The 72,089-nt window shown below is 45.6% G+C and overlaps 2 long non-coding RNA genes across 2 annotated transcripts; both read left to right on the top strand.

Annotated features, from left to right (window-relative positions):
• Positions 1-25,464: 25,464 nt before the first annotated feature.
• On the top strand, positions 25,465-52,826 carry LOC140694464 (uncharacterized). The gene is made up of 5 exons (XR_012070103.1): positions 25,465-26,007; positions 27,545-27,695; positions 47,198-47,283; positions 48,804-48,846; positions 52,493-52,826. It is a non-coding gene; the product is annotated as an uncharacterized lncRNA (long non-coding RNA).
• Positions 52,827-53,026: 200 nt separating this feature from the next.
• On the top strand, positions 53,027-57,483 carry LOC140694476 (uncharacterized). The gene is made up of 2 exons (XR_012070116.1): positions 53,027-54,531; positions 55,575-57,483. It is a non-coding gene; the product is annotated as an uncharacterized lncRNA (long non-coding RNA).
• The last annotated feature ends 14,606 nt before the right edge of the window (positions 57,484-72,089 follow it).

Here is a 72,089-nt window from a genome sequence, read left to right as displayed (position 1 = left end):
TCACGCTAGCTTCCTCCACCTCCTCCTCCATTAGATAGACAAATACAGAAATGGACAGACCCACACACACACTTACACACACACACACACACACACACACACACACACACCACTCCTTCTCCTCCTCAATTAGGTAGATAGACAAACACACACGCCTCCTCTGCCTCCTCCATTGCTTAGATAGATTGTCAGAGAGATAGATAGGCCGAGAGATAGACATACTAGCCTCCTCTTCCTCCATTCCATAGACACACAGAGACACACAGACATAGACTAGCCTCTCCCCTCCTCCAACAGATAGATAGACAGCCAGGCAGGCAGGCAGGCAGGCAGGCAGGCAGGCAGGCAGACGGACAGACACACTCACTACAGGCGGAGTGCAGTCAGGGGACAGTGATGGGGACAGGGTCCGGGGACTGGGGTGCCCCTGGTGAGCCAGAGGATTTTCTCCCATGTCCCCAACGGCCTAGCCTGGGGGCGACCGCCGCTCTCCCACGTTCCTCAGACTGAAGCCATTTAATCAGCCTGCTCTTGGGAGCGGGCGTGGTGCGGTCAGTGAAAGAGGTCAGTGGTGGAGGGGCCGGAGGCACTGCGGCTAAGGGGGCTGCCCTGGCGAGTTGGCAAGTTTCCTCCCATCTCCCCCTCTCCTTGGCCTGGGGACAGCCTCTGCCACCCCAGGTTTGCGGGATTGAAGTCTCCTTGTCAGCCAGGTCATGGGAGGCTGGGGAGGTTCGGTCAGGGGCTGCAGAGAGGAGGCGGGGCTGCCCTAGAAGCCCGAGGATTTGCTCCCATGATCCCTTGGCCTGGCCTGGGGTCGGACTCTGATACCCCAGGTTCCCTGGCTGCACGCCTAGGTGTTGGATGCCTCCCAGGAGGCAGGCGCGGTGCGCTGAGGGGATGGTGGCCCGGGGCGGGGAAGGGGAGGCTGCAGAGAGGTCAGCAGCGGTGGCGAGGGCTGCCCAGGTAAGCCTGTGGATTTCCTCTGGTGAGCCCTCAGCTTGCTCAGGGGGCGCCCTGTGCTACGCCAGGTTCACTGGGTGCACATGTCCGTGTTGTCCGGCTCCCGGGATGCTGGCGCGGTGTGCTCAGGGGGCAGTGGTGGTGGCGGGGTCTGGGGTGGCTGCAGAGAGGGCGGGCGGCAGCGTGGGGCGGGGGCTGCCAAGGCAATCCTGTGCATTTCCTCGCGTGTCCCCCTCAGCCTGCTCTGGGGGCGGTCTCTGCTGCCCCAGGGTCCCTGGAGGCTTGTCCTCAGGTGATCCTGCTCCTGAGAGGTGGGCGTGGTGCAGTCAATGTGCAGGGGCGGGGGGCAGCGACAGAGACAGCGGGCAATGGGAGCAAGTACCTGGCTAGTAGTATGGGTCAGCCCCAATCCTGCCATCTCCAGCTCTGCTGCTGCCACTGCCGCCGCCCCGCCCCCCTGGCCATAGCCGGCCTGCCTCCCAGGGGCAGGCTGACAGGGGGAAACTCCTTCCAGGAAGCTCTGGCAGCAGAGGCCAGGCGGCGGGGGAAGTGGGAGCAAGTGGACTTGCTCTCCCAGGACAGCCGCCCTGTCCCGCCTCCGCCGCCTCCGCCGCCGCCCCCACTACCACTACCACTGCCACTGCCACTGCTGCCCGCTGTCCATCCCGGGGGCCGAGGGCCGGGCTAAGGCTGCACCCTCCCTCCCCGCACCAGCATCAAGCAGCCAAGGCCCACTGGCAAGCGGTGTGCAGCTCGGGACCACCTATCCCATGGGCTCTGAGGAGGCATTGGGCTTCGGGGTGGGATGGGGGCGTGGGGGTGGGGCTGGGAATTGGAATGGCCTCAAGCCCCGCCCACCCGGCCGCCGGGGCCGCGCCCCTGGGAGCCAGGACTGCGTGCCTGCCGTGGGCCCGGGGCATCCCTGTCTAGCGGCTGTCGCCGTGGTGATCGGAGCCCGGAGCGCCCGGCCCTCGCGAGGAGAGGGCTGAGGGGGTCATCTGGGGTAGGGGTGCACTCCGGGTGTGCGGCGATCTGGCGATGAGGGCGGACAGGGTGAGGGGGAGGGGTTGCTGGGAGCGGAAGTGACCCGGCTGAAGGGTGGGGGCTCATTCCTAGGTGAAGGGTTAGGGGAGTATCTCCGGACGGTGGGGGGACCTGGGGTGAGGCCCTTGGGGTGAGCGCGGTTTACAGGGGCTGTAGCTTAGGACCGAGTGGGGCGCAGACCTGGGGCGGGATTTGGGTGTGAGGAGAAGCAGCTTTGTCTCGGGGGTGCAGTGGATCGGGGACCGGGCGTGGCAGGGGGTGGGGAGGCATTGACTGGGTGGGGGGTCGGCGAGCAGTGGTAGTGGGGCTGGTGGGGTGAGGCCTGGCCCTGGGCCCGTGGTGGTCCTACTTGGGGGCCGGGACCCTGGAGGAGGGCGTGGGGGGCCGCGTTGGTGTTGGGGACCCGGCCAGCCCTGGCCGCGGGCTGGGCTCGCCCCACCGCCCCACCGCCCCACCGCCCCGCCGCCCGAAGCTCCACCGGCCCACCGCCCGGCCCCACTCGCAGCATCCCTACTGCTGGAGTCGCAGCCAAGCCTCCATGCTGCTGTCAGGCGGGCGGGAGGGGGAGGGGCGCTGAAAGCTGCTCGTGCGCGCGCGCGCAGGGGCGCCAGGACGCCAGGGCCCTGGGGCGCGCCCAGAACGTGAGGAAGCTGGGCGGGAGCTGGGTGCTCCTGGACCAGCTCCCGGAGGAGGAAGGCTGCCTGGGGTCTCGGCCTCCCGCCGCTTGCTGTCGCCTCTGCTGCCGTCGCGAGCCAGGTAAGGGGGCGCTGGTGGGGGCGCGCAGGTCGGGGAGTCGGCGGGTGAGGCCTGGGCTGTGCAGTTGGGGAGGCGCCCGGGGGTGGGGGGAGGGGTGCGTCGGTGGGGTCCAGGCCGCGCGTCCAGGTTGGGACCGTGAGGCGGGTCCCGGGCCCCCCCCCCGGCCTGGTTGGGGTGCCTTCCTCCCCCTCCTTAGTACTGGCTGAACCGCGCGGCTTTCTTGGCCGCCGCTCACAGGCGGCTTTGGCAAAGTGGGAGCAGCCCCGGGAGATGGGAGGGCGCTGGACGGCCCCGGGCCAGCCGAGACTGGCCCTCAGGCCTTGCGAGGCCTTCCCGCGCGGGTGGCCCTGCCCTGGGAGTGGAGGCCGCCCCGGACCCTGTGGGGCACAGGCGAGCTGGGGCAGAAGCAGGGGCGAGGCCGGGCCTTTGGGAGCTTGTTGGCCTCCCCCCGAGATCCAAAGCTTCTGACCAGTGTATTTTCCGTCTTTTGAGGACTCTCCCTCCTGTTTTGCACAGTGGCTGCAGCAAACGACATTCCCACCGACAGTGTAGGAGGGATCCCTTTTCTCCACAGCCTCTGTAGCCTTGATCCTGTGTGGGCTTTGGAATGGTGGCCACTCTAACTGGGGCGAGATGCCACCTCATTGTAGTTTTGCCTTGTATTCCTCGGATAATTAGCAACCTTGAGCCTGTTTTGTCATGTGCCTCTCATTGGTCGCTGGTGGGTCTTCGCTGGAGAATTGCTTCCTGAGGTCGTCTTCTGCCCATTTTTGGATTGGGTCGTCTTCTGTCCGTTGAGTCGGATGAGCTGTTTGGATATGGTGGAAATGAACCCCTAGTCAGTCTCATGTTTGGCAAAGATTGTCTCCTATTTCGTAGGCCGTGGTTTAGTTCTGCTTCTGGTTTCCTTTGGTGTGCCAAAGCTGATGAATTCAGTTTGCTCCCGTTTGTGTTTGTATTTTTGCTGAGTTTTCTGTTGCTTGGGGAGACTACCCTAGGAGAAAATGGGTGAGGTGTACGTGGGATACTGTTTGGCCTACGTTTCCTACCGAGAGGTGTGTGGTGTCTTGTCTTGCGTTTAAGTGTCTAAGCCATTTTGAATGTATTTCTGCGTATGCTGGGGCTGTACGCCCAGGGGCCGGGATTGGGGTAGGGGGCGGGGCGGCTGCAGAGAGGGCAGCAGCGAAGGACGCGAGCTGCCCAGGCAAGCCTGTGGATTTCCTCCCGAGTCCCCCTCAGCCAGCTCTCTGGGCGCCTTCTTCTGCCTCAGGGTGGCATTTGACATCTCTCCAGGTCAATGGAGTCCCGGGAGGCTTCCTCCAATACACAGAGAGACAGACATATAAATAGGCAGACACGCTAGTCTCTTTCTTTGTTATTAACAGATAGATACACTAACCTCGTCCTCCTCCTCCATTACATAGGTACACAGATACATACATACAAAGACAGACAGGCACACACCAACACACACACACACACAAACAGAAGCCCCCTCCTACTCCTCAGTTAGGTAGGTAGATGGACACACCAATCTCCTCCTCCATGAAATAGATGGTCAGAGAGATACACACACACAGCAGCCTCCTCTTCCTCCTCAATCAGGTAGGTAAGTAGATAGACACACTAGCCTCCTCCTCTAGTAGATAAAGAAACACCCAGACAGACTGAGAGACAGACACACTCACCTCCTCCAATAGAAAGACACTTAGACGAACACAGTAGCCTCCTCCTACTTCATTAGGTGCGTATGCAGACAGACAGACGGAAAGTCACGCTAGCTTCCTCCACCTCCTCCTCCATTAGATAGACAAATACAGAAATGGACAGACCCACACACACACTTACACACACACACACACACACACACACACACACACACCACTCCTTCTCCTCCTCAATTAGGTAGATAGACAAACACACACGCCTCCTCTGCCTCCTCCATTGCTTAGATAGATTGTCAGAGAGATAGATAGGCCGAGAGATAGACATACTAGCCTCCTCTTCCTCCATTCCATAGACACACAGAGACACACAGACATAGACTAGCCTCTCCCCTCCTCCAACAGATAGATAGACAGCCAGGCAGGCAGGCAGGCAGGCAGGCAGGCAGGCAGGCAGGCAGACGGACAGACACACTCACTACAGGCGGAGTGCAGTCAGGGGACAGTGATGGGGACAGGGTCCGGGGACTGGGGTGCCCCTGGTGAGCCAGAGGATTTTCTCCCATGTCCCCAACGGCCTAGCCTGGGGGCGACCGCCGCTCTCCCACGTTCCTCAGACTGAAGCCATTTAATCAGCCTGCTCTTGGGAGCGGGCGTGGTGCGGTCAGTGAAAGAGGTCAGTGGTGGAGGGGCCGGAGGCACTGCGGCTAAGGGGGCTGCCCTGGCGAGTTGGCAAGTTTCCTCCCATCTCCCCCTCTCCTTGGCCTGGGGACAGCCTCTGCCACCCCAGGTTTGCGGGATTGAAGTCTCCTTGTCAGCCAGGTCATGGGAGGCTGGGGAGGTTCGGTCAGGGGCTGCAGAGAGGAGGCGGGGCTGCCCTAGAAGCCCGAGGATTTGCTCCCATGATCCCTTGGCCTGGCCTGGGGTCGGACTCTGATACCCCAGGTTCCCTGGCTGCACGCCTAGGTGTTGGATGCCTCCCAGGAGGCAGGCGCGGTGCGCTGAGGGGATGGTGGCCCGGGGCGGGGAAGGGGAGGCTGCAGAGAGGTCAGCAGCGGTGGCGAGGGCTGCCCAGGTAAGCCTGTGGATTTCCTCTGGTGAGCCCTCAGCTTGCTCAGGGGGCGCCCTGTGCTACGCCAGGTTCACTGGGTGCACATGTCCGTGTTGTCCGGCTCCCGGGATGCTGGCGCGGTGTGCTCAGGGGGCAGTGGTGGTGGCGGGGTCTGGGGCGGCTGCAGAGAGGGCGGGCGGCAGCGTGGGGCGGGGGCTGCCAAGGCAATCCTGTGCATTTCCTCGCGTGTCCCCCTCAGCCTGCTCTGGGGGCGGTCTCTGCTGCCCCAGGGTCCCTGGAGGCTTGTCCTCAGGTGATCCTGCTCCTGAGAGGTGGGCGTGGTGCAGTCAATGTGCAGGGGCGGGGGGCAGCGACAGAGACAGCGGGCAATGGGAGCAAGTACCTGGCTAGTAGTATGGGTCAGCCCCAATCCTGCCATCTCCAGCTCTGCTGCTGCCACTGCCGCCGCCCCGCCCCCCTGGCCATAGCCGGCCTGCCTCCCAGGGGCAGGCTGACAGGGGGAAACTCCTTCCAGGAAGCTCTGGCAGCAGAGGCCAGGCGGCGGGGGAAGTGGGAGCAAGTGGACTTGCTCTCCCAGGACAGCCGCCCTGTCCCGCCTCCGCCGCCTCCGCCGCCGCCCCCACTACCACTACCACTGCCACTGCCACTGCTGCCCGCTGTCCATCCCGGGGGCCGAGGGCCGGGCTAAGGCTGCACCCTCCCTCCCCGCACCAGCATCAAGCAGCCAAGGCCCACTGGCAAGCGGTGTGCAGCTCGGGACCACCTATCCCATGGGCTCTGAGGAGGCATTGGGCTTCGGGGTGGGATGGGGGCGTGGGGGTGGGGCTGGGAATTGGAATGGCCTCAAGCCCCGCCCACCCGGCCGCCGGGGCCGCGCCCCTGGGAGCCAGGACTGCGTGCCTGCCGTGGGCCCGGGGCATCCCTGTCTAGCGGCTGTCGCCGTGGTGATCGGAGCCCGGAGCGCCCGGCCCTCGCGAGGAGAGGGCTGAGGGGGTCATCTGGGGTAGGGGTGCACTCCGGGTGTGCGGCGATCTGGCGATGAGGGCGGACAGGGTGAGGGGGAGGGGTTGCTGGGAGCGGAAGTGACCCGGCTGAAGGGTGGGGGCTCATTCCTAGGTGAAGGGTTAGGGGAGTATCTCCGGACGGTGGGGGGACCTGGGGTGAGGCCCTTGGGGTGAGCGCGGTTTACAGGGGCTGTAGCTTAGGACCGAGTGGGGCGCAGACCTGGGGCGGGATTTGGGTGTGAGGAGAAGCAGCTTTGTCTCGGGGGTGCAGTGGATCGGGGACCGGGCGTGGCAGGGGGTGGGGAGGCATTGACTGGGTGGGGGGTCGGCGAGCAGTGGTAGTGGGGCTGGTGGGGTGAGGCCTGGCCCTGGGCCCGTGGTGGTCCTACTTGGGGGCCGGGACCCTGGAGGAGGGCGTGGGGGGCCGCGTTGGTGTTGGGGACCCGGCCAGCCCTGGCCGCGGGCTGGGCTCGCCCCACCGCCCCACCGCCCCACCGCCCCGCCGCCCGAAGCTCCACCGGCCCACCGCCCGGCCCCACTCGCAGCATCCCTACTGCTGGAGTCGCAGCCAAGCCTCCATGCTGCTGTCAGGCGGGCGGGAGGGGGAGGGGCGCTGAAAGCTGCTCGTGCGCGCGCGCGCAGGGGCGCCAGGACGCCAGGGCCCTGGGGCGCGCCCAGAACGTGAGGAAGCTGGGCGGGAGCTGGGTGCTCCTGGACCAGCTCCCGGAGGAGGAAGGCTGCCTGGGGTCTCGGCCTCCCGCCGCTTGCTGTCGCCTCTGCTGCCGTCGCGAGCCAGGTAAGGGGGCGCTGGTGGGGGCGCGCAGGTCGGGGAGTCGGCGGGTGAGGCCTGGGCTGTGCAGTTGGGGAGGCGCCCGGGGGTGGGGGGAGGGGTGCGTCGGTGGGGTCCAGGCCGCGCGTCCAGGTTGGGACCGTGAGGCGGGTCCCGGGCCCCCCCCCCGGCCTGGTTGGGGTGCCTTCCTCCCCCTCCTTAGTACTGGCTGAACCGCGCGGCTTTCTTGGCCGCCGCTCACAGGCGGCTTTGGCAAAGTGGGAGCAGCCCCGGGAGATGGGAGGGCGCTGGACGGCCCCGGGCCAGCCGAGACTGGCCCTCAGGCCTTGCGAGGCCTTCCCGCGCGGGTGGCCCTGCCCTGGGAGTGGAGGCCGCCCCGGACCCTGTGGGGCACAGGCGAGCTGGGGCAGAAGCAGGGGCGAGGCCGGGCCTTTGGGAGCTTGTTGGCCTCCCCCCGAGATCCAAAGCTTCTGACCAGTGTATTTTCCGTCTTTTGAGGACTCTCCCTCCTGTTTTGCACAGTGGCTGCAGCAAACGACATTCCCACCGACAGTGTAGGAGGGATCCCTTTTCTCCACAGCCTCTGTAGCCTTGATCCTGTGTGGGCTTTGGAATGGTGGCCACTCTAACTGGGGCGAGATGCCACCTCATTGTAGTTTTGCCTTGTATTCCTCGGATAATTAGCAACCTTGAGCCTGTTTTGTCATGTGCCTCTCATTGGTCGCTGGTGGGTCTTCGCTGGAGAATTGCTTCCTGAGGTCGTCTTCTGCCCATTTTTGGATTGGGTCGTCTTCTGTCCGTTGAGTCGGATGAGCTGTTTGGATATGGTGGAAATGAACCCCTAGTCAGTCTCATGTTTGGCAAAGATTGTCTCCTATTTCGTAGGCCGTGGTTTAGTTCTGCTTCTGGTTTCCTTTGGTGTGCCAAAGCTGATGAATTCAGTTTGCTCCCGTTTGTGTTTGTATTTTTGCTGAGTTTTCTGTTGCTTGGGGAGACTACCCTAGGAGAAAATGGGTGAGGTGTACGTGGGATACTGTTTGGCCTACGTTTCCTACCGAGAGGTGTGTGGTGTCTTGTCTTGCGTTTAAGTGTCTAAGCCATTTTGAATGTATTTCTGCGTATGCTGGGGCTGTACGCCCAGGGGCCGGGATTGGGGTAGGGGGCGGGGCGGCTGCAGAGAGGGCAGCAGCGAAGGACGCGAGCTGCCCAGGCAAGCCTGTGGATTTCCTCCCGAGTCCCCCTCAGCCAGCTCTCTGGGCGCCTTCTTCTGCCTCAGGGTGGCATTTGACATCTCTCCAGGTCAATGGAGTCCCGGGAGGCTTCCTCCAATACACAGAGAGACAGACATATAAATAGGCAGACACGCTAGTCTCTTTCTTTGTTATTAACAGATAGATACACTAACCTCGTCCTCCTCCTCCATTACATAGGTACACAGATACATACATACAAAGACAGACAGGCACACACCAACACACACACACACACAAACAGAAGCCCCCTCCTACTCCTCAGTTAGGTAGGTAGATGGACACACCAATCTCCTCCTCCATGAAATAGATGGTCAGAGAGATACACACACACAGCAGCCTCCTCTTCCTCCTCAATCAGGTAGGTAAGTAGATAGACACACTAGCCTCCTCCTCTAGTAGATAAAGAAACACCCAGACAGACTGAGAGACAGACACACTCACCTCCTCCAATAGAAAGACACTTAGACGAACACAGTAGCCTCCTCCTACTTCATTAGGTGCGTATGCAGACAGACAGACGGAAAGTCACGCTAGCTTCCTCCACCTCCTCCTCCATTAGATAGACAAATACAGAAATGGACAGACCCACACACACACTTACACACACACACACACACACACACACACACACACACCACTCCTTCTCCTCCTCAATTAGGTAGATAGACAAACACACACGCCTCCTCTGCCTCCTCCATTGCTTAGATAGATTGTCAGAGAGATAGATAGGCCGAGAGATAGACATACTAGCCTCCTCTTCCTCCATTCCATAGACACACAGAGACACACAGACATAGACTAGCCTCTCCCCTCCTCCAACAGATAGATAGACAGCCAGGCAGGCAGGCAGGCAGGCAGGCAGGCAGGCAGGCAGGCAGACGGACAGACACACTCACTACAGGCGGAGTGCAGTCAGGGGACAGTGATGGGGACAGGGTCCGGGGACTGGGGTGCCCCTGGTGAGCCAGAGGATTTTCTCCCATGTCCCCAACGGCCTAGCCTGGGGGCGACCGCCGCTCTCCCACGTTCCTCAGACTGAAGCCATTTAATCAGCCTGCTCTTGGGAGCGGGCGTGGTGCGGTCAGTGAAAGAGGTCAGTGGTGGAGGGGCCGGAGGCACTGCGGCTAAGGGGGCTGCCCTGGCGAGTTGGCAAGTTTCCTCCCATCTCCCCCTCTCCTTGGCCTGGGGACAGCCTCTGCCACCCCAGGTTTGCGGGATTGAAGTCTCCTTGTCAGCCAGGTCATGGGAGGCTGGGGAGGTTCGGTCAGGGGCTGCAGAGAGGAGGCGGGGCTGCCCTAGAAGCCCGAGGATTTGCTCCCATGATCCCTTGGCCTGGCCTGGGGTCGGACTCTGATACCCCAGGTTCCCTGGCTGCACGCCTAGGTGTTGGATGCCTCCCAGGAGGCAGGCGCGGTGCGCTGAGGGGATGGTGGCCCGGGGCGGGGAAGGGGAGGCTGCAGAGAGGTCAGCAGCGGTGGCGAGGGCTGCCCAGGTAAGCCTGTGGATTTCCTCTGGTGAGCCCTCAGCTTGCTCAGGGGGCGCCCTGTGCTACGCCAGGTTCACTGGGTGCACATGTCCGTGTTGTCCGGCTCCCGGGATGCTGGCGCGGTGTGCTCAGGGGGCAGTGGTGGTGGCGGGGTCTGGGGCGGCTGCAGAGAGGGCGGGCGGCAGCGTGGGGCGGGGGCTGCCAAGGCAATCCTGTGCATTTCCTCGCGTGTCCCCCTCAGCCTGCTCTGGGGGCGGTCTCTGCTGCCCCAGGGTCCCTGGAGGCTTGTCCTCAGGTGATCCTGCTCCTGAGAGGTGGGCGTGGTGCAGTCAATGTGCAGGGGCGGGGGGGCAGCGACAGAGACAGCGGGCAATGGGAGCAAGTACCTGGCTAGTAGTATGGGTCAGCCCCAATCCTGCCATCTCCAGCTCTGCTGCTGCCACTGCCGCCGCCCCGCCCCCCTGGCCATAGCCGGCCTGCCTCCCAGGGGCAGGCTGACAGGGGGAAACTCCTTCCAGGAAGCTCTGGCAGCAGAGGCCAGGCGGCGGGGGAAGTGGGAGCAAGTGGACTTGCTCTCCCAGGACAGCCGCCCTGTCCCGCCTCCGCCGCCTCCGCCGCCGCCCCCACTACCACTACCACTGCCACTGCCACTGCTGCCCGCTGTCCATCCCGGGGGCCGAGGGCCGGGCTAAGGCTGCACCCTCCCTCCCCGCACCAGCATCAAGCAGCCAAGGCCCACTGGCAAGCGGTGTGCAGCTCGGGACCACCTATCCCATGGGCTCTGAGGAGGCATTGGGCTTCGGGGTGGGATGGGGGCGTGGGGGTGGGGCTGGGAATTGGAATGGCCTCAAGCCCCGCCCACCCGGCCGCCGGGGCCGCGCCCCTGGGAGCCAGGACTGCGTGCCTGCCGTGGGCCCGGGGCATCCCTGTCTAGCGGCTGTCGCCGTGGTGATCGGAGCCCGGAGCGCCCGGCCCTCGCGAGGAGAGGGCTGAGGGGGTCATCTGGGGTAGGGGTGCACTCCGGGTGTGCGGCGATCTGGCGATGAGGGCGGACAGGGTGAGGGGGAGGGGTTGCTGGGAGCGGAAGTGACCCGGCTGAAGGGTGGGGGCTCATTCCTAGGTGAAGGGTTAGGGGAGTATCTCCGGACGGTGGGGGGACCTGGGGTGAGGCCCTTGGGGTGAGCGCGGTTTACAGGGGCTGTAGCTTAGGACCGAGTGGGGCGCAGACCTGGGGCGGGATTTGGGTGTGAGGAGAAGCAGCTTTGTCTCGGGGGTGCAGTGGATCGGGGACCGGGCGTGGCAGGGGGTGGGGAGGCATTGACTGGGTGGGGGGTCGGCGAGCAGTGGTAGTGGGGCTGGTGGGGTGAGGCCTGGCCCTGGGCCCGTGGTGGTCCTACTTGGGGGCCGGGACCCTGGAGGAGGGCGTGGGGGGCCGCGTTGGTGTTGGGGACCCGGCCAGCCCTGGCCGCGGGCTGGGCTCGCCCCACCGCCCCACCGCCCCACCGCCCCGCCGCCCGAAGCTCCACCGGCCCACCGCCCGGCCCCACTCGCAGCATCCCTACTGCTGGAGTCGCAGCCAAGCCTCCATGCTGCTGTCAGGCGGGCGGGAGGGGGAGGGGCGCTGAAAGCTGCTCGTGCGCGCGCGCGCAGGGGCGCCAGGACGCCAGGGCCCTGGGGCGCGCCCAGAACGTGAGGAAGCTGGGCGGGAGCTGGGTGCTCCTGGACCAGCTCCCGGAGGAGGAAGGCTGCCTGGGGTCTCGGCCTCCCGCCGCTTGCTGTCGCCTCTGCTGCCGTCGCGAGCCAGGTAAGGGGGCGCTGGTGGGGGCGCGCAGGTCGGGGAGTCGGCGGGTGAGGCCTGGGCTGTGCAGTTGGGGAGGCGCCCGGGGGGTGGGGGGAGGGGTGCGTCGGTGGGGTCCAGGCCGCGCGTCCAGGTTGGGACCGTGAGGCGGGTCCCGGGCCCCCCCCCGGCCTGGTTGGGGTGCCTTCCTCCCCCTCCTTAGTACTGGCTGAACCGCGCGGCTTTCTTGGCCGCCGCTCACAGGCGGCTTTGGCAAAGTGGGAGCAGCCCCGGGAGATGGGAGGGCGCTGGACGGCCCCGGGCCAGCCGAGACTGGCCCTCAGGCCTTGCGAGGCCTTCCCGCGCGGGTGGCCCTGCCCTGGGAGTGGAGGCCGCCCCGGACCCTGTGGGGCACAGGCGAGCTGGGGCAGAAGCAGGGGCGAGGCCGGGCCTTTGGGAGCTTGTTGGCCTCCCCCCGAGATCCAAAGCTTCTGACCAGTGTATTTTCCGTCTTTTGAGGACTCTCCCTCCTGTTTTGCACAGTGGCTGCAGCAAACGACATTCCCACCGACAGTGTAGGAGGGATCCCTTTTCTCCACAGCCTCTGTAGCCTTGATCCTGTGTGGGCTTTGGAATGGTGGCCACTCTAACTGGGGCGAGATGCCACCTCATTGTAGTTTTGCCTTGTATTCCTCGGATAATTAGCAACCTTGAGCCTGTTTTGTCATGTGCCTCTCATTGGTCGCTGGTGGGTCTTCGCTGGAGAATTGCTTCCTGAGGTCGTCTTCTGCCCATTTTTGGATTGGGTCGTCTTCTGTCCGTTGAGTCGGATGAGCTGTTTGGATATGGTGGAAATGAACCCCTAGTCAGTCTCATGTTTGGCAAAGATTGTCTCCTATTTCGTAGGCCGTGGTTTAGTTCTGCTTCTGGTTTCCTTTGGTGTGCCAAAGCTGATGAATTCAGTTTGCTCCCGTTTGTGTTTGTATTTTTGCTGAGTTTTCTGTTGCTTGGGGAGACTACCCTAGGAGAAAATGGGTGAGGTGTACGTGGGATACTGTTTGGCCTACGTTTCCTACCGAGAGGTGTGTGGTGTCTTGTCTTGCGTTTAAGTGTCTAAGCCATTTTGAATGTATTTCTGCGTATGCTGGGGCTGTACGCCCAGGGGCCGGGATTGGGGTAGGGGGCGGGGCGGCTGCAGAGAGGGCAGCAGCGAAGGACGCGAGCTGCCCAGGCAAGCCTGTGGATTTCCTCCCGAGTCCCCCTCAGCCAGCTCTCTGGGCGCCTTCTTCTGCCTCAGGGTGGCATTTGACATCTCTCCAGGTCAATGGAGTCCCGGGAGGCTTCCTCCAATACACAGAGAGACAGACATATAAATAGGCAGACACGCTAGTCTCTTTCTTTGTTATTAACAGATAGATACACTAACCTCGTCCTCCTCCTCCATTACATAGGTACACAGATACATACATACAAAGACAGACAGGCACACACCAACACACACACACACACAAACAGAAGCCCCCTCCTACTCCTCAGTTAGGTAGGTAGATGGACACACCAATCTCCTCCTCCATGAAATAGATGGTCAGAGAGATACACACACACAGCAGCCTCCTCTTCCTCCTCAATCAGGTAGGTAAGTAGATAGACACACTAGCCTCCTCCTCTAGTAGATAAAGAAACACCCAGACAGACTGAGAGACAGACACACTCACCTCCTCCAATAGAAAGACACTTAGACGAACACAGTAGCCTCCTCCTACTTCATTAGGTGCGTATGCAGACAGACAGACGGAAAGTCACGCTAGCTTCCTCCACCTCCTCCTCCATTAGATAGACAAATACAGAAATGGACAGACCCACACACACACTTACACACACACACACACACACACACACACACACACACACCACTCCTTCTCCTCCTCAATTAGGTAGATAGACAAACACACACGCCTCCTCTGCCTCCTCCATTGCTTAGATAGATTGTCAGAGAGATAGATAGGCCGAGAGATAGACATACTAGCCTCCTCTTCCTCCATTCCATAGACACACAGAGACACACAGACATAGACTAGCCTCTCCCCTCCTCCAACAGATAGATAGACAGCCAGGCAGGCAGGCAGGCAGGCAGGCAGGCAGGCAGGCAGGCAGACGGACAGACACACTCACTACAGGCGGAGTGCAGTCAGGGGACAGTGATGGGGACAGGGTCCGGGGACTGGGGTGCCCCTGGTGAGCCAGAGGATTTTCTCCCATGTCCCCAACGGCCTAGCCTGGGGGCGACCGCCGCTCTCCCACGTTCCTCAGACTGAAGCCATTTAATCAGCCTGCTCTTGGGAGCGGGCGTGGTGCGGTCAGTGAAAGAGGTCAGTGGTGGAGGGGCCGGAGGCACTGCGGCTAAGGGGGCTGCCCTGGCGAGTTGGCAAGTTTCCTCCCATCTCCCCCTCTCCTTGGCCTGGGGACAGCCTCTGCCACCCCAGGTTTGCGGGATTGAAGTCTCCTTGTCAGCCAGGTCATGGGAGGCTGGGGAGGTTCGGTCAGGGGCTGCAGAGAGGAGGCGGGGCTGCCCTAGAAGCCCGAGGATTTGCTCCCATGATCCCTTGGCCTGGCCTGGGGTCGGACTCTGATACCCCAGGTTCCCTGGCTGCACGCCTAGGTGTTGGATGCCTCCCAGGAGGCAGGCGCGGTGCGCTGAGGGGATGGTGGCCCGGGGCGGGGAAGGGGAGGCTGCAGAGAGGTCAGCAGCGGTGGCGAGGGCTGCCCAGGTAAGCCTGTGGATTTCCTCTGGTGAGCCCTCAGCTTGCTCAGGGGGCGCCCTGTGCTACGCCAGGTTCACTGGGTGCACATGTCCGTGTTGTCCGGCTCCCGGGATGCTGGCGCGGTGTGCTCAGGGGGCAGTGGTGGTGGCGGGGTCTGGGGCGGCTGCAGAGAGGGCGGGCGGCAGCGTGGGGCGGGGGCTGCCAAGGCAATCCTGTGCATTTCCTCGCGTGTCCCCCTCAGCCTGCTCTGGGGGCGGTCTCTGCTGCCCCAGGGTCCCTGGAGGCTTGTCTCAGGTGATCCTGCTCCTGAGAGGTGGGCGTGGTGCAGTCAATGTGCAGGGGCGGGGGGGCAGCGACAGAGACAGCGGGCAATGGGAGCAAGTACCTGGCTAGTAGTATGGGTCAGCCCCAATCCTGCCATCTCCAGCTCTGCTGCTGCCACTGCCGCCGCCCCGCCCCCCTGGCCATAGCCGGCCTGCCTCCCAGGGGCAGGCTGACAGGGGGAAACTCCTTCCAGGAAGCTCTGGCAGCAGAGGCCAGGCGGCGGGGGAAGTGGGAGCAAGTGGACTTGCTCTCCCAGGACAGCCGCCCTGTCCCGCCTCCGCCGCCTCCGCCGCCGCCCCCACTACCACTACCACTGCCACTGCCACTGCTGCCCGCTGTCCATCCCGGGGGCCGAGGGCCGGGCTAAGGCTGCACCCTCCCTCCCCGCACCAGCATCAAGCAGCCAAGGCCCACTGGCAAGCGGTGTGCAGCTCGGGACCACCTATCCCATGGGCTCTGAGGAGGCATTGGGCTTCGGGGTGGGATGGGGGCGTGGGGGTGGGGCTGGGAATTGGAATGGCCTCAAGCCCCGCCCACCCGGCCGCCGGGGCCGCGCCCCTGGGAGCCAGGACTGCGTGCCTGCCGTGGGCCCGGGGCATCCCTGTCTAGCGGCTGTCGCCGTGGTGATCGGAGCCCGGAGCGCCCGGCCCTCGCGAGGAGAGGGCTGAGGGGGTCATCTGGGGTAGGGGTGCACTCCGGGTGTGCGGCGATCTGGCGATGAGGGCGGACAGGGTGAGGGGGAGGGGTTGCTGGGAGCGGAAGTGACCCGGCTGAAGGGTGGGGGCTCATTCCTAGGTGAAGGGTTAGGGGAGTATCTCCGGACGGTGGGGGGACCTGGGGTGAGGCCCTTGGGGTGAGCGCGGTTTACAGGGGCTGTAGCTTAGGACCGAGTGGGGCGCAGACCTGGGGCGGGATTTGGGTGTGAGGAGAAGCAGCTTTGTCTCGGGGGTGCAGTGGATCGGGGACCGGGCGTGGCAGGGGGTGGGGAGGCATTGACTGGGTGGGGGGTCGGCGAGCAGTGGTAGTGGGGCTGGTGGGGTGAGGCCTGGCCCTGGGCCCGTGGTGGTCCTACTTGGGGGCCGGGACCCTGGAGGAGGGCGTGGGGGGCCGCGTTGGTGTTGGGGACCCGGCCAGCCCTGGCCGCGGGCTGGGCTCGCCCCACCGCCCCACCGCCCCACCGCCCCGCCGCCCGAAGCTCCACCGGCCCACCGCCCGGCCCCACTCGCAGCATCCCTACTGCTGGAGTCGCAGCCAAGCCTCCATGCTGCTGTCAGGCGGGCGGGAGGGGGAGGGGCGCTGAAAGCTGCTCGTGCGCGCGCGCGCAGGGGCGCCAGGACGCCAGGGCCCTGGGGCGCGCCCAGAACGTGAGGAAGCTGGGCGGGAGCTGGGTGCTCCTGGACCAGCTCCCGGAGGAGGAAGGCTGCCTGGGGTCTCGGCCTCCCGCCGCTTGCTGTCGCCTCTGCTGCCGTCGCGAGCCAGGTAAGGGGGCGCTGGTGGGGGCGCGCAGGTCGGGGAGTCGGCGGGTGAGGCCTGGGCTGTGCAGTTGGGGAGGCGCCCGGGGGTGGGGGGAGGGGTGCGTCGGTGGGGTCCAGGCCGCGCGTCCAGGTTGGGACCGTGAGGCGGGTCCCGGGCCCCCCCCCGGCCTGGTTGGGGTGCCTTCCTCCCCCTCCTTAGTACTGGCTGAACCGCGCGGCTTTCTTGGCCGCCGCTCACAGGCGGCTTTGGCAAAGTGGGAGCAGCCCCGGGAGATGGGAGGGCGCTGGACGGCCCCGGGCCAGCCGAGACTGGCCCTCAGGCCTTGCGAGGCCTTCCCGCGCGGGTGGCCCTGCCCTGGGAGTGGAGGCCGCCCCGGACCCTGTGGGGCACAGGCGAGCTGGGGCAGAAGCAGGGGCGAGGCCGGGCCTTTGGGAGCTTGTTGGCCTCCCCCCGAGATCCAAAGCTTCTGACCAGTGTATTTTCCGTCTTTTGAGGACTCTCCCTCCTGTTTTGCACAGTGGCTGCAGCAAACGACATTCCCACCGACAGTGTAGGAGGGATCCCTTTTCTCCACAGCCTCTGTAGCCTTGATCCTGTGTGGGCTTTGGAATGGTGGCCACTCTAACTGGGGCGAGATGCCACCTCATTGTAGTTTTGCCTTGTATTCCTCGGATAATTAGCAACCTTGAGCCTGTTTTGTCATGTGCCTCTCATTGGTCGCTGGTGGGTCTTCGCTGGAGAATTGCTTCCTGAGGTCGTCTTCTGCCCATTTTTGGATTGGGTCGTCTTCTGTCCGTTGAGTCGGATGAGCTGTTTGGATATGGTGGAAATGAACCCCTAGTCAGTCTCATGTTTGGCAAAGATTGTCTCCTATTTCGTAGGCCGTGGTTTAGTTCTGCTTCTGGTTTCCTTTGGTGTGCCAAAGCTGATGAATTCAGTTTGCTCCCGTTTGTGTTTGTATTTTTGCTGAGTTTTCTGTTGCTTGGGGAGACTACCCTAGGAGAAAATGGGTGAGGTGTACGTGGGATACTGTTTGGCCTACGTTTCCTACCGAGAGGTGTGTGGTGTCTTGTCTTGCGTTTAAGTGTCTAAGCCATTTTGAATGTATTTCTGCGTATGCTGGGGCTGTACGCCCAGGGGCCGGGATTGGGGTAGGGGGCGGGGCGGCTGCAGAGAGGGCAGCAGCGAAGGACGCGAGCTGCCCAGGCAAGCCTGTGGATTTCCTCCCGAGTCCCCCTCAGCCAGCTCTCTGGGCGCCTTCTTCTGCCTCAGGGTGGCATTTGACATCTCTCCAGGTCAATGGAGTCCCGGGAGGCTTCCTCCAATACACAGAGAGACAGACATATAAATAGGCAGACACGCTAGTCTCTTTCTTTGTTATTAACAGATAGATACACTAACCTCGTCCTCCTCCTCCATTACATAGGTACACAGATACATACATACAAAGACAGACAGGCACACACCAACACACACACACACACAAACAGAAGCCCCCTCCTACTCCTCAGTTAGGTAGGTAGATGGACACACCAATCTCCTCCTCCATGAAATAGATGGTCAGAGAGATACACACACACAGCAGCCTCCTCTTCCTCCTCAATCAGGTAGGTAAGTAGATAGACACACTAGCCTCCTCCTCTAGTAGATAAAGAAACACCCAGACAGACTGAGAGACAGACACACTCACCTCCTCCAATAGAAAGACACTTAGACGAACACAGTAGCCTCCTCCTACTTCATTAGGTGCGTATGCAGACAGACAGACGGAAAGTCACGCTAGCTTCCTCCACCTCCTCCTCCATTAGATAGACAAATACAGAAATGGACAGACCCACACACACACTTACACACACACACACACACACACACACACACACACACACACACACTCCTTCTCCTCCTCAATTAGGTAGATAGACAAACACACACGCCTCCTCTGCCTCCTCCATTGCTTAGATAGATTGTCAGAGAGATAGATAGGCCGAGAGATAGACATACTAGCCTCCTCTTCCTCCATTCCATAGACACACAGAGACACACAGACATAGACTAGCCTCTCCCCTCCTCCAACAGATAGATAGACAGCCAGGCAGGCAGGCAGGCAGGCAGGCAGGCAGGCAGGCAGGCAGACGGACAGACACACTCACTACAGGCGGAGTGCAGTCAGGGGACAGTGATGGGGACAGGGTCCGGGGACTGGGGTGCCCCTGGTGAGCCAGAGGATTTTCTCCCATGTCCCCAACGGCCTAGCCTGGGGGCGACCGCCGCTCTCCCACGTTCCTCAGACTGAAGCCATTTAATCAGCCTGCTCTTGGGAGCGGGCGTGGTGCGGTCAGTGAAAGAGGTCAGTGGTGGAGGGGCCGGAGGCACTGCGGCTAAGGGGGCTGCCCTGGCGAGTTGGCAAGTTTCCTCCCATCTCCCCCTCTCCTTGGCCTGGGGACAGCCTCTGCCACCCCAGGTTTGCGGGATTGAAGTCTCCTTGTCAGCCAGGTCATGGGAGGCTGGGGAGGTTCGGTCAGGGGCTGCAGAGAGGAGGCGGGGCTGCCCTAGAAGCCCGAGGATTTGCTCCCATGATCCCTTGGCCTGGCCTGGGGTCGGACTCTGATACCCCAGGTTCCCTGGCTGCACGCCTAGGTGTTGGATGCCTCCCAGGAGGCAGGCGCGGTGCGCTGAGGGGATGGTGGCCCGGGGCGGGGAAGGGGAGGCTGCAGAGAGGTCAGCAGCGGTGGCGAGGGCTGCCCAGGTAAGCCTGTGGATTTCCTCTGGTGAGCCCTCAGCTTGCTCAGGGGGCGCCCTGTGCTACGCCAGGTTCACTGGGTGCACATGTCCGTGTTGTCCGGCTCCCGGGATGCTGGCGCGGTGTGCTCAGGGGGCAGTGGTGGTGGCGGGGTCTGGGGCGGCTGCAGAGAGGGCGGGCGGCAGCGTGGGGCGGGGGCTGCCAAGGCAATCCTGTGCATTTCCTCGCGTGTCCCCCTCAGCCTGCTCTGGGGGCGGTCTCTGCTGCCCCAGGGTCCCTGGAGGCTTGTCCTCAGGTGATCCTGCTCCTGAGAGGTGGGCGTGGTGCAGTCAATGTGCAGGGGCGGGGGGGCAGCGACAGAGACAGCGGGCAATGGGAGCAAGTACCTGGCTAGTAGTATGGGTCAGCCCCAATCCTGCCATCTCCAGCTCTGCTGCTGCCACTGCCGCCGCCCCGCCCCCCTGGCCATAGCCGGCCTGCCTCCCAGGGGCAGGCTGACAGGGGGAAACTCCTTCCAGGAAGCTCTGGCAGCAGAGGCCAGGCGGCGGGGGAAGTGGGAGCAAGTGGACTTGCTCTCCCAGGACAGCCGCCCTGTCCCGCCTCCGCCGCCTCCGCCGCCGCCCCCACTACCACTACCACTGCCACTGCCACTGCTGCCCGCTGTCCATCCCGGGGGCCGAGGGCCGGGCTAAGGCTGCACCCTCCCTCCCCGCACCAGCATCAAGCAGCCAAGGCCCACTGGCAAGCGGTGTGCAGCTCGGGACCACCTATCCCATGGGCTCTGAGGAGGCATTGGGCTTCGGGGTGGGATGGGGGCGTGGGGGTGGGGCTGGGAATTGGAATGGCCTCAAGCCCCGCCCACCCGGCCGCCGGGGCCGCGCCCCTGGGAGCCAGGACTGCGTGCCTGCCGTGGGCCCGGGGCATCCCTGTCTAGCGGCTGTCGCCGTGGTGATCGGAGCCCGGAGCGCCCGGCCCTCGCGAGGAGAGGGCTGAGGGGGTCATCTGGGGTAGGGGTGCACTCCGGGTGTGCGGCGATCTGGCGATGAGGGCGGACAGGGTGAGGGGGAGGGGTTGCTGGGAGCGGAAGTGACCCGGCTGAAGGGTGGGGGCTCATTCCTAGGTGAAGGGTTAGGGGAGTATCTCCGGACGGTGGGGGGACCTGGGGTGAGGCCCTTGGGGTGAGCGCGGTTTACAGGGGCTGTAGCTTAGGACCGAGTGGGGCGCAGACCTGGGGCGGGATTTGGGTGTGAGGAGAAGCAGCTTTGTCTCGGGGGTGCAGTGGATCGGGGACCGGGCGTGGCAGGGGGTGGGGAGGCATTGACTGGGTGGGGGGTCGGCGAGCAGTGGTAGTGGGGCTGGTGGGGTGAGGCCTGGCCCTGGGCCCGTGGTGGTCCTACTTGGGGGCCGGGACCCTGGAGGAGGGCGTGGGGGGCCGCGTTGGTGTTGGGGACCCGGCCAGCCCTGGCCGCGGGCTGGGCTCGCCCCACCGCCCCACCGCCCCACCGCCCCGCCGCCCGAAGCTCCACCGGCCCACCGCCCGGCCCCACTCGCAGCATCCCTACTGCTGGAGTCGCAGCCAAGCCTCCATGCTGCTGTCAGGCGGGCGGGAGGGGGAGGGGCGCTGAAAGCTGCTCGTGCGCGCGCGCGCAGGGGCGCCAGGACGCCAGGGCCCTGGGGCGCGCCCAGAACGTGAGGAAGCTGGGCGGGAGCTGGGTGCTCCTGGACCAGCTCCCGGAGGAGGAAGGCTGCCTGGGGTCTCGGCCTCCCGCCGCTTGCTGTCGCCTCTGCTGCCGTCGCGAGCCAGGTAAGGGGGCGCTGGTGGGGGCGCGCAGGTCGGGGAGTCGGCGGGTGAGGCCTGGGCTGTGCAGTTGGGGAGGCGCCCGGGGGTGGGGGGAGGGGTGCGTCGGTGGGGTCCAGGCCGCGCGTCCAGGTTGGGACCGTGAGGCGGGTCCCGGGCCCCCCCCCGGCCTGGTTGGGGTGCCTTCCTCCCCCTCCTTAGTACTGGCTGAACCGCGCGGCTTTCTTGGCCGCCGCTCACAGGCGGCTTTGGCAAAGTGGGAGCAGCCCCGGGAGATGGGAGGGCGCTGGACGGCCCCGGGCCAGCCGAGACTGGCCCTCAGGCCTTGCGAGGCCTTCCCGCGCGGGTGGCCCTGCCCTGGGAGTGGAGGCCGCCCCGGACCCTGTGGGGCACAGGCGAGCTGGGGCAGAAGCAGGGGCGAGGCCGGGCCTTTGGGAGCTTGTTGGCCTCCCCCCGAGATCCAAAGCTTCTGACCAGTGTATTTTCCGTCTTTTGAGGACTCTCCCTCCTGTTTTGCACAGTGGCTGCAGCAAACGACATTCCCACCGACAGTGTAGGAGGGATCCCTTTTCTCCACAGCCTCTGTAGCCTTGATCCTGTGTGGGCTTTGGAATGGTGGCCACTCTAACTGGGGCGAGATGCCACCTCATTGTAGTTTTGCCTTGTATTCCTCGGATAATTAGCAACCTTGAGCCTGTTTTGTCATGTGCCTCTCATTGGTCGCTGGTGGGTCTTCGCTGGAGAATTGCTTCCTGAGGTCGTCTTCTGCCCATTTTTGGATTGGGTCGTCTTCTGTCCGTTGAGTCGGATGAGCTGTTTGGATATGGTGGAAATGAACCCCTAGTCAGTCTCATGTTTGGCAAAGATTGTCTCCTATTTCGTAGGCCGTGGTTTAGTTCTGCTTCTGGTTTCCTTTGGTGTGCCAAAGCTGATGAATTCAGTTTGCTCCCGTTTGTGTTTGTATTTTTGCTGAGTTTTCTGTTGCTTGGGGAGACTACCCTAGGAGAAAATGGGTGAGGTGTACGTGGGATACTGTTTGGCCTACGTTTCCTACCGAGAGGTGTGTGGTGTCTTGTCTTGCGTTTAAGTGTCTAAGCCATTTTGAATGTATTTCTGCGTATGCTGGGGCTGTACGCCCAGGGGCCGGGATTGGGGTAGGGGGCGGGGCGGCTGCAGAGAGGGCAGCAGCGAAGGACGCGAGCTGCCCAGGCAAGCCTGTGGATTTCCTCCCGAGTCCCCCTCAGCCAGCTCTCTGGGCGCCTTCTTCTGCCTCAGGGTGGCATTTGACATCTCTCCAGGTCAATGGAGTCCCGGGAGGCTTCCTCCAATACACAGAGAGACAGACATATAAATAGGCAGACACGCTAGTCTCTTTCTTTGTTATTAACAGATAGATACACTAACCTCGTCCTCCTCCTCCATTACATAGGTACACAGATACATACATACAAAGACAGACAGGCACACACCAACACACACACACACACAAACAGAAGCCCCCTCCTACTCCTCAGTTAGGTAGGTAGATGGACACACCAATCTCCTCCTCCATGAAATAGATGGTCAGAGAGATACACACACACAGCAGCCTCCTCTTCCTCCTCAATCAGGTAGGTAAGTAGATAGACACACTAGCCTCCTCCTCTAGTAGATAAAGAAACACCCAGACAGACTGAGAGACAGACACACTCACCTCCTCCAATAGAAAGACACTTAGACGAACACAGTAGCCTCCTCCTACTTCATTAGGTGCGTATGCAGACAGACAGACGGAAAGTCACGCTAGCTTCCTCCACCTCCTCCTCCATTAGATAGACAAATACAGAAATGGACAGACCCACACACACACTTACACACACACACACACACACACACACACACACACCACTCCTTCTCCTCCTCAATTAGGTAGATAGACAAACACACACGCCTCCTCTGCCTCCTCCATTGCTTAGATAGATTGTCAGAGAGATAGATAGGCCGAGAGATAGACATACTAGCCTCCTCTTCCTCCATTCCATAGACACACAGAGACACACAGACATAGACTAGCCTCTCCCCTCCTCCAACAGATAGATAGACAGCCAGGCAGGCAGGCAGGCAGGCAGGCAGGCAGACGGACAGACACACTCACTACAGGCGGAGTGCAGTCAGGGGACAGTGATGGGGACAGGGTCCGGGGACTGGGGTGCCCCTGGTGAGCCAGAGGATTTTCTCCCATGTCCCCAACGGCCTAGCCTGGGGGCGACCGCCGCTCTCCCACGTTCCTCAGACTGAAGCCATTTAATCAGCCTGCTCTTGGGAGCGGGCGTGGTGCGGTCAGTGAAAGAGGTCAGTGGTGGAGGGGCCGGAGGCACTGCGGCTAAGGGGGCTGCCCTGGCGAGTTGGCAAGTTTCCTCCCATCTCCCCCTCTCCTTGGCCTGGGGACAGCCTCTGCCACCCCAGGTTTGCGGGATTGAAGTCTCCTTGTCAGCCAGGTCATGGGAGGCTGGGGAGGTTCGGTCAGGGGCTGCAGAGAGGAGGCGGGGCTGCCCTAGAAGCCCGAGGATTTGCTCCCATGATCCCTTGGCCTGGCCTGGGGTCGGACTCTGATACCCCAGGTTCCCTGGCTGCACGCCTAGGTGTTGGATGCCTCCCAGGAGGCAGGCGCGGTGCGCTGAGGGGATGGTGGCCCGGGGCGGGGAAGGGGAGGCTGCAGAGAGGTCAGCAGCGGTGGCGAGGGCTGCCCAGGTAAGCCTGTGGATTTCCTCTGGTGAGCCCTCAGCTTGCTCAGGGGGCGCCCTGTGCTACGCCAGGTTCACTGGGTGCACATGTCCGTGTTGTCCGGCTCCCGGGATGCTGGCGCGGTGTGCTCAGGGGGCAGTGGTGGTGGCGGGGTCTGGGGCGGCTGCAGAGAGGGCGGGCGGCAGCGTGGGGCGGGGGCTGCCAAGGCAATCCTGTGCATTTCCTCGCGTGTCCCCCTCAGCCTGCTCTGGGGGCGGTCTCTGCTGCCCCAGGGTCCCTGGAGGCTTGTCCTCAGGTGATCCTGCTCCTGAGAGGTGGGCGTGGTGCAGTCAATGTGCAGGGGCGGGGGGCAGCGACAGAGACAGCGGGCAATGGGAGCAAGTACCTGGCTAGTAGTATGGGTCAGCCCCAATCCTGCCATCTCCAGCTCTGCTGCTGCCACTGCCGCCGCCCCGCCCCCCTGGCCATAGCCGGCCTGCCTCCCAGGGGCAGGCTGACAGGGGGAAACTCCTTCCAGGAAGCTCTGGCAGCAGAGGCCAGGCGGCGGGGGAAGTGGGAGCAAGTGGACTTGCTCTCCCAGGACAGCCGCCCTGTCCCGCCTCCGCCGCCTCCGCCGCCGCCCCCACTACCACTACCACTGCCACTGCCACTGCTGCCCGCTGTCCATCCCGGGGGCCGAGGGCCGGGCTAAGGCTGCACCCTCCCTCCCCGCACCAGCATCAAGCAGCCAAGGCCCACTGGCAAGCGGTGTGCAGCTCGGGACCACCTATCCCATGGGCTCTGAGGAGGCATTGGGCTTCGGGGTGGGATGGGGGCGTGGGGGTGGGGCTGGGAATTGGAATGGCCTCAAGCCCCGCCCACCCGGCCGCCGGGGCCGCGCCCCTGGGAGCCAGGACTGCGTGCCTGCCGTGGGCCCGGGGCATCCCTGTCTAGCGGCTGTCGCCGTGGTGATCGGAGCCCGGAGCGCCCGGCCCTCGCGAGGAGAGGGCTGAGGGGGTCATCTGGGGTAGGGGTGCACTCCGGGTGTGCGGCGATCTGGCGATGAGGGCGGACAGGGTGAGGGGGAGGGGTTGCTGGGAGCGGAAGTGACCCGGCTGAAGGGTGGGGGCTCATTCCTAGGTGAAGGGTTAGGGGAGTATCTCCGGACGGTGGGGGGACCTGGGGTGAGGCCCTTGGGGTGAGCGCGGTTTACAGGGGCTGTAGCTTAGGACCGAGTGGGGCGCAGACCTGGGGCGGGATTTGGGTGTGAGGAGAAGCAGCTTTGTCTCGGGGGTGCAGTGGATCGGGGACCGGGCGTGGCAGGGGGTGGGGAGGCATTGACTGGGTGGGGGGTCGGCGAGCAGTGGTAGTGGGGCTGATGGGGTGAGGCCTGGCCCTGGGCCCGTGGTGGTCCTACTTGGGGGCCGGGACCCTGGAGGAGGGCGTGGGGGGCCGCGTTGGTGTTGGGGACCCGGCCAGCCCTGGCCGCGGGCTGGGCTCGCCCCACCGCCCCACCGCCCCACCGCCCGAAGCTCCACCGGCCCACCGCCCGGCCCCACTCGCAGCATCCCTACTGCTGGAGTCGCAGCCAAGCCTCCATGCTGCTGTCAGGCGGGCGGGAGGGGGAGGGGCGCTGAAAGCTGCTCGTGCGCGCGCGCGCACGGGCGCCGGGACGCCGGGGCGCTGGGGCGCGCCCAGAACGTGAGGAAGCTGGGCGGGAGCTGGGTGCTCCTGGACCAGCTCCCGGAGGAGGAAGGCTGCCTGGGGTCTCGGCCTCCCGCCGCTTGCTGTCGCCTCTGCTGCCGTCGCGAGCCAGGTAAGGGGGCGCTGGTGAGGGCGCGCAGGTCGGGGAGTTAACAAAGCTGTACTGCTGGTAATGAGGATGGGCCCAAATGACCAGAGGTACGGGGTGCAGTTGTCACCGGTGTTAACGGTAGCAGTATGGACTGTCTGCCTGAGATATGGGTCTTTCCTGGGCATAGAGGAACAAGCAGTACGTGGCAAGTTGGTGGTTGGTGAGCAGGTCAGAGTTCTAGCTATTACATTGTTGAAGAGTTAGCCAGAGAGTTTTGGTCGTTGCCATGTGTTGCGAACAAGCCCTCCACTGTACTTTCTCAGGCATTCCCTGTGATACGTATGATCATCCATACTGGCATCCTTCTGCTGGCCTTATGTCTCTGTCTGTTTTGATTGTCCACTTTCTACAAAACGTTCTCTATGGGTGATATCTCCACTACTTTGGTTCCTCTCTTTCCCTCACCACCTATAGCCTAAGCCGCCAGCCAGTGCTGGTGATTTTGTCATTGGACTACATGAGAAATATGCGCCACTGCTGCCCCCACAGTTCCCTCTGACATGGACGATTGCAGAGCCTGAGGCTGCTCTTCATGTGAACCATGTGAGTCCTCTCCTAGTGTGATTACAAGGAGCAAAACAGCAGCAGCTGCAGGATGTGAATACCTGGTCCTTCCAGAGTTGTGTTTGTCATTGTAAAAGCATGAAAATGTAATTCTCATTTAATAAATCTGTCCTTCAGATTTCTGTCCCTTCCTAGTGTATAGAAGAAAAAAAAAAGATTACTCAGCCTGAAAGACTGAGGGTGAGGCCTGGAACTAGGTGATCTCACTAAGGCATTATCTGCAAGACACAGCTAGTCTGTCCACCCCCGGGCAATGCTGTCTCTTGGCTCCCTCTTGTAAATTCTATGGTTACAGCTGTGACTTGGTCCTCTTACTTACTTATTTGCCCAGGTAACTCTGTATGATAGGTGTTCAAATAATTTGATTGCTTCTCTGTGTTTACTTCAGAGAGCTCCCGCAAGTCACTTCTTTCTTTTCAAAGATAACTAATTGAATTTCAATAATAGTATGATGTTATTGGAGTGGATATTTGGTTTGAAGGTTTGAAGAATGCCCATTTCTGACTTAGAGATGCTGGTAATTGACTCAGTTTCAGTGAAAACTACATCTTTATCTAAACTTAATATGCCTTAATATCGTAAAGGAACCAATCATTTCTAATGGCTATTATTTTCATCAAGTCTGAAAACATTCAAATCAACATAGGGGTGTTCATCACTGATTATAAAATCTCATTGTGCTTATTTTACTTTGTAGTAATTTTCCCCTCTATTTCTTTTTCCTTTATTTGAATTTGCCCTTCTTAAGCTAAGTGCTTCATATGGTATTTTAGAATTTCTTAAAACCACTCTGGTTTTAGTCATTGCATTCTGAAAATATGGTAGTGCTCATTCTATCCAATGAGAAAATGCCATCTGTTAAAATACAAAATTATATCTCTGGATTTCTTAGCATTATTTTAAGTGGTTTTCTTGTAGTGTCCTCTGGGATAATAAATTAAAAACTTGGGGACAACCAATTCTAGTTTTAACTATTTCACTTATTCTTGATGCACAATATAATATTCATAACTAAATGCTTCTTACCCCTGTTGGAGTATTGATTTATTCAGGAGTTTGATAAAACACTTAGTTAAACTACATAATAACTCATTGAATTAATTGGAGATATAGACATACATATATCTTATATAATATGGAGTAAATAGCCATGGTGTTAAGGAGATGAGCTTAAGGGTGACTTTTGATTATGAGCAGTCTAAATTAACTTTAGAATTTCTTTACCTTTGAAATAATTTTAAAAATTTGTTAGATCAATAATGCCAACCATTTAAATTAACTGTAAAGTTCATGTTACCTTGCCTATTTTCTTATGGAAATCTTCTACGAATAAATGCTATTCTTCCACTATCACCTTTTCTGTTACTGAAGTAGTACTACAATAGTACCTTTGATTTATGCAACACACTATCCCTAAGGAATGAGAACAATCTTATGTTATCTAATTACTTCTTTTAATACTGCTGTGAAGTACTGGATGAAATGAGTGGCATTTATCGTCTGCTCCATTTTATAGTTAAAGAAGCCAATGAGACAGATACTTCGTTTTCTCCAAACTAAAAACTCAAACTTGGTGAATGACAAGGAGAGAAAATATTGAGCATCAAGTTCCAGAATCTTCAACCAGTATATAAGCTACAGCTTTGCTAAAGTCACTAAAGATTTTTGTAAGTGTACACATAAAATACAAATACATTTTTTTTCATATCTTAGATGTGTGTGTATATATATCATTATATATATATACATATATATATATAATTCTGTTTTTTAAATGGTGAAAGTAATAATGTTCATGAAAGTTTTTATTATTGTTATGAAAAATAAACTCATCTATTTATATGTGTGTATTAATGTATGTGCCTCTTTAACTTAACAGCTGTAAATGCTTGAAAACTCTACAACTCAGGGAAAAGCCACTAAATGAAAAAAAATTTATTAATTTTAATAGGGAAGTTATGATGTATTCCATCTGCATAAAATTCCAAAAATAATTTTTACAGATATAAAAACACATTGATTGAACAATAAAACAAGTATTGAACAATAATTTGGAAGTAAATTTAGTCTTCACATAAAACATAGTGAAAGTTAATTTTACTTGTTCTTTTTCTTCTTTCTGTACAATTTTCATCACAAATACTTCAACATTTGAGGAGCTCATAACCAAGCATTTTAAAATAAAAAGGTAGCACAAAAGCGTTTTTAGATAAAACTGAAGACTATGCATGAAAAGGCTTTTAAACACTGAAACTTCTCACACACAACAGCCAAAATACCCATACAGTACACTAAGCAAGAGAATTTGGGTTCATCCAAAGATAGCATGTTATTCAAATTTATTTCCTTTTTAACAGACACTGTTGTTTCAGGTAAGCATGCCTTTGCCTGAACTCAAAATTCCTTACGGCATGTTGTGTGTGAATATGTGTATTTAAGTCATAATAATATCTAAGATAATTAGTTGGAAAACCGGTGTAACTTTTGGAGAGCCGTTATATTGGAAAGTTACCACTTAAATGGTCATTATTTTAGGGAAGCCAATATTTATCATGTCCAGACCTGTAGACCGTATCATTCTAAAGAACTCAGAAAACAAACTTTTCTTAATGTATTAAAGTGGAATTCTAGAAGAAGATAAAGTAGCATTTCATCCCATGAATCCTGGCTGTATTGTTTAGAGGAAGCAGGAAGGGACCAAGATGCAAAATGCCTAGTGTAAGAAGAAACTGATTCAGCTGGAACAGATCTAGTTGGAAAGACGTGCCATTTAACACAGTTTGATGTTGAGTATTTTTATGCTAAGTTATTAAAAGTTATCTTTCTAGACTAGTAATAATCAGCTTTGACTGACCCACAGTTTCCAGAGTTAGAAGTAATCTCAGTAAATATGTGTTTTCTGTAAGTTTATGAAAGAGAATATGGCTCAGAGCACAAATCAGTGAGAAAGGGGCTTCCAGTTTTCCTTAGCAAGTAAGGTGAGGCAGTGATGAAAGGGATTTAATAGAAGTCATTCAGTAATAATCTGAAGTTTGTGCAGCTGACCCAAAGAAACAGTCATCCAAATAAATATTTGGTACAGACAAAGAAGGGTGCAGATTAAACAAACCAAAATTCAACTGTTACACTTTCCTATAGGGGAATCCTCAAGACTATTGAAGAATCATTTACTTTTGGCTAGAGCAATTTTTTAATTAAGTAAGCCACTGCTGGAAAACTTTGCATGGGCAAGCTATTCAGATTAATACAGAGGACTGCTAAATTTTTTATTTCTGGGTTTTTTTCTATAGGATAATAATGAGTCTAAACTAAACTTAATTTGATTTTCATTACATTTAAATAGAAGTCAACAAACTTTAATCCATGTTGCCACATAATCTGATTCATTTGAAGATATGTAGAATTTTTAGTTTCCAAATGTTATTGGTATCCTTGTGTTTAATCCTGTTCTTGTCGTAGCCATAAAATATTACCTATATGGGGACTTTTTATTTTTTCTGAAAAAAAGTAATAGTTCTACTATATACTTCCTTCTAAAATACCTCTTAATTAACACTAAGTTTAATTATTTAAAATTATTATATGAGAGGCTTTATGATCAGTTATGCTAAATATAATTAATTTTAGCATTATAATATATATCTTAGTTTTTACTATGTAATCAATATTCAAATATGTAAGAAGATTAATTTCTTAATAGGCTATTGAGTAGTATCCTCGAATGTGGTCTCACAGTTAGGCAGATTGACCTTCTAAACTGTGTCCATCGCTTCATTGAGCAGATCTTGGACATGTTCCTTAACCATCCCATGCTTCAGATCTTTCGTCTGTGAAATGGAGTTTGTAGTAGTACCTACATTACAGAGTTGAGTCAGACTTAAATGAGCTAATCAATGTAAACATATTATCAGAGTTTCCAGCACATAATAAGAGCTCAATAAATGTTAACTTATTATCATGGTGTGGACAGATTTCTTTCCACAATTCAACTATAGAAAAAAATGCTCTATTTTTAGATCTGCTTAAATCAACTTGAACTCTGAGCCTCCAGTCTGCCAACAAGTAGAAAGTTTAGCTTCATTCAATGAATGAATTCATTTATGGCCTCTTTTAGGCAGAAAAGTCTTTGGCTGGTCTAGGATCCTCAGGTCTAGCTCATTCCCTGATGAACCCAAGGTGAATGCTTACTTAAACCTCCTAACATGTCTTTTACCCTGTGGGACTCATAGATCTCTCTCTTTTCTTCTCTTGTCTTGGAAAGTCCTTAAAACAAACAAAAGCAAAAATAAACAAACCCTCTTAACAACTTGAATAAAGAATTTTTTTAATTAAGGGAAAAGTATGGAGTATATCTAGAAAGTCTTTCAACATCATTTTTAAATAAAATAAGAATCATTACTTTTTAAGAATTTGACCCTTTGGCCATACCCTCACCTACCCAGAACTCCTCATTCTCTATTTATGGTAAGAAAGTTACCAATGTACTTTTCACATAGCATGATAAAAGATGTCAAGAAGTCAACCATGAGTGAATCTTAATGTCACTCTTCTGATACTGCTCTGCTCCCACTCTATTCCTTGCCTCACCCTCCACCATCCCCTATTGTAGAGGGATTGGCAAAATGGCTGTTTCTGCTAATAAATAATAAATCCAGAACTTCTCATCTCCTTCCTCTCTCCTGCCAGAATGTCAGTGGTGCCTGTGTAGAACTGGCTGGCCTCATATCTGATATAGCAAAAGGGAGAGTTATGCTTGATGCAGGAAAAAATGTTGACTGTTTTATATAAGGAGATACTTAAAGTGCATTTAAACAAGCTGCATTGTTTAGTGTGAATGTTAAATGACATTGGGATACATTGATGATTTGGTACCTGTCAAAACCATTTTTTTCAAAACAGAGTTTAAACTTTCCTAATTTGAGAAAAAGTTTGTAATACAGAGTATATTATCTCTTAAAAAGAATATATCTCAATTCTACTATTGGGGGATGAGTGTTAAAGTCACCAGAGAAAGAGAATTCAAAGATGATTATGCTTTTAAAATTAAGGAAGAGTAGAGTTCCATATTAAAGTATTTTTTCTGTCATTTGAAGAATTTTGCCTTTGAGGTGACTAAATGTGTTAATAAAAAGAATATGCTTTATGTTTATATAGGAGCTCAGTATTCACCAGTTGCTTTCCTAACGTCTATCACTTGATCTTTTTAACACCTCTATGAGATAGGCAGAGAAGGTATTAAAATGATGAGTTTTCAGATGAGAAAATCCAGGCTCAGAAAAACTTGATCAGAGGAAATCTGCCCAAGGTTACAGGGATTGTAAGTGCTGGACACAGAACCTCAAATCTGGCCTTTTGATTCAAACCCAGCACTCTCTACACTTATAACCTGAGGAGAGGTTATAAATCTGGGGTGGCAGATAGCATCCACTTTGCATGCCAACCTTGATAAATTGGAAAGTACATTTGAGGTGAGTCTTGAAGGTCACATAGAAGATAGCCAGGTGAGGACAGGGCCCTTTTGGTGGAGACACCCACATATATAGAGGCCAGGTGATGTGAGACTACATATGGCATTCAGAGATCTCTGAGAGTTTCTCTTCGTTTAAACTAAAAATGCTTCTTTGTCTTAAAATTATTAGCTTTGCCTTCTGACTCTCTACTGGAAAATTCTCCTCTGATTATGCCAGGCTCCTTTGAGCCTCACCGTGGCTCACTACAGCTGGGTCTCCACAGTCATGTCAGGCCTCTGGACCATTTCTTCAGAGTTACTGCCAGGTTAACCTGATGGCAGTTACCCAGCAATGTGTCTTTCTAGAAGCTTGTTCTGGATAATTAGAGAAAGGCTTCATCATGCCTAGTGACTGACTAGGAAATATTTTCTGATTTTTTACCAAAATCATGTGCAGGATGAATAAACCTCTTAGTAATGAGGTTCAAAATGTTGCTATTTAATTAAAAGATTTTGGAGATTTTCCCATATTTTCAATGAGTAATTTATGATAGTTGTATCTGTGATAAAAATTAACATAATGATAGCAATTATTATCTTAGCCAACATTATTTTGCCCTTGCCATGTTTCATGAACTTTTAAAGAAATTTACATAAATTATCTACATTACTTGTAATCCTTACAATAACATACTTATCTCCATTTTATAAATAAGGTAAATTAAGATTAGAAATGTGGAGTAATTTGATAAAGTCACAGAGCCTTTGAGAGATAGAACAGGGTTGCAAACCCATGTCTCTCTGTCCCCGGATAGAAGTGCTCTTAACTAGCCATCACCCCTTATATCACAGTTACTTAAATTTGAAGGTAAAAATGAGGAAAGCAGAGAAGAAGAGCCTGCATGTACACAGCAGTGCCAGCAACACTTTCCACAGAGAAAAATCACCTTAGAATGGTTAAAAAAAAAAAAGCAAGTCTTTGCTCAATACATACTATATTTATTAGCACATGCAAACAGTTCAGGTTAGTTGCATTGTATTCAGTTCATTTCTACAGTTATTTTTTTTTTCCTGGTAACTTTACTTGTAATGACCTCATTTCACATTCTGACCCAAGAGCTGGTTCAGAATCCTGCTCCCAAGTTAGTTCTTTAGGCTGTATTTGCCAGAAGAACATGCTGAAACTTTGCTGAGAGCTTTCATCAGGAAAAAAGTGCCCCCCTATCCTGACTTGATTTCTATTAAGCTGAGCTGTAGAAGTTTGTGTACTCAAACTCCTTTTGGCTTTTCTAAGTCATGGTGTTATTTTACCAGCAGTAGCTATTGATCTGATTTCCTTTGAATTCTAGAACATTGCCTGAAAAAAAGAGTACCGATATGGCAAATTTTCTAGTGAACATTTAACTTTCTTTCTCTAGTGGAGGTCTGCTGCTGCATGTGGCATCATCTGAATTGGCAAGACGTGTGTCCAAGAGCTATAGTGACTGAGAATCCCTCACACATACATTTCTGCCAAGACAGGAGCGGGGTTTTCAATGGATGATTACCAGATGGCTATCTGAGAGATTCTGGCTATGCTCTAGTCTTGACGAGCAGAAAGGTACTCAAGAAATTGTAGCCTGTTTGCCACAGAGTTCCACATTCCCTGCCTTGAAACGATCATCCTGATTGCTTTGGAGTATTGGATATGATGTAAGAGAGTCCCTGTCACAAAGTATATCATCAAAATTGCCCCATTACCTTTCACTATTTCTTTGATTAAACCACTTGAATTATTAAGTGTTTACCTTTTGGGGAAGTTTATGCAGTGTCTTCTTTATAGAGACGATGATTGTTTTTGATCAGCCCATTGATGTAACTGTAAAAATAAGCTACTTCGTTGCTTTACTCTTCTCTTTGGGCCTTTGGGAAAGGCTCAGTCCTGAGTTCATCAGTTTTAACACTATCATACAATTTTAATAAACCGTAATTCAGATCCAAAATTAAGTGTTTCCTGAGAATAGGTTATTATAAGGTAGATGGATTCCCTATGCAGAGATGTTAGCTTCCTCTTGACCTGAGAATTCCTTTGTACCTTAATTAAAGAGTAGAGCCATGGACACTAAGTAGAGCACTGACAAAGAAAAAGGAAAATGCATTCCTTCGGGATTGCTAATTTGGGCCTAGGGCTTATCCAACAAGCCATTTTCCAAGTGTTTATTAAATCAAGCAAAGCAGTGTTTTTCACATGTCTTAATGCTTCTAGAATCAAATCAATTCAAACTAGGTGAGAGAGGGAAGTGTGTAAATCACAATTTACATTGAGAAATTGATTCCTTTCCCCCAAATGAAACCATGCTCTCTGTCAGAGTGCAGAAACATCACAGCAACTATGAACAATGAGAATAAAAATGAGGCTGTTGAAATGGAAATGGAACTTTCAGTGTTTGCTTATAGCGTATAGGATGTTACCGTGGGTTAAGAATAGTCTTCCTTTCTGATTTTTCACATCAAAATAAATTTGTAGTTTTATTAATTTTTATTGCTCTTTAGAGTAGCTGTATTTCACCATGTGATCTTTCAAAGATTTTTCAGACTTTTAAGGGAATATCAAGAAATTTTAAATTAGTACTGGTTTATGTTTTGTTGTTTGATTTGAGTATTTTATAGTAAAAATGTCTGATTCTATAGGCTTATAGAGTCAGTGTTGTTAGCCAGCCTCAGGCCCTGATATGTAGTCTGTGTGGCCCTGAAAAGTCAAGTCTTCCTCAGACCTGTACTTTTTTTTTAACTTGACCCTGCGATGTACAATTTTATAAATAAGTTGTATAATCTAGATTCCAAATGAAGATTGGATATTTATAGCCAATCATCTTTGTTATTCTTAAAATTGTAGCTTAGGCATGAGTGTTCAAAGTATCTGTTTTCTATCTGCAGAGATTTTTAGAACTGTAATTTTTATAATTTAATGATTATAAAATATATCTTATGAAATCTCATGTGGTGAAATATGATTCAGTGTCTTGAATAAGGAGTAGTGCATCATTTACCTCAGCATTTGGAAAAAAAAATTGTTGCCATGTTTTGTTTTGGTGAAATGGGGTCTTCCATGAGGTGTGACAGTAATGGTAAAAGATAAATATTTTAAAGTTCATATTACAAATTTTGGCACATTTCCTGTCAATCCACATAGCAAATAAAAAATCCAGTCACTAGTTGAGTGGCTTTTAATCAACAAAATGCACATATGATATACACACTATATTTTGTAATTATATTTGCATACTATTTTTAAATTGGTATGTCTGGGTGTGAGTATCAGCTGTAGCGGAAGATATTTTCAAGAGTAAGTTGGCATTTGAAAAACTACCATAGGAGAAGAATAAGGTTTTCTCATGATAATCCAGGTAGATATGTGTTATTTGGTTTAATTTTAGTGTTTTCATTGTAACTATCTGTCAACCACGTGTAATCCTGCATACTGTCTATATATCTCCTATTTTTCCCTCAAATACACTCTTACCCAAGCTCTGTGCTCAGTGAGACTGATGGTAAGACCTACATCAAAGGGCTTCCTTAACCACTGGTTTCCTGTTTGGTTAAGTAAATGAGGAGCTTCAGCAAGAGATAAGAGAAAAGGGGCAGAATGCAGTCCTCTGCATCCTCTCCGTGCCTTTGCTGAGTGCTGGCTGCACTTCTGGACCGACAGGTAGCAACTCCGGACACAGCCCTCTCCCTGCAGAGCTCCTCCACCATTTCCACGAATGTAGCCTCTCTTCTCTGTTTGAGGGCTACCTATGATAGAAACAAACAGTGCTCCTGTACCTAGGCTATCACAATGTCTTCTGTGCTTTCCCACATCCTATCTACAGCTTTGTAAATGGTCCCTTTATCACACTGTCCACAAATTATACCATTGGAGCGTGTCACACATTTCCTGTCCGTACCCAGACGGATACACGTCCTCATGCAGAAGGTTGTAGGATAAACTTGAATCCCCCCCTATCTGTGTTTCCATAGGCTGGACAGTTCTTTGACTCTAAGAAATTGATGAATATCCATTTTAGGATTCCCTCCCTTGTCTCCATGCTCAATCCCTCTCCAGCATTCATGACCTCTCTTAGAAGTTCTAAGTTCATGGATACAGCTTTGCTTTGGGCCTTCACCAGTGAGTTAAGTCCAGTTTAAATGCACCCTCTTTCAGAAACCTTTACTCACTGCTCTCTCGGCCCAGCGCTCCTGGTCAGAATTCTTCCCCTTGGTGTGAGCTTAGCTCTTTGTTTAAAACACCACCCAAGAAGCAGTCTCACTCCCTGGAGTACTAAAGCTGTCTTTACATATGGTTTTCTTGAAACCAAAGACTTTCATCAAACATTTATTGAATATCAAACAAGGGGCTGTGCTAGATGCCTGGGGAGGAGGATATGAAAAAGAATAAAAGGTAGTAATCTAGAGATTCACAGTTCCTACTCACTTGCTCTAAAAAGAAGGCTGCCGGTACCCAGCCCTAAGATTCTTTCTAGTAATTTTCGCCAGGCACAAGTGTAATTACATTACTGTATCACTCCTCTGGCCACTACTCCCTACCCAACAAACAAAACTCAAAAACAACCTTTAATGGTGACTCCCATGTTCAAAATGAAATTTAAATTCCTGAGTATGTATGGATAGGCTCAGAGAAAGGGGCTCCATGCCACCCAGGTTTGGTTTTCGTTCAACCATTGGTGTCACCACTGCTAGTGCCTCTCACCCCACTGATGGCTCAGCAATCTGTTCCATGCCCTGAGCCTCTCAGCTGCACACTTTTCTTTTTTCTTATCTTGCCCTTTGCTGCCATTTCCATCTGTAAGAGGAAAGGTGTTCCTGTCAAGATCCAGCCCGTATGCCAGCTCTTTCACCAATTCTTCCAGTTCTCATGAATGGCAGTCCATTATTGCAGCCTCCCTTTCATGAAGATAAAGGGCGTGTTTACAGTCTTCTCGATTAGATTCGAACCTCCTTGGGTGAAGGGATCAAACTTACTCATACTTGTAGACTGATGGTATCTACTAGACGAGTCCTTTGCTCATGTATTTTGAGCTCAGTAAATATTTCTAAAGTGAAATGACTTACTAGTGCTGTAATTAAACTTGGTGTGACCTTTCCTTCAGATGGTAGCAGTGAGTTAGCTCAGCAGCATAAGGGATAAATACAAAGGTAGGTAAGTGCACATTTTAACCTTATCAGTCTTTATGTAAATTAAAAGCTGCATTACTTTAGTTTCTGCCTCAGACAGAAGACTCTGGCTCATTTCCTCTTTCTGCCGAGCACAACTACTCTCAGAACCTGTAAAAGACAAGTTATATAGGGTTATCCTTTTTGTCCTTTTGAATTTTTCTTTCATTTTCAAAAAATAACGGTCTCCTAAATTATTGGCCTGCTTTTTAAAATAATTATGTGTTTAAGAAATACCTAAAAAAATTGCTTGAATGTGATGCAGATACCCACAATTCATAAAATAAAGGATTAGCTTTGACCCAATTATTAAATTTTAGAAGTATTAAAGGAGCTTTTTTAAACATCTAAGACTGTTCCTTTTTTTTTTTCAAAAATAAGTCTCCAAAGCTACCTATGGATTTATTGACATATTTATGATAAAACGAAATCCAGAAGCTTTATGTTGGTGGCATCAGAAAGAGGTTGAGTGATAGACGTGATCTGATTCTTAGGGTGAATTATTAAAAATATATTCTTTACAGATCAAGAATTGAAAGATCAAGCAGCGCAGTTCAAAAGTTGAAAGACATTAGATAAAAGATGGGTTGTGCAGTAGAACCCAAGGAAGAGATGAAACAACCGGCGAGGTGGTCACTGAGTTTTACTGCACCAAGTGTGTATGAGAGAGAGAGCTGACATTTTTTTAAAAAGACTAGGCCTCTATGTTATTAATGGCAAATGTTAAATTTATAATTGTTCTATATAAACAAGATGATTGCTTAAGACTACTACTTTAATAACAAAATTAAAATCTAATTTTTTTTAGCCTTTATCAAAGGCCACATGTATTGTTTCATTTAATCTACATAAGATCCCCAGTGGGAAGATACTGTTATTGCCCCATATTATAAAAGATAAAATAGAGAAAGACTTTGTAATTTGCCTAAAGTCACCATAGGTACATTTAGCATGGGGTTATTGGGCACTTCCTCCCTGTGAATCAATCTCTCCTTCATTTAACGGGTTCCCAAGTTGAAAACTGGCCAGTCTAGAAAACTAGGCAAAGGGTGATGACTTTTTATGATGGAAGTTTCTTAGCCTCCTGATCGTCCAATCGGGACTTCTTTTGATTATTCAGGTTGAGAATACCCTGTTGGCTGCTCATCTTCATTGTCCTTGCAAACTGTCCATATCTCCATCTCCAAAGCTCTCTGTGAGTCAGCACGTTCCCCTATTCACTGCCACTCCAACCTGCAGCTCATTAAGATAACTGTACCCATCTCGTTCTGTCAGTTAAGCACTTCTTGTCTATTATTATTATTGACTATTGATGATGATGATGATGATGATGATGATGATGATGATTATTCTATCCTCTAATTCACATTATTCCCATGAGGCCGTGCTCTGTAAGTAAGTCCTGATCTAGAGAAGACAGCTACCGTTGAGATTCCTGGAAAATTCCTCAGTGGTGTGCTAAATCAAATGTGTGTCCCTGTGAAACCTCTATGGAACATAATTGACTGGTGGTATTTCCAGCCTTATGGGTATAACTTTCTTACAATACTGGCTTCTCTGAGCCTTTTGGCTACTTCTGCCATCATTGTTCATGCTCATTCCTGTACTTCTTCTTCATCTTGTACAGATCATCACTTTATTCTAGTTTCCAAGAGCCATTCCAGCTGAGTTTTTGCATCATCTCCCAGAGCTCTTACCAAGATATTAAATCCTGTATAAAGGGAAAATTCTCCCATGCTGATCAACTGTCTCTTATCTAGCTTTATGTTATACTGCCTCCCCTACAGACCTAGAACCCACCTGATGTAAGACCACACATACTTCCCTGACTTCTGCAGATGTATCTTGGTTAGGTTCTGTAGCTTTGCAGGGGCGTGGGTGGTAGAGCCTCTTTCCTTCCTCTGTAGCTGTATCGCATTCCCAGCTGAGTTACATTGTACCTTGACTTTATTTATTCATCTGGTGACTAGGAGGGGATGGGAGAGTAAATTCTGAGGGATACGTACATTGTCTTGCAAGACAGGTGTCACTGACTTATCGTACGTGATTGTTAGTGCTAGCCTTTAAGGGGAAGAATTAGGCCATTTCTGAAGGCCTGGATGGTGTAGCAGGGTATGAGGATTAAAATATTTAGGTTCATTGATTCACATGTTCCCGGGTCAAAATGTCAAGTTACACATGTTCTTCATCAGGATCCTGACTTTGGCGTAATGGACTTGTTGAAGTCAAAATTCAACCTTCTCTAGAGCCCAGCTACCCTTATAGTTAAGCTCTGGGACTAATGCTAAGCTTTTTCACTCCTCCATCTACAGGAGATGAGATTCTTTTTATATGCTGTTTAACGCACTGCCTGGGAGGGACTCAGCTGTGAGCCACCAGCAGTAAGTCCTTCTGGCAGCTAGCAGAAGGAATGTCTAAGTTCAGAAGGCAGCAACCTGAGTGATTAGTCGCAGCATCCACCATAAGTAAGGGCTTCTTTTTTTTAAGGTAGTGGATATTTCAGCATTTTAAGTATTGATGAGAAGGGTCAAAGTCAAAAGTACAAAGAGTGAAAGGAAAATTGTACAAGGCAGTTTTATGGAGGATGGAGTAAATGGGATCCAAAGTTTATGCAATGGCCTTGTCCTCAGATTGGAGGACACTTAATGTGTTAAAATAACAAGGAATGAGGAAACATGAGTGTAGATGTATAAAGAGTTTTAGGCTTATTAGCAAGCAGTAGAGTGACTCTTATCTGATGGAAATGAAATAGGAATTACAATCAACTTTTAAGAATGAAAGAGCCCTTAGACAGCAGTGATTTTAGGAGAATGGAGAAGCAATGAAAGCTTTTATTCACTGATTTTGTGTGTGTATGTGTCCCTACTGTGTGCTATTGTGAAAAGTAAGGAAATAGACTATTCAGAGCATCATGGTAAAACTGACAGGCATTGTTGAGGGCCCAGATGAAACTGGTGGTCAAGAACATTTTGTAGAAACAGCCTCCCTTGCTTTGTAACTTTCTCTAATAATTCTCAGCTGACCCAGAGGAGCATGGAAAAATGCACATTTGTGTTAATACAAGGGTTGAAATTTTTCCATATGGGTTTAATTAAAGTAGATGTAAGTGGGGTGTTGGCCAGAGTGCTATAAACTGAATTAGGAAAACTAAACAAAGAAGACACTAATGGATTGACTCACAATAAACAGTCACAATTACATGTTAGAATGTCTGTAAGTAGGAGGAGTTGAACACGTTACCTGGAAATGGAGATCATTTTTGGAAAGTGATTTGGGAGCATGATTGGATTAGTTGTAAGACTTGCAATGGATGGCTGAGAAGGAAGACAGGAGAAGTCATTCCATTTGAGGAAGTTAGAGAACCCATTGCCACATAATCAGATCAACAGTATGTTCTTCCTCATGATGACTCATCTCTCAGCAGTATTTAATAATATTAATATATTTTTCTTGAAATATACTCTTACCATTACACACAACTGTCTTCTATTTCTCTTTTCTTTTCTACTTTCTCACCTTTGTTAGTTCTTTTTCCTAAAACTGACTTTTCAAGGACATTTAAATTGGAAACTGTTTGCAGATGACTTTATACTATACATGGAAAATCCTAAAGACACCATTTAAAAACTACTAGAACTTATCAGTAAATTCAGTAAAGTTGTAGGATACAAAATTAATATATATAAATCTGTTGCATTTCTATACAATGAAATCTTAGAAAGAGAAATTTAAAAAATAATTCCATTTACAATCACAAGTAAAAGAATAAAATACCTAGGAATAAATCTAAGGAGGTAAATTATCTGTACTGGAAAAACTATAAGACCTTGATAACAGGGATTGAATATGACACAAACAAAAGGAAAGATATACTGTGCTCATGGATTGGAAGAATTAGTATTGTTAAAATGCCCATACTACCCAAGTCAATCTACACTTTCAATGCAGTCCCTATCAAAATACCAACAGCATTTTTTATAGAAATAGAACAAATCATTCTAAAATTTGTGTGGAGATGCAAAAGATCCTGACTAGCCAAAACAATCTTGAGAAAGATAGACAAAGCTGGAGGTCTCATGAGCCCTGAAACTATGCTACAAGGCTACAGTGATCAAAACACTATGAATGGTACTGGCACAAAAACAGACTTATACACAAATGGAACAGAGTTGAGAGACCAGGAATGAATCCACACTTATATGGGCAATTATCTGTGGCAAAGGAGGCAAGAATATACAATAGGGAAAAGACAGCCTCTTCCATAAATGGTGTTGGGAAAACTGAATAGCTATATGCAAAGAATCAAACTGGATGACTTTCTCACACCACATACAAAATTAAACTCAAAATGGCGTAAGACTTAAATGTAAGACCTTAAATCATAAAACTTCTAGAAGAAAACACAGACAGTACACTCTTTGACATTGGTCTTGGCAATATTTTTTTGGATCTCTTTCCTCAGGCAAGGGGGAAAAAGGCAAAAATAAACAAATGAGTCTATATCAAACTGAAAAGCTTTTGCACAGCAGAGAAAACTGTCATCAAAATGAAAAGGAGAAGTTTTTTGCAAATGACATACCCAACAAGGGGTTAATATTCACAATATACAAATAACTTCTACAACTTAACATCAAGAAAACAAGTGACCCAATTCAAAACTGAGCAGAGGATCTGAGTAGACATTTTTTGCAAAGAAGACATACAGGTGGCAAACAAGCACATGAAAAGATGTTTGGCATCGCTCATCATCAGGGAATTGCAAATCAAAACCACAGTGAGAGGCCAACTCACACCTGTCAGAATGGCTATCATCATAAGGAAAACCGATAACAAGTGCTGGTGAGGATGTGGAGAAAAGTGAACCCTTGTGCACTGCCAGTGGGAATGGAAACTGGTGCAGTCACTATGGAAAGCAGTGTGGAGATGCCTCAAAAATTGAAAATAGAACCACCATATGATCCTGGGTACTTATCTGAAGAAAATGAAAACATTATGTACAGAAGATATATGCACCCATAGGTTCATTGCAGCTCTGAGGTACAATAACCAAGCTATGGAAGCAACTAAAGCACCCATCGATAGATGAAGGGATACAGAAAAAAATATATACAATGGCATATTTCTCAGCTATAAAAAAGAATGAAATCTTGCCTTTTAGTACAATGTGAAGTGGACTAGAAGGTATTATGCTAGGTGAAATAAGTCAGACAGAGAAAAGCAATTACATTAGAAGGAAAAAAAAGTTTCTGTTTCTTTAATGTGGTATCTATGATGGATGATGGATGATGGATGTTCACTGAACTTATTAAACTTATTTGATGATGTATTTAAAGCCAATCATTATGCTGTACACTTCAAACTTATACAATGCTATATGTCAATTGTATCTCAATACAACAAAGAAGAAAACAAAAACTGTAAAACCCCTTTAAATCAGTAACTCCACTGAGTAGAATCTCTTCAAAAACTTAAAAACTCATGGAACATGAATATAAATGTTGGCAATGGTATTATATTACCAAAAACTGAAAGCCATCTCCATTTCCTTCAGTAGAGGAATGGTAAAAGAATTTATATCAGATTCATACTCTATGTCACACTGTAATTATTAGAAATGAATAAGCTATACATCAAAGAGAATGTAAGCTTCAGTTGGGCACAGATTTTGTTTCCCTGGAGTATTTCCAGCAAATAGGAAAAGGCCTGGTACATTGTAGCTGTTTAAGAAATATTTGGTAAATAAATGAATTTAATGTGTATTGTTATGGAAACTTACGTTTGATACGTCATTAAGTAGAAAACAATTAAATCCCAGGATAATTCATGGAGCAAGATATAATTTATGTTCAAAGAAGCAAACACAAGTAACCAGAATTATACTTGTTAAACTGGCACCAGAAGTTACCTCTGAGGCGTGAAATAGGAATAGTGGGGATTCAGAGGAAAACTTCAGTTATATTTCAGGTACTTTGGCTATTGCTTGCCTCTTTTAGAAAAAGCATATATTCATGCATCATTAAAAAATCATCATGGGCCATTTAAAAATCATTTGAAATGGTGACCTGAAGTAGGACATCTATACTTTGAAGAGGAAATAGTGATATTAGCTAAAACCCCACTGACTGTTGATCGTGTGCCAGGCACTGTTTAAATACTATGCATGTATTAACACACCTATTCCTGACTCGTCTAATCCTGTGAGAGACGTGTTAGTACTATTGCCATTTTACAGATGAGGGCACTGGGGATGGGTGCCTGCCTAAAGTCACACGGCTATGGAGTCGTGAACTCAGAATAGAAACCCAGGCAGTCAAGCTTCAGAATTCACAAACTTAACTGTTTCATTAATGCTGTATTTGAATAAAATTTATACTGTGAGCCAAATGAGAAACTGATTGGAATATTGAGAAAGAAGAGAGGGATGACGGGTCAATGAAGGCTGGTAGCAACTCTTGAAATCAAATACTGAAGCATTTGTTTTTTTTTTAATTCAGCAGAACAATGTGACTGTGAGCTCCTATAAGGATGCTGATATTTTTTTCAAGGGGAATGGAGTGTGGGTTGCCTAGAAGATAGTCATCCTGGCTAATGTATGGGTAGGGAAATGGGTAGAAATACACCCCCAAATCCATTATTGAGAACAAAGTTAGCCACATCTGACAGTGGATGATGGTAATACTAATGGGTAAAGATATCAAAGCTGATTGAATTGTGTATTTGTAATAACCGCTGTTAATAACAATGGTGAGAATCAGAAAAGATGGTTTCTTTAGTAAAGCTAAGGTCATTGGGTCCTCTAGCCAGGCCTAATTCACCTTCCGGTCCCAGTTTGTACTTGAACACTTCTGAAACATTGTTCATTCTCTTGGCTGAAAATTCCCCTTCCCCTCCTGTATTGGCACAATCCTACTCATTTTTCAAGGTCAAATTCACGAGTTATCTCTTCTATATAATCTCCCTTGAATATCCCCCCACAGAAGAGAGCATTCCCTCCTCAGTATTTCCTTCCCCCTTTAGTCATTTTTCTGCTGTCATACTTACTATGCTGCCTTATTGTGAGTTATTCACATAGATGTCTCCCTGGACAGACTCTATGTGTTCTTCAAAATCTAGAGTCTTGTTGGATCCTTGTTTAGAAAATCCCAGCATAGTGTCAGGAAGGACAGGATTTTATGAAATAGTAATGCATGTATATTAATGTATTTACTTCTTTATACCTTTGTAATGTCTTACAACTTTAATAATAAATGAACAAGTTTCTTGTAGCTAAGGTTTATTGAATATGGTGGGCACTCTGCTAAATATATGTGTATGTGTGTATGTGTGTGACTTCATTGTTGATCCATCTACCTTCACCATTTTATAGTTCAAGAAACTAAGGCTAATGGAAGTGAACTTGACCAAGGTCAAATTAGTCACAACCCTCAAGTCTAGCTTCAGTCTCAGGTTTGTCTGACTCCAAAGCTTATGAATTCAATAGGTGAAAATTAGAAGCCATGATACAGACAAGCAAAGGCAACAGAAGCGTAAGAAGAAAAAGTCTTCTGGTCAGAGCAGTGTGATCTCTGCCACTGGTCTGGCAAAACACTGTGCTGACTCAGGGACACACAGTGAGGTAGTTCAAACTTCCAAGCCAATATTTCAGGAATAAACCAGAAATAAACCAGTGATTGCTGGTTACAGCAACACTGTCTTATTTCTTAGATTTATACTGAACATTAGACTCATTTCATTCAGTTCACAGTTTCATTTCTTGTATTGTCCAGAAACTTGCCTTTATTTTGTCCAAGAGTGGACATAGAGCTAAAATAACTTTGGCCATCTTATTTCTAGATTGCAAAGATAGAAACTCTACATCAGGAAAAATTATATTCTGTGACAATTAACCGTTACCTTTGAGTCTGGAAATATGTCCTAAGGCTTAGCCGTTTGAAGCTGATAAATTCCAGACAACTTTCTATGCATCAACTGTCAATAATTTTGCAGGAGAAAATATTCCTAAGAAGAAATGACTGATATTCAAAGACCAGTGACGGCCAAAATCAGATTGTCTTACTGACTAATATTTCATATTTAGATAGATATTCTATCTCGATAATGAACAGGATGAAGGAAAATTCTCTGGAACTTAGAGTCTTTAATCATCTTCTTATAACATATTCTAAGTTATTCAGGGAAGTATTTAGGAGCTGACTATTATTAATTTGCTTAGTTGATGACTGAAGCAGCATGGATCTTGCATGATAGAATTTTTCTTTAATTACCATAAGTTTAGCTGAAGGTGCATCACTCAATTTGAGGTGACTCCTCCCCAAATTGGTTGGGGGGGTTTATCATTCTCATATTTACATAAAAATTGATCATGAACAGCTGATGTTGTATCTGCCTCTCACAGACTGTGGCTTACAAAAAATAACAAAAACTAGACAATCTGCTTACTAGATAAGATAGTGGCTGACCTAATTAATGCAACAATAAAAATTGATTCTGGTCGTTCGCCAAGCATTAAATATTTTGTAGGTCTTTGTGCTGAGTTGCAAAAACTAAGAAAAAAGAAAGAAAGTTGGGTTTTATATTAAATTTTGCCTTTTGGGCATTATTACTTTGAAAGTAATCCAGATACTTTGTTTGTATTGGAAGGGTTCAGTGAGACATAGTTAACTGTGAATAAAATTCAAAACAATAACTCTGGGAAAGAACCATTCCCTTTGGTCAGAGGCTATTGTGTCAGTGGTTTTGCCGAGTCAATCAAAAAGAAAAAAGAAAGAGAGAGAACACCAACTGTGAGAATGGAGCTGTCAAGCTGATTGACTAGATAGCAATACAATGTTTGAAATGTTTTATGTCATAAGGTAAATGCTCAGTTTTTATCTGAGTGTTGGCAAAAACTAAACCCAACAACTTGAAAATCCTACAGAAGTGTCAGTATTGAGAAATACAGAAAAACTAAACTACTTTTGCATAGAATTGAAAGGAACAACCACAGAAATTATTTGTCTAAATGCGCTGTTTCATACCACAGTGACCTTTCAGGGAGTATCTACAACTAAAACTACATGCATACTTAATAGTGACTTTTTTCTTTTCCTACAAATTTGTTAAACAAGTGGCTTGTCAAATCCATAAGTTTTGTTTTAGTTACAAAAAAATTTGTGTTTTATGAGAATTATTTGATCTTTAGGAAACTATTTTAATAGTAGAGCAGTAAAGAAAATGTTTTTTCCCTGTTGATTTGAAAAATAGAACTAAAACAATAGAAAATAAAAGTTATTTAATTTGTGTTTTATTTAATTTCTTTTTCCAAATTACCGTTAAGCTTCTTGTGCATGGCTCCAGCTGACTTTTCTAATGTTGCTAAGAAATAAATCGTTAAAGACTCAGTGCTGGTAGGCATCACGTAACTTCTGTTCTTTGTTATAGAGCTGCCCTGGGCAATTTGTCAACAAAAAGCTCAGGGAACTGATATTTTTCTCTAATTAATGTCCCTTCTTATTTCCCCCTTCATATCTTAGTTTGCCATCTATTACCTGTTTTTTTTTAATTGGCCTATGTAGATTTTAATTAACTTATATTTTGAAAATTAAAGCAGGCTATCTCATTACATTATCCTTCACTTTCTCTGCTTACCGATAGATTTCATTGTCAAGACAAAATGTTTTCCTTTCTATAGGAAACATTTCTCATTTAATCTTTTAAATTAAATATAAAATAACTTCACTTGGCTTATTCTGTTATTCTGGCTCAGCTGCTGTCTCCTTCGTTTTAAACTCTTTATATAAACTTACAATTTGGTTTTAAAGTTAACTCCTATATAGACTCAATTTTCCCACTGTTTTATTTCATCCATTTTTAAATGCCATCTGAGGACAAAATTTGTTTTATTTCCTGTTTCACATGTTCCTGTCTACATTTCAGTGTGGTTTGTAAAAAATGTATAAAGAACATTTCTATCCTCTCTTTTTTATTTTATAGTTCAGTGTATTATTTACTCTTTAAAGTGTTTCTAAGAAAACATGCTTGTTATTGTTACATCATTATCCCAATTGATGTCTGTGTGACCACTGAGCATGTTAATCCAGTGTTCAGTCAACCACAGTAGAAAGAAGCTGAAAAAAACTATTCTCTATAATTTACACTCACTGTTGAAAAAATTATAACTAAGCATTTGAAAAAATCTCTTTGGCAAGGGAAGAAGTTAAGTGATAACACTTTACCATTTCAAATGCATTTTTTGTTCATTTGTGGAATACCATGTTTTCTCATTTTAGGTGCTTACATTTATTTTCTTAAAGGCCAGTGAAGGTGTTAAACTGGCGATCATTGAATATCTTGCAGAAATTTAACTATTTATTGTAATTATATAGTTTTTCTTTTAACCTATTGAATACTACACTTTATTAAATATGCATCATTATAATTGATATACATCAATATAATAGTTGTATTGTGTATCTATATATAGTTATTAAATATAATATGTTATTGCAGTGGTTACTCATTTAATTAAAACCGTAATGCTATTTTCAGTACCTTGCAGGGTAAACTGCAAGAACTGGATTTCAAATGGAAAGTCCTGCCAACTGCACTGTTCTTTGGATCCAGCTTGGTGTCTGGTAAGTCCTGGGAATGAGGAAAAGTCTGTCTCTGCTACTTAGCTTGGTGATCTTGAACTAAACATTTGTTCTTTCTGGTCTCAGTTTCCCATCTTATGAAATGAAAAATGATTGTATTAAATTACTTCACAGCTCTTGGTAGCCTTTGAAATTTCAATGACTGTATAATTCTACCCCCATTTTTAGAGATACCTGATAAAACAGCAATCTTTTGGGAGAATCTTAAAAACGTGTATATTAAAACATGCACAAGTCATTACTATTATATGGAAGTATAATATAAGCAAATAATTCTATGAAGTATAATATTCTAAATTAGTGCTTTATATTAATTAATAAATATGGTTTATTATTACTTGGTGGTTTTCCTGTGGCATTCCATGATTCTCTAAACTTTGTGAAGACTTTAAAGTTTATAGTAGAAAACTACGATTAACCAAATAACGTTACCAAATTATTCTCTCTGTCTTTGCTCTGAAAACTCATGTCGGCTCCTCTTGATTAGAAATGGAGATAAAATTAATTGCCTGATTTTTGATAGAGGTTTTCAAAAGCTTAGCAGACTTTATTAGCTAAGCCAAACAATGTCTGGGTGAGACAATTTGCCTCTTCTTTTTCCCCTCCTCCTGCCCCTCCTTGCTTTTTATAATCTGGATCTGGATCAGTGGCTTGACAGGTGCACACTGGAGCTAGCAGAGCTATTGCTTTTTCTTTCTCCCTGTTGTTTTTAACTTGGCTTACAGTCTAACAATAAGGAAAAACTCAGCATTTCCTGTCCCAAGAGCATGAGCTTTCTGCCCTGCTCTGACTTAGGCAAGAACATCTCCAAGCCAAGTGTGCTCTGGTGGGGTGTGAGAAAGAATCCTGACAGTTTTTGTCACATGGCCTGCCCTGGAGCCCTTTCTTCAGGGTCTTTCCATGATTAAGAAATGCACAGATGTAAAAGAAAGCTGCCAGTGCCTTGAAGTGAAATCTCAGAACATCATAACGTATCATGCTGAAAGCAATGTCATAAAAACAGGTATTCAGGTCTGAGGAAATACGAGCAGTCGAACACCACGAAGACTAGGACGAGGATCTTTAGTCCAATGCCTCAGCAGTCAGCTTTGGCATGTGAGAATGTACAAGAGGGTGGTACACCTTTAGCTTTGAATGTTTCACCAATTCATTCCCCTGGCTGCCTTCCCAGAGTCCATGAGCATCCTAGCCCCTAATGAAGGCTTCACTGCATTCTTTTGAACTGATTCCTGCCAATATCAAAGCAGCACAGCAGAAACAAAAACACTGCTGTGATGTTCGAAATCACAATCGTTACCTTTGAAAAGAAGTCTTACTATGTAGGTTAGAACAATATCCATGTGGTTCCAGTAGTGGACTAATGGATTCACTGGAAGGCTCTCTAACACGTAAGTGGCGAGGAAAGAATATTACTCTTTGTCTGGGTACCTATTTTGAAAAGTAGAGGTGGATTTAAATATCATGGTGCCATGTTAAATATTGTAAATATTTGCTTCTTGCAGGGGACTTTCCGGAGGAATGAAAATGCAGAGATGTGCAAGAAAAGTTAGCAATTTTTATTTTATCCTTTAAATAGAGTTGAAATATATGAAACACGTAAAGACAGAAACATAAAAGTTCTAACATGATTGTGCTATTTCTTGAAAAATGTGATAATGTAAACCATGCAGTCTCATTTTGAAGATCTGTAACATCTGGTAGTCGATACTTTTGTGATGTCTCAGAAAAATACTGACATTAAATTTGATGTTTCTGGACTTGAAGTGACCTGAAAAAGCTAAGAATAGTTTCTTAAAATGCATTCTTGTTCTAGATTTCTCTCTCAGAGGCTAATTGTTGATGTTATTAATAGCTGTCTTTCCCATTTTCTTCAATCAATGTTAGAAAACATAACTAAATTATCATATCATGTCCATCCATTACTAATAAACTTGCTATACTCAAAACTCTTTAAATGCAAAACTACAAAAAGTTCTCATTATAAAAATTACTAAGTTTACAAATTAATTGCAGGTTTCTACTTCTGCCCTTGGCTAAATGAGATAACTTCTCTGTGCCTCAGTTCCTTCACCTTTATATACTAAAGCAGGTCACCAAAGTAACATTACAGTGACCCTGAAGGGAAGCCAACTTAGTCCCAAACAAAGCATGATAGCTTTGCTTTTAGGGTGAATGTATGAACAGGGTTAGCTCTCTGCTCTCCACTCTAAATACAAGAACTGCCTTTCTTTAGAAAAGTCTGTTTGATATGATTTTGCAGCATTTGGTGTATCTCTCTAACCCAGTACTCCTTAGTAATTATCTATTAACTGCTTGTCTTCTTCACACTAACCTTGAGCTCCATAATGAAAAGGACTATGCCTTTCTCTCATTCTCTTGTTATTTGTAGCCCCTAGTGCCATCCCTGACACATTAGGGGCTCTCAATAAATGCATGTCAAGCACATGAATGAATGAGTAAATTCATACATGGATGCTTGGAAGGACCCAGGCCAAATGTGCAAATGGCAAACTTGTTTCAGTAGGCTGCCTCCCTCTTTCCTTTTCACCTGGGTTTATGTTAAGTTTCATATAATCATAAAACTAGGGTGCAAATCATAACACTCAACAAGAATACAGAGATGCATCTATTTTGAAAATACAGAAAACAAATTGGGACGGAAAAGCTTTCTTAGGTATGTGTAGGGCTATTTGGAAAAGAAAGTAACTTTGCTGTTATTGCAAACTTATTAATGTTTGCAGTTGTCCTGATTATTCTAACACAAACCAAATGGCATTTAATTTGGGAGAAATTGCTCTGGACGTGCAATCTAAAGAGGCGAGAAATGGAACAGACTTTCTTTATGCCGTGTTTGGGATGTGGTTAAATTATTTTAGGATGTTCAACAGTGTAGTGCAAATTCAAATCCTGTGGGCAAAGCTAAACAAGCAATGTTAGGCAGCTTAGCCACTTAATCTTTTGGTGTTCAGTCTGTTGGGTCTGAGCTGTGAAATGGCTCCTGTGGCTTTCATGTGGAAAATGAGAATGTTCTGTAACGGCCGATGTGGGAATAAAGAAGTAAATACAAGGAAACTCTTACAAGCTCTTAATATTAACTGCATTAAGTAAGTGTAACTAACTTCATTAAGTTATTGATTTATCAGGGCTTGACCAAATGCTATTTCCCTTTGTCCTTTTTGGGGACAAGGACAAAAAGTACAAGGAAGTTAAATGAGCCAGTTGTTAACTAGGTTATTGGTGAATATACTGACTATTCTTCGAGCCGTCTAAGGAGAATGTCCAAGGGGCCGTTTATAATGGCAGGAGAACAGACTGGGGCTTACTGATTCTGGTCATCTAATTACTAAACTATCAATAAATATGTATTTCTAAGGAATTTTATATAGTCGGTCTGCCTAATTAATGAAAACTCTACGACCATTGGGGCTGAAACCTCAGATTTCAAGGAGGTGCCTCATTACATTTTATTTTCCCTTTTTAAATATTACTGAGTTACTCTAACCTTAGTTTATAATGATGGGGGAAAACATAGCCTGCTTTACATGGTTAAATGAAATAAACTATTAACTGGTAAATAAACAGTAGATTGGTGTTTGGGGATGAAGTTTAATACGATATATTTAGGACAGGCAAACGACACTTTGATTTCAGTCACATTTGGGTGGATTCCAGACCCTATTAAAACTGACAATGAAAGCAACTTTATTTACTTAGAGCTGTGAGGGGTATTCTAGGGGTCCTCGCTGTAACTGCCGGGCTCAAAGGAGCTGCAGTATCCTCTCTCTCGTGTTGGTGATTAGACTTTTGGACCATTTTAAAGTATGCAGAGGGGTTTCTCATTGAGTTTCTAAAGCTTTTAAGTGCAAATCCCAATTGTGAGCTTCAACACACTTGAATTCTGATTACCTTTTCAGTCCCTAATTACCCAGGAATCAGGTTATAAGCAGGCACTTTGAACAATAAGAAAATCAAAAAATGGTGTATGTGGTTTTCTGTCTGAAGAGTAAGCTGTCCTTCAGTACATGCGCACTGCAAACATAAATTATTTGGTGTGCCAAAAACACTCAGTACTGCCCCCATTAAAAAAAAAAAAACAAGCAAAAAATCAAAACGAAACAAAACAAAAAACCATACAAACAAAATGAATTCTCTCCCCAATCCCTCTTTCATCATAAAACTCAGACATCTTCAGGCAGAAAAAGACATCTTTCTGACCATAAGATACAAAAATAAACCTGAAGATTACTCATAATACACATTTGTAAAACAAGTCTTTGAAAGGCATTGCTTCAATTATTCCGTTCCTGTATAATCCCTTAAAGAAAGCAGTTATTTCTACCATATCCTTGTTTTTTCTATTAATCATACTAAAAGAATTTCCCCAACCGGATTTTCTTGATGATACGGACTGTGCCTAATAATTTGGTATACTCTTCACAGAATACAGTGGAAGGTCAATAATAATTTGCTAGCTGATCTAAAATAAACATGTGTTTGAGTATTATTTATCTGCAACACTGATTATCCTCTTAAAGATCACAAAGTAAAATGCTAGGTTTTGAGATCATATCTTAGACGTTATATCCAGAGATAGAATTTTCCCTCCCAAAGGGAGGTTTATGAAAGAGCGCCAGGAAGACTTATTTTTCCTATTTTATTATTATGAAATATTTACATTTTCCTCTCAAAATATACTTGTTCACCTCCCAAGAAGTTTTTTGTTTTGTCAGCCTATGTGCAACTCTTTTTAATTTTTCCTGTTTGCTTCCACTGTGCCTGTGTTCATAGATGCAGTGTTCCTCAGGCTTTAACTGATTAAACACAAATTCTTTGAATATAGTTTGCAAAGTTCTAATGGATTATAAGAAACTGATACAATTTTGAAGGAATATTATATAGAAGAACTGAATAAGTATCTAGTTAATAATTTTAAAGAACAATTAATACTTAAAATGTTTATTCTTATTGGACAATCGTCTCCAGCTGTTTACCTGATAAGGTATTGCTTATTTTCTCAAAAACAACAACAAATAAAGCAAATTTATTTTCTCCTCTCTACTGGCTCTTTCTTAGTATCATAGAAGTATAATATTATTCTTTGTAACTTTAAAAAAATGAACAAAATGTTCAGCCTACTCACTCTTCAAATGACTACCTATTTTTTAATCCCCCCCCCCTTTTGTTTTTGCAGAATTCCTGGGACAGTATCTATTGAGGCTGCTCCAATGCCTCTTCTCCCATTCTCTCAATTCCATTCAATTGAGACTTTGCCCTCCACCACTGCAACAAAACTGCTCGTGTCTGGGGCAATACTGAACTCCATAATGCTAAATCCAATGGTCATTTCTGAATCAGGTGACTGTCTCCTGACACACTCTGCTGGGCACCATGCTCTGCAAGTTTCCTTCTTACTGTCTGACTGGCTTCTCTCCACCTTTGTTGCAGATTTCCCCTCACATCCCCAAACTCTTACTGCTTCTCTTTTCCATCAGCACTCATGTCTTTATTAAACTTACCAAGTGTCATCGGTGTAAATATTATCTCTAGACTCAGGACTCTCAAATATTTAACTGCAGCCTTAATCTCTTCGGTGAACTCCACACTTGCGGTTTTCAGTGACCTACCTGACATTTTCTCAAGTCTACTCGGCACCTCAGAGTTAACATGTGCAAAGCGGAAGCCCCATCTTGTGCCACACACCTGCTCTTTCAGTAGACATCACTATTCTAGCTAGTGGCATCTCTAATCTAGCAGCTTAGGCCAAAACTCATGAATTCATCTTTCCCTTTCTTCATGATCTCACACCCTACACTCAAAACTTGAGCAAACCCTGCTGACACAACCCTCAAAAATGTCCAGAGTCCTACCTTTCTCTACCCACCTCCACTGTTGTCCTAATTCAGACCACCATGATGACCCTACGCGGGACACTGTGATTGCTTGTTTACCTGACTGCCTGTTTGCGCCCTTGCCCTCTCTCTTAGGTTGGGCTCACTTTCAGTCACAGACTTCCTCAAAAAATATTTGAGTACCAGTAATCTACAGGGGAGATTCTGCCAGGAAACACCCACAGGGATGTGTAGAAATGAGGCAGAGAAAAAAGAAAAGAAAAAAATGAATAAGTGTTTACTCTTAAGCAGGTTACCACAGCAGACAGCTGTGGTTCAATTTTTCTGGAGAACTCTGGGAGACATGCAACTTGTCGCATGGACTGTTCTGTTGGGCAGGGACCACTTTACATTTCCCTTTGTCCCACCTGGACTGGGTGGGCTGGAGGGTCAAAGAAAGTCCTCAGGCCAGAGACAGAGGCTAGGTCAGCTGCATAATTTGCAAGGCCAAGTGTAAAATGAAAATGTGGGGCCACTTGTTAGAAAGTGATTGTGAATTTCAAGGATGTGACAGCAGAGCTTTAAACCAGAGCCTTTCTGATCAGAGAGCCCTGTACATCTGCCTGGGTTGCACACCCGTGAAGTCACAGGTGCCGGCAGTGGGATGTGTTGGAAGAGGCTGCTTGGGAATGGGAAATGCCTGGTGATATGAGTAGGGTACCTGGTATGGGCCGGGGATTGGTTCCAGCACCCACCCCAGAAGATACCAAAGTCTGAGGATGCTCATGTGCCTTCTATAAAATGGCACAATACAGTCGGCCCTCGGTATCTGCGGACACAGAACCCGCCCAACCCAAAGAACCAACTGTATGTTATTTTATTTAAAAATAGCGATGACTTTTGTCTTTATTTCTAATCCTAAATTTTGTTTCTGTTACCAAACTTATTGCAGTTGCAAGCTTTAATATCTTTGGTCTCACTGTTGATTTTAATAGAAATGCTCTAATAGTCTGTAATTTTCCAGAGGTTAGAGGACGATGTAAAGGAAAATCTGTGTCACACTGAGCTGGCGTTAGGAATGGGTGACAGCTTTTATCCAACAGCATTTTACCAGTGAGCTAAAAGGGTTTGTCCAGGTCCCAGCTTCGATTGTAACAATACCGTAAACTCAGAGAAGTTGCTTCCACTCTGGTTTTCTGCTGAAGAAACAAGCAAGTGCAAAGAATGCCCCTGAAAGTGGGAGGAAGCGTGAGTGGGAGGAGCTCTGTGGTGTCTCCCGAGTTCATCAGAATGAAGTGGTCTGGAGGAGCCCAGAACTAGGGCTTCCCAGGATGGGGGTGCCGTGAAGCTGGACATGGAGAAAGGGGGCATGGAAGCTTTCAAAAGTCCGTCCTGTTACTACGTAAGTTTCCTTAGGCACTACCGTCATGTGTTTCTACATTCTGTCTCTTCACGTGCCAGTGCTCTTTCTTGGCTTTTCAGTGCAGTAGGTCTGGCCATGGCATAAAATGCCAGTATTCTATTTAACCTACTTATACAAAGTATTATAGTAATGTATTGCCTTAAAACTAAATGTAGCTTTTCATTCTTGGTATTGTCCTTACTCGGTTAGAATAGTTAGTTTTTAATTTGTAATCCAAATATTTTATTAAATGCAACTAAAGCATTTTTATTTTAAGGTTACTAAGTTTTTTCTTGTTTTGGTTTAAATTTACTTTGGCAAGAGTCAGCAATAGAGTTTTTCTGGCTTCTGAAATGAATGTGTAGTTTTTCGTCTTCTTTAACGTTCTGGAGTAGATAGGACGATGTGGGAAATGCCTATTTATTAGAACACTGAAACCACCTGAGCCAGGAATCCTTTTGTAGGTATTTCTTTGACATAGAAGCTAAACACATTAGCAGAGAAATTAAGTAGCTTGCTTTCCTTGAGCAACCATTTTTTTCCCTGGAACATTAGTCCGGTTATCGAAATTTTCAAATTTTAATATACATTTTCAAAAGCAAAATATACAATGTAAAAAATAGTTCCACCTATGTTTCTGTATTTTCCTATTCATAATTTACTGGGTTGTGTTTTTTCTAGTTCATTTGTTTTCACTTTTATTATTTATTCTTTCTTGTTTTTTCTTGCAATTTTGTTGTTATTTCTTATGTCTTAATTTAATTCTAAATACTGATTTCAATTACATTGTATAACAAGCAAGATATTAAATAGTGTTTTGCCTCTGAGCACAGATTTGAGAGCATCCTGTAACTTTTATTGCCCAAGTGGCTTATTCTCATTATTTTCTATATAGTTTGTAACTACATTTTTGATTTAATTTTTTAACGTAAATGCTATTAGAGAATTTCTTAACTTCCTTTCTGTTTATTTATATTTGTTCTAATTTCTGCTTTCATTGAATGGCAATTCTAAAATATAATCTGTACATTTTTATCTTACAGAATTTTCCTTCTTGTCTAGTCTATGACCAATGATTATAAACGGTCCTTGTACCTTTGAAATGAAGATATAATTCCTTAAAGGTGAAAAATCGATCAGTTACAGTGTTCATCAAAGCACTTTTCTATCTAAAATTCTATTTTTATATTAATTATTATCCTTGATTAATTGATTTTTGCCTGTTATCATCCATGTCTTTTCTGATGCCATGTTAGTTATAAATCTACTGATTATCATTTACAAATAGGGGCTGTACATGTATCTGAGGCTGGACTTTTGGAAGAAACTATATCCAAAGAAATGGATATGGGCCCTATGTTTTTATCATTCAAATACTAGATGGCATAGATATAAACAAAAATGATCAGAAATCAAAATTATCTGTAATTATCTTTATTTTGCCTACAGCATCTATGCTCAGAGTGCAGAAATAAAATACCAGGTGTAATTTAATGTGAAAGGCAACATCTTGGAGTTTTAGAAATTCCATAGAAATTCAGCTTTGAAAAAGATTCCTTCACGACACCCTACACAAAAAGTGAAGTAGAACTGAGTATATTAATGATACATATCTTCATCCTTTTAGTGGATCAATTCAGTTTCATAGAAATGCTGGAAAGTTGACAGGTTTTACCTTAAAGTCATCTCATTTATGAAAGAGGTCTCATTAAATAAATAGAACAATAACAATAAGAACAAAACAGTAAATGAAAAATAAAGTTCTTTTTTTTTTTAAGTTGTCTTGGGGGCAATCACCTATTTTCAGTGGCTGGTTTTGTAGTATAACAGCTACGACTTAGACCACTGATGAGACAGGGAAAAGCCAAATTTAGACACTCACGCTGTAGTTCAGTGCTGAGACAGTACCTGTCCAACATAATTTTCATATCTCTGTACCCAGATAGGGGTTTCCTTTTTTTTTTCTTTTTTGATTTTATGCTATAGAACAATGGTGAAGCTTTTATTTTAAAACAAACACACAAGCAAAACTCTTGCTGCTGCTTCTGAGGTAGCTGTGTTGTAGTTAAAAGAAAATAAAAAAAAGCTTTAGAACTAAAAGGCAGATTTGGGATTAGGTTCTGACACTAACAGTTTGACATTGAGAAAGTCATTTAACCTTGAAGTGTCTGTTATGTTCTTTGTAATATGAGAAATTATTTGCAAAGAGAGACTAAACTTTAATGAGACTCTTCTTTTCTGGACACAATCACAGGAGCTCTTCATACATTGTCCTACGTTATCTGCACAGTAATCCAAGAAACGTGTGATTATTCTCAATTTATAGATTTGGAAATTAATATTTCCGTAAGTTAAGAACCAAGCTTAAGGTCACACAGGTCCTAAGAATTTAGATCCAAAGTGTAATCTGACTCTGAATCCGTGCTTTTTTTCTCTGGATGTATTATCATTATTTCAGCAACTAAAATCTTTGTATGGGTTCAAAAAGCACTAGTCTTTCTTCATATGTATTCTCTGATAGCATGGTATGTAATGTAGATAGTTGAAAACCTCCAAGGAAAAGCACAAAATAAATCTAAAATATTGGCAGTGTTATTACTTTGTAACACTCATGTACCATGGAAATTATACTATTAGTAGTCAAAGTAAAAGCTTATTGACGATGAATGGTTTAGACCTGTTAAACTTCTGATCTGTAAGATACTTCTTGGACTATAGAGTTCCAACTGGCTTGTAATATTTTATTCCAACTACCTGTAGGTAGGTTCACAATAAGACTTGGAGACTTGGAATTAAATGCTGTACTGTTTAGAAGCTACTTCCTCAATTGTCTTATACAAATTTTAGTGGACCTGAGAGTGTCATATGATTTACAGTTCCTTCAAAATATTGATCTAAAATACCAAAAATTTAAAACTTTCAAACTAAAATAAAAATATCTGTGAATTTCTTTTTCCAGGAACAATAGTGTAACTGGTGCCACATTTACCGTCCTTCTGTAAATAGCTAGGAAAAATGGATGGACATGTGGAAAGAAGAGTGCTAGAATTTAAAATATGTTGGAAAAGTTTCTTTTCCTCTTTTAAGAGATAATTGACTTCTGAAAGCAAAAATACTAGTATGTTAGCATGTTTATAAGAAATGTAGAAAAATGTGTGCAAAAAAGGAACAAGAATAGGAGTGTAAAAATGGAAGTATGTGACTGTGAGGTTCTTATGTATATGTGAAGTGGTTGAATACAGCTTGAGGGAAGGCTGTAAAAGGTAAATGTGCACGTTATAAACTGTAGAATAATCACTAGAATTAAAAAAAGAGATGAGTTAATAATGAGATCTAATGGAATACTAAAATATGCTCAATTAAACCAAAAGAAGTCAAGAATAGAGTAATAAAAGGATAAGTAATAAGACAAATAGAAAATAAATATTAAAAGGAAGATTTAAACTCAAGTTCATTGATAATTTCAGGTAGTATAAATGGTCTAAATATATGAATTGAAAGCCAGTGATTTCCAAATTTGGTAAAAAATAATACTCAACTGTATGCCTTCACAAGAAATTAAATAGGAAGATAGATAAAAGTAAAGGAAAATGATATACCATATAAATATTAATCATAAAAATTGGAGTATCTATTCTAATATTAGACAAAATAGATTTCAGCTTGGAAATATTATAAAGAATAAATATTAGAAAGACTCAAAAAGGTACATTTCATAATAATAAAGTAGTCATTTCATCAAGAAGAAAAAACAATCCTAAATGTGTATGAAATGAATAACAAAATTACAAAATAATAAAGCAAAACCTTACAGAACTAAAAATGAAATAGACACAAATATAGTAGATTAACATTACTTTCAGTAATCTATAGAACAAGTAGATTGAAAACTAGTAGGAATATAGTTGCCTGAACAACACCATCAACAGTGTTGACTAAATTGAAAGTTATACAGCAGTATAACCAAATGCATAGAATACTCAAGATTTTAAAGTATACATAGAACATTCACCAAGAAAGCCTGTACCTTGGAACATAAAACAAGCCTCAATAAATATAAAAGTTTTGACATAATACAGATATAATACAGAATGTACTCTCTGATACCAACTGTATTAAATTAAGAATTAATGGCATCCAGATAACAGATTTGGAAATTAACACTTTTTATTTAACCCATAGGCAAAGGAAAAAATCTGAAAAAAATTTTAAAATATTCCAAACTGAATGAAATGAAAAGGCACTATATTCAAGTTTGTGAAATGCAACTAAGACTATGTTTAGAGAGCATTTTAGAACTTCTAACACATACATAAGAAAAAAGAGAAAGTTTAAAATCAATGTTTAAGCTTCCATTTAAGAAGGTGAAAATGAAGACTAAATTAAATCTAAAGTAAGTAGAAGGAAAAAACTAATGAAGATGAAAGCAGAACTTAATGAGATTAAAAATGGGCAAGTAATAGAGTAAACTGTTGAAACAACAAACTGACTCATTAAAAAAATTCATAAAATGAATAAACTCTAGCTGGCTAAGCTAGAGAGAGAGAAAGAGCATGAGAAACACATAAATGAATGAGGAGTCATAACTAGATTTACTACATTTAAAAGGGATATTATGAAAAACTCAGGCTAACAAATTCTATGACTTAAAAGAAATAAGTGATTTTTTTTGGAAAAACACAAATTATTGAGACAAATGTAAGAAATAGGAAACCAGAATAGTTTTCTATCTGCTAAAAATATTGTGTTTGTAGTAAGAAATTTTCACATAAAACATTCCAGACCCCAGAGGGTGTCACTGGTAGATTCTATCAATCATTTAAAGAAGACATATTAACAATCTTGGACAAACTTTTTCAGAAAATAGAGAAGAAACACTCCACAACCCATGTTATGAGGCTGGCATTACCTTAACACCAAAATCATAAAGAGGCATTTCAAAAGAAGGGGGCAGAGGGAGGAGGAGAAAGAGAAAAGAAAAGAGAACAAACCCATATCCTTCCAGAACTCAGATACAAAAATCTTTAGCAAATGTCATCAAACTGAATTCAGCAATATACAAAAAAGATAATAAATCTTGATCAAATGAGATTTATCCTGGAAATGCAAGGCTGGTTCAACATTCAAAAATCAATGTAATTCAGTGTGAATGTAATTCAATGTAACAGAATTAGTAAGAAATTCCATATGATCATCTCCGTAGAAGCAAGAAATCATTTGATAAAATTCAATACTCATTTCCAATAAAACTCTCAACAAACTAGAAACAGAAGTAAATAGTTTTAACTTGATGAAAGATATTTACAAATAAACCTGTAGACAACAACGTAATGGGGAAACAAATACATAGGAGATGTAGGCATCCTGTGACCTGCAGCCCTCTGGGGGACTGCCTAATCTGTGCCCTGATGAGCCTGGAACATTTCCTTATGTGGAGGCTGGGTACCAAGCTGTCACTAGCCCAGGCTCCTTTTCCTTGTTAGAAGAAATTTTCCCCTGTTCTGAGTATGCAGTGATCTTCTTTGTATTGCTTAAGTATGTGCATTATGTGATGCCTGGCCATCTGCACGGGTGTATCCATCCCCCACAGGAAAGGAACAGGGTCTTTGCAGTACAAAAGGGCTGCATGCAGTCCATGGCCCTGCGTCAGCTCTCCCCAGGAAACCACCAGCCCGGGAGGCTGGCATGCACTGCAGCTGCTGATCTTGCTGTGTCTAGTCTCTCCTTTCTGTGAGCAAAGCTTTGTTCCTGCCAGCGGTTGTGTGTTAAGTCCTCACAGGCAACTCCAAACCAATAGCAGGTACAGCAAGCTGAGTATGTGAACTCTTACTGCTGGTGGTTGGCACTGTTATACTCTTTGCCATCCTTTACATGCAGGGAATCCTCACTTGGGATTGGTAACTGGGTCTTCCTGCTTCATAAAATGTTTCATGGGGAAACACTGAATAATTTGTCCCTGAGATCAGGAACAAGCCAATTATATCAGTTTTTAACATTTCTATTCAACACTGTACTAGAAGTCTTAGTACAATAAGGCAGGGGAAAAAAATACAAATATCTAAATAGAAAGGAATAGGAAACTATGTATTCTCACAGAGACCATCATCATGCATACAGAAATCCTAAGGAATAGTCACAAAAAACTATTAGAACTAATAAGTTAATTTAAAAAGTTTACAGGATACACAATCAACCTACACATCAACTGAATTTCTGTATTATTCTCAGAAAATAATTGCAAAATAAAAAGAAAATATTGTCTACAATAACATCAAAGCTATGAGGTACTTTAGTAATAAATTGAACAAAATATGTGTACAACCTGAGCACTAAAAACTATGAAAGGGAAATTAAAGAAGACCTAACTGTCCATGAAATAAAGGACTCAGTATCACTAAAATGTCAGTTCTCCTCAAATCGATTAATACATTCATCTTTATCAAAAAAAAAAAAAAAACACACACACCAAAAAAGCGTCAGCAGGCTACATTGTAGATTTTTGATAAGCTAATTATAGAATTTACATGGAAATGTAAAAGATTTAGAAAAAGCAAAACTGCTTTTAAAAAGGAACAAAGTTTTTGGACTTTTACTACATATAAAGAACAGTCATCATGACAAACCAGCATTAATGTATGATGTATAGATCAATGAAACAGAAGAGATAGCTCAGAAATGAGCCCATACATATATGATCAATTTGTTTCCAGCAGAAGTTCTAAGGTAGTTCAGTGGGAGAATTAAAAAAAATATATCTTTGCAAGAATGAGTACTGGAAAACTGGAAATCAATATGGGAAAAAAGTCAACCTCAACCTTTACTTCATATTAAATAAAAAATTAATTCAAAATGAATCATAGGGCTCAGTGTAAATGCCAAAGCTACCAATCCTCTAGAGGAAAACAAATGAGAAAACCTTTTGTAATGCTGAAATTGGCAGATATTTCTTAGAACGTGGAGGGCACTAAACATGAAAAAAAAAGTAAACCAGATTTCATAAAAATTAAAAACTTTGCTCTTCAAAAAAAATGAAAGGTCAAGCCACAGACTGGTAGAAAACAGTCTCAATAGATATTCTATACAGCCCAGTTCTAAGAAAAAGTCATTCCAATTAAAAATAGGCCAAAGATTTAAACATATACAAAGAAGCAGAAATATGAATGGCCAATAAGCATATTAAACATACTAAAACCTTAATAGTCATTAAAGAAATTCAAATTAATTCTACAATGTTAAATTATTATATACCTACTAGAATGGCTAAAATTAAAAGTGACTTAGTAAGTTTGCAAGAAAAATGATAACTTATGATCACAGAGACTTTTCATAGCAACTTTATCATTATGGGCACAAACTAAAAACAATCCAAATATCTATTAATAGGTCAATTTTTGAACATTTTAATTCATACAATGAAACCACATTCACCATTAAAAACATGTAAACTGCTTACAACAGGTGAATTGATAAGGATGATACATTCATACAGTGAAATATTAGTCAGCTATTAAAAAGGAACTATCAAGACACAAAAAAAGAAAGGAACTTTAAATGCATGTTGCTAAGTGAAACAAGGCAATCTACGAAAGCTACCTACTATGTGAATCCAAAAACACGACATTCTAGAAAAGGCAAAACTGTGGAAACAGTGAAAAGATCAGTGGTTTTGCAAGGAGGAAGGGAAAGATGCACTCATGGAGCACAGGAGATTTTTAGTGCAGTGAAGCTATTCTGTATCATACAGCAGTGGTGGATACATGTCATTCTACATCTGTCAAAACCTATGGAATGAATATCATAAAGAGTGACTCCTAATATATATGGGCTTTAGTTCATAATAATGTATCAATATTGGTCCATCCATTGAAACAAATATACCGCACTGATACTAGATGTTAATAATGAGGGAAATGGGGTGGGGGCAGGTGTAAAGAGGGGTAAAACATGCTGAACAAAAGAAACCAGATATAAAATAGCTCAGTCTATGATTCCATTTATATGAAGCTTAAAACAGGCAAAACAAAATTACAGTGACAGAAATCAGATTACTGGCTGGCTGTTGCTAACCAACCAGGGTGTGTGTGTGTATGTGTTCGTGTGTGTGTTTGTGTGTGTGCATGGTTTACCTGTAATACACAGAGAACTTTTTTAGAATGATGGAAATGTTCTATATCTTAGTGGGGCAGTGTTTACAGGAGTGTATCTATTAGTCAATATTCACCAAACTGTATATCGAAAATTGGTACATTTTTGAGTATAAATTACACCAATAAAATTGATTTACAAAATAATTAACAAAGCATTCAATCAACAAAAAAATAAAAATAAAAAAGGCTATTTAGGTCCATGAAAACTAGATGGAACAACTAATTCATGAGTGTCATCTCAGATTCATTTCATCTAAATGCCTGTAAAATTCAAAATCAATAGACTGTAAGTAAATATCATCAAAAGTATAGATACTCCAAAGGAAAAAATGTTTCCCATTGGTCACAAGGCATACTTGATGTAAGTAGACACATTATTGCCAATTTAACTCAGGTAAAAACAAATTAAAGAGCAAATGAGTGTGTATATGTCCATGAATGACTGAAAAATTGTGCTGAACACTGGAATTTGACACAGCATTGTAAAATGATTATAAATCAATAAAATGAGTCAGGGAGAAAAAAAAGAGCAAATAATATTGATGTATGTCAGAGGTGTCAATATACTCATTCAATTATTTATTCAATATTTATTAACCATTCATTTTATGCCAAGCACAAACATTCATATGCTTTATCCTAAAAAAAATCACAACATGGAAGGTGAGAGAAATGAGTAAATGCTGCTGTAATACAGTGTGATGGAGAGAAATGACTTGCTCATGGACGATGAAAACCAAGTATGGAAAACATGCGGGCATTTTTATACATGGTTTTATACTGTATCCAAAATATTACTCTAAAAATTACCTTTCCAAAGATAGAAATATAAAACTTGAGCAAAATTTTGTAAATTAAGAAAACATTGTTCTAAGTGCAGTATGAATTTTTTATCATTCAAAAATCTCAGAAACTTAAACTGTTTGAATATATTGTTCAAATGATTTCTAAATACATATATTAGGTGCAATACTCATGGTTCCATGTTAAGATTTTTCAGCTTTATTGAATAGACGTTGGATAAATAAAACATTTTCTGTGAAGTTTGCCAAACACTTACGAAATCTCTTGTTGCAACTTCTGACAACTATACCTATAACTTCACCTCTAACTGTGGCTTAAGTACTTGGGAAATGTTTTACTTTCTCCTCTCTCGTTATTGATTAAAGACTTGAAAAATGTTGACGTTCCCCACCTTCATTACTTTCCCTCTACTCACTAAAAAATTTCTATGCAAGGCAACTCCTCTTTTTACTGAATCATTCTCACTGGCACAAATACCAGTTGAAGGCTTCCTATCACATTTGATGTATTTGAATGATCCCAGAGGGATGTGTGGGTGGCATCTGCATGTGTGTGCAACATTGTTGCACTAGGTGTAACAAAAAGTTACTTTGGGCCATAGTGGTCAAACTAGCAAATTTAGGTCCTGGATTATTAATAAAGAATGGAATCTGCATTTTAAGTACAGATGCTAATTTGCAGTTGACCTCAGATTTCATCAGATTTCTTTCACACATCACTCTCAGAAAGAGTGCATATAATCCAATTATACTGCAGGTTATACAAACATGAGATTGTAAGAATTTAATATGAATCTTTTAAAATATTACTTACTGGTAGGTGAAATAGTTCAGGTTTTGTGGTTGAGAAACCAGGTGCGCATTTCAAAAGACTCATGACAGAATTTGTAAGAAAGACCCTTAGGTGTGAAAAAGAAACCATTTCTTAGGCATTAACTAAAATCTAAAATTAAAAAATACTGTCATTTTGAATGACAGGATCATTTATGATAACGTTCCCCCTGAGGTCACTTAGAAGCCACAAATCATTCAAGATGTACAACTTTCTAGTAAGCTCCTCGTGTTACAAGTGAAATTCAGGAGATGAAAAATGATAGCGGTTGACAGGTGATAATATGGAAAGTAAATTTCATATCTTGTCTCTCTTAGCTAAAAAGGCATGGGACCTGGGTTCATGTGATTATGAAGGTCTCCTTTAGTCTTAGGACACTAACATTTTGTATCTTTGGTTCGGTCTGCATGCCTTAAGTGTTCATAACAGTTAGACTTTTGTTAGTTCTTTGAGGAGATTACCTGTTAGCCTTTAAGTTAGTCTTTCTAAGAGCATTAGCCATCTTAACTGTTTGAATGTATGTTGCCATCATGTTACTGTTTTACCCCTAAATATTTTTCTATATGTTCTAAAAAAACAAGGGCATTATACTATAATGCAATTCAATGATCAAAATCAGGAAATTAACATTAATACAGTATAATATCTCATCTAAAGTTTTTATACACACCCGTGAATAGTACCAATGATATCCTTTATGGAAAAAAATTATTTTTTTAAAATTCAGCATGAAATCCAAGGTCATATGTTGCATTTAATTGCTACATCTCTTTAATCTGGACCGCTTCCTCATTGTTGGTTTTTTTTTTAATATCATGATCTTGATATTTTTGAAGTGTACAAATCATTTATTTTGTCAAATGATGTTCAGTTTGGCTTTGTCTAGTGTTTCCTTATGATTAGATTCAGGATGTGCATTTTTGGTGGAAATACAATGGAAATGATGTACCCCTCTCTGGGCATCACCGAAAGAAGGTATGACATCTAGTTATCCCATTATCCATGATGTTAACTTTGATCACTTGATTAAAATGGTGACTATCAGATTTTCTCTGCTATTAAGTTACTACTTTTTCCTTCGAATTAATTTGTATTCTTGTAGAGTGATACTTTGAGATTATACAAATTTCCCATTACTCATCAAAACTTCACCCAGTAATTTTAGCATCCATTTACGATCTTTTTGTTTGAAACATTTATTACTATGATGGTTGCCAATTAGTTTTTTTTTATTCCATCATTTCTGCTTAGTTTATTACATGGCAGTTTAATCTAAGGAAGAGCAGTCCTTCCTTTCTCCCTTTTAATTATTTATATCAGTTTGGTTTTATGGATTCCTGTTTTATTCTATGAGTTATAGTACATTACAACCATTATTTATTTTGATGCTTAAAACAGCCCACATCTGTCTGGTCATTGGGAACCCCTTCAAGTTGACTTTTGCCATCCTTCTGATACAGCTCTGTCATTCTTTGAACAATTGGTTACTTTTTGGCACATCAAGGTATTCCAGGTTTACTTTTAGATATCCTGGCCCCATCCTTGAAATTAGGTTTTCTCCAAGGAGTTTAACTTCCTTTTTAGCAGTTATTAGTACTTAAAAACCAAAATCTGGGTTCCAGTTGTCAGCTGAACTTAAAGTGATCTTTTACTAACTCTATGTGGGCTAACACAGCAGACGAGAACTCTGAAGTATCTCAGCCACAGACCAAGTCTGTGCCCACTTGCCAGCCCTTTTCCATGGGCCTTCCCTAAATGCACGAGGGCATTGTGGTAAACGCTGACAGCAGGAAAGGGAAGTTGAGAGGGATCAGTCTTAGGGCTCTGCCTGAAAGCATGGTGTAAAACAGAGACGTCTATAAAAGGCACTGCTGACTTTTACCTTCAGAAGAGAAGATACACAGCTGTGAGGCTGGGGGGAATCCACCTGAGGCCACCAGTGCTTTCGCCCACAGAGTGATGGGGTGAGCAAGGGAACTGAAAGGTACTCCTCTAGGACCCTTTGGTTTTTTCTCTATATAAAGCTGAGGCAGGGCAAGAAATCTACAGGAAATATTACCTATGCATTTTGGGTTTCAAAAGATATGACAACTGCCTCCAAAATCAGAGCTAGGGCAGCAGGGCAGAGATACCTCCAAACTGACGGAAAGCTTAGGGCAGGTTTGGAGGGGAAAAAAACAGAAACAAAAAACTTCGCTTATCCAAAAAGTTGGCAATAGGAGTGAAAAGCAGAAGAAAAAAAACGAAAGAGAGAGAGAGAGAGAGAATGGAGTAGAAGAAATGCTTGAAGAGATAATAGCCAAGAACTTACTAAACCTGATCAAAACTTCAACTCACAAACCCAAGATCATTAAACTCTACGAAGGATAAGTACAAAGAAACAGCGCTGGCTAGAAAACAATGGAATAACTTTTTTTTAAAAGTGCTGATAGGAAACTGAAACAAGAACACAACCAGACAATAAAGTCAAATTCTATATCCCGAGAAAATGTCCTTCAAATGTTAAGGCAAATTAAAACTAATTTCAAACAGAAAAAAAAAAGAGAGACAAGTTGTTTATACTTGACCTGCACTTTATGAAATATTAAAGGCAATTCTTCAGGTGGAAGGAAAACATTACCATACAAAATCTTGAATCTACAAGCAGGAATGAAGAATATCAGAAAAAGTGAATATTTAGGTAAATATTAAAGCCATTATTAGTAAGTCTATTTTCATATACATCTGCGACCCCCCAATTTACTTATCCTTGTATTTTGTACACTAATGGCCCCCCTCAATTTACCACATTCCCAGTATGAATGCCCTTCAGCAGTCCCTTTGGCATGGCCACGTGACTTTCTCTGACCATGATGTAAGCAGAAGCTTGATAGGAAGGGGTGTGTAGGGGTTAGTCCCCTTAGAATGCGTCTTCATGGAGTCTGGCTCCATGTTATAATGAAACCTAACTAGACTACTGATTAATTAGAGGTTATGTTGAGACATGCCTGCGGGAGGAGAGGTCCTCTTGGGCACTCACAGCTGAATTCAGCCATTTGAGTGGCCAAACCAATATCACAGGGAGTGGAGGAACTGCCCAGCTGGGTACTCCAAATTCCTGACAAACAGGATATGGAAAGTCAATGTTATTCTTGTTTTAAGTTGCTAACATTTTTCTGAAGCAGACATATATCCACAGAAATGAATTTATTTAAAATTCTCATCTGCACATGAAGTATGTCGTATTTAAGGTAGACTACACTAAAATAAGAATGGACATTTTAATACTAAATAACTATTAAAACTACAAAGAATTTTAACCAAAAAACTCCTCAAAACAATAAAGGAGGTAAAATAACATCCTGAAGAATTCCCAATTAATTAAAAAGAAAACAGGGAAAGATGAGTAAAGAATAAATGAAACGAGGAGGAATAAAACCCAAGGTGGTAGATTTAAACACAAAATGTCAATTATGACAATACAGTAAAAATGAAAGGACTAAACATTCAGTTGGAGGTAGAGACTATCAGATGGGGCAAAAGAGAAGGACTCATTTAGATTCTGTTTATAAGAAATTGACAGATTACAATAAGAAATACATTAGTTAAGTATGCTGGGTAAATCTAATGCAGTAATTTGTTGGAAATTTGCAGGCTAAAATGCTTATAAGAAGAGAATACAGACAACCAATACTGAACTAAGCATCCAATTTAAAAAATTCTAACAAGGAAAACAAGAAGTCAAGAGAGCGTAGAAGGAAAAAATAGTAAAATGGAAAAATAGTAAAATATAAAAAAGTTCATTAGAGAGATTCCAATATGTGGTTCTTTGAACAACGAAAAAAATGTACAAATCTCTAAAAGACTGATTAAAAAAGAGAGAGAGGGCAAAGGTAAGAAAACCAAGGATGAAAAGAGGAAAACCAAGACAAAGGAAACAATTTCAAAAAGGGAGAAATACTGTGCACAGCTTTTGGCACCTCATTTGACAAATCAGGTGAAATGAAAATGTTCTGCAACGTTACAAATTACTAAACTGAATCAAGAAAGTACCGAAAGCCTTAGTGGACTTGGAACCATTAAGTAAATTAAATCCTTTAAAATCAAACTTGAAAAAATAAAACAAACTTATCTGAGACATATACACCTACAATAGCAAATAAGGCCGTGTGATACCAGCACAGAGACAGAGAGGGAAACCTGTGGAACAAAACACGGAGCCCTAAAACTGACCCCTTAATAGCAATGCTGTAAGGCAGTAGACTAAATGACCGAGGTCCAAGCAGTGGGTTGACCAGCATGCACAGTGGAGAGACCAACGGTTTGAATCAGGTAAGATGACTTTTGAGTCCTAAACAATCTTGTGCAAGCTTCAGGTAAATTTCTCCCCGTTTCTTCGGGTGCAGCAGAAGATAATAAAACCCAACGTGCAGTCTTCTTGTATATGTTGAGTGAAAGAGTTTGGGAAAGAATAAGTACTTACAATATTCTTAAATAAGTATTGTTACTCTTCTCCTTCAACTGAGCTAACTACACACTAGAAAGAAGGATGCTGGATTGAAGAGAAGGTGGGTAGGAAAAAAAGGGACAGCTCATATCTCTAACTATGTTTTTTCCTTATCTGTGAGTTTCCTTTTTTCCTTTCTGTTCTTGAAGTTACCCTGATTTTAAAAAGTCAAAATTGGCAAAGTGAAAACAAGATTTGGTCTGTAAGAATAGAACTACTTTTTCTCCGTCCCATTTCATTCCTCTTTCCCTCTCTTCTTTCCTTCCTTCCTTCCATTTTTTCTTTCAGGAAGAGTGATTGCTATTATTTTCCTTAAAACCAGGCAGCAAGTCATGTTATGAAAGCATGCCTTGGGCAAGGGACAGAGGGTCTCTGAGGAGTCTCACAGGCATAGTACAATCCAGGAGGCTGCTTTATTGCCGACTTCTTTGTGTGTTAAAATATTCCCAGTTGATAGTTAGAATAATGACTTGCGACGACTATTTTAATTAATAAAATTTTTGTTTGGATTTTTAAAAGTTATTTCTTTTGTTTTAAAAGCTCTAGGGCATGAGCAGGTTTTTAAAAAACCAAATTAAATATTCTAAACAACCAACAGTAACATTAGTAAAATGAAGAGGAAACACAAAGCTTTCAGGAAAACATGATAGTGGGAGAGAAACTATCTTATGCATCAAGATAAAGATCAGAAATTGTCAACTTGCTTAAAATTCAATACCAGACCCCTAAACCTGTGTCATGGAAGCCTGCACAGTAACGTTAGATTTCTGAGCTATTCAGCAATTCTCGAGGCCCTAAGAATGCCACGTGTTCACGTGCCACTATTTTGACAGAGTTATAGAGACCCTGAATTAACCTTATAAAGATATTCCTGTTTCTTCGTGACAGGGATAGAATTGACATCTTGTGACTTACCATTGTCTGCTTTGTGAGTGTTACAGCTTTGTGAACTTTTCCTAACAAGCTGAAGCAGGGGATTTTCAGAATGCATCCAAATTATATGCAGTAATATTTGCTTTTGTGAATAGTAGGTATGACATTTCTACCAGGCAGTTTAATATGCCGTGGTGAGATTAATGAGGTAAGGTCTAATAAATTGATGATGATGATGATGATGATGATGATGATGATGATGATGATGATGATGTTGTTCCTTTTTGGGTTAACAAAATGAAGTAATGACTCAGTGATTTGTTGTCATTTTTTTTAATATTAACTCATCTTCTCATTTTCATTCCTGCTAATATTCTCTTTTCCCCCTGACTCCCACCCAGTATATACAGAATGAAGAAGAAGGAAAGAAAGATCGGGGGTACCATGTGTTTTGTACTTACTGTATTCAGGAACTATGCTCCTTTTACTTTTGTTATCTTAGTCAATTTTTACAACAGCCCTTATTGCTGAGGAAAAGAGTAAGACTCAGGTGATGGCCCCCTCCAATGCCATACCGCAAATAATCCAGTAAAATGGGAATCTGAGTCTTGGATTATGAGACTCCTAAGCCTAAACAAAATATTTATTACACCATCCCTTATTTCATCACAACCCCTATTTATTGTGTGGTATTGTATACTGTCTCAAACATCTGAATCTTGTGGACACTGCTTTCTGACCTTGAACATCAACAACCTTTAAGCAAAGAATAATAGCTCACACCTCCTATAGGCCAGGCCAGGTTTACTCTCTAACAGAAATCTTTTGCGACTTGTAGTATGAATAGCATCTTTATTTTAAAAATGAGAATAAAGAAGCACAAAATAAGTAAGAAACTTATTCAAGGTTACGCAGGTAGTGAATGCTGGAGCCAGACTTTTAACTATCATGTAATACACTGTCTCTCATGTTGAAAACTCAACATTGCATATACATCTAGCTAAAGTCAAAAGGTACATTAAAAATAGCTATATAGGCTGACCTGATGCCAGAAACAGAGTTCCATATTTCAGATTTTAAAATTGTTACCAGAATATTACTATTCCAACACACTATCAAACTAATGGAAGTAGTTTCAATCTTTTCTGTAATAAGATAAATACCTTTAAAATATTTTAAAATTATTTTCAATAAAATGCATTATAAGTATAAAAAGGATTATGAATTTCCCAATGGTCCCAACAGCTAATGGTAAATATTAAAATTTTGGTGATATTTTTCCCTCTTGTATGTACGGTTTATTTATTTGTGGTGGTGAAATTATACCGAATGTGCTATTTTGTTTAATACTTCTTTCAATTAGCATTCTAATACATGGATTCCCCTCCTTGTTTAGTTATCTATTGCTGCATAGCAAATTATCTGAAAGCCTAGTAGCTTTAAACAATACAAATTTGTTTTCTCAAAATCGCAGTGGGTCAGGAATCTTTTATTTGTCTGTGTGGTTCTAGCTCCGGGGGTGTCTCATGAGGTTTCAATTAAGATGTCAGCAAGACTGCAGTCACTTGACAATTCACTGAGACTGGAGGATCTGCTTCAAAGATGGCCCAGTGACAGCGCTGTTGGCAGGAAGCCTCAGTTCTTCACTGGCTGTTGGTGGGAGGCCTCAGTCCCTCCCTATGAGCATCTTTCTGCAGGGCTGCTCAGGTGTCCTCATGACATGTCAACTGACTTCCCCCAGACTAATCAAAAGGTACAGGGGTGGAAGCCACAGTGTCTTTTTTGACCTGGCCTTCAAAGCCCCACTCTGTCATTTCTGCTCTCTCCTCTTGGTTGCAGAAGTCAGCCCTCTGGGCACGGAGGGGCCTGCATAAGTGTGAGTGCCAGGATACAGAGATTACGGCAGCAAACTTGGAGGCTGGCTGTGATGCTATTATTGGCATTTTTTAAAATACTTTAATGTGGTGCTGTAAAGAAATGTTCTTGTTTTCTGGGAGGTGGCTTCTCAAGCCTACAGCTGAAAACAGAGGTGGTAAATCATGCATTTTGGACTCAGGGAGCACCCAGAATTTGAGAAGAGACTCCTGCCTCTAATAATCCTCTGAGAATTGTGATCTCTCTGCCCACTGTACTCCTCCTCCGTTATTTCTCAGGATCGCTGTTCCCCCGAGGACTGCCCCCACGGGGCCGCCAGACTGGGGGAGGTGTGGGAGCCTTGTCCTCAGGGTCTGTTGGGGGTAACTTATCCCTGGCAAGGGCTTAGGGAACAACAAACAGAGAAGGGAAAGAGACTTCACCTTATGTTTCTCTCTTCTCATCCTATCCCTCTCAAAACAAGAAAAATAAATTTACAAAGAGGAAGGGTGTGTGAAAGTATATCAACATCTGTACGTGGGCGTCCTTTGGAAGTGCTCAGT

Source organism: Vicugna pacos, unplaced genomic scaffold (genome assembly GCF_048564905.1).
Source record: "Vicugna pacos unplaced genomic scaffold, VicPac4 scaffold_21, whole genome shotgun sequence".
NCBI classification, from domain to species: domain Eukaryota; kingdom Metazoa; phylum Chordata; class Mammalia; order Artiodactyla; family Camelidae; genus Vicugna; species Vicugna pacos.
Note: the sequence above shows the minus strand (reverse complement) of the source record. Positions and strands in the feature narration are given on the sequence as shown.